We start from the raw sequence: 72089 nt of genomic DNA, 5'->3' as shown, positions 1-72089 counted from the left end.
AAGCGCCAACATCATGAATTGCAACGCAGCACCTGTTCCAGCGACACGATACCCACCAACATCTGAAAACCTGATGCACCATACCCTCAAGAAAGCTCCTCCAAGAAACAAAGCCCTCCCCCAACCCTCCCCCGGGCAGAAAAAGAGGGGGATACTGACCAGAAAAAACACCGGCTACCCTTGTGCAAACAACCAGGTCCCAGAGCGAAAATCAGGGAGGGAGGGTGGGAAACAACTCGCAACCAGGGTCTCCCTCCGGCTGCTGGGTCACTGCTACTAAAATGGTGGTCAGTGAACCAAGATGGCCGTACTTAAACAAACCCAGCCCAACTAGCCCAAAGATAGCCCATGCAGAGCCCAAACCCTCCGAAAAATAGCCCAACCAGCCCAACAGTCCCAGTACCCCCCGTGGTCTCCTAATCCCCCCCCTTCCCTCCAGGCCCCAAAGCCCCCCAGGGGTGGCAGGCCTCCAGATGGTCTGCCACCCCCCCCAAAACCCCATTGGGGCCTACCCAGGAGGGCAGGGGGGGGAAGCAACGACCACAGACAAGTGTTAAAGTGTGACAAAGGCCGCTTTATTGGAAGCAGGTGCATCCTAAATAAACAAACCTGGCCTGTGCCGAACAAAACTACACCTCACTAAATAAAATTTTCCTGACCAACCCCCACCCCCTCCCCTAAATGATTTTCCCCATTTCAACATAACACAACACCCACAACATATCCACCGCATATCACCTGAAACATGCCTCGTTACCAAATTGGACATTCCTTGACCTCAGTGATCCCCACCCCTTATCAAAACAAGCCCAGGCCTCCTACCCTTCACCCCCTTTTAACTCTAGGAAAAGTGCCACTCGAAAGCAACTTAATTATTTTCGATCCCCCATAGGAAATCCCCCCTTTGGATACCTACGCACCCCCAAAGCCAAATCTAGGGCCTCCTTCATCTGAACGATATAGAGCTCCATCCCGTAACGAGATAAGTGAACCTCTATGAAAAAATACACCGCCCCGTACTTCAGCTCCGGGTGCTCCATACGCCCAATCGCTTCCTTCGTAGAAAAGTCCTTCATATCTCTGTTGATTTTTTTCCGTGCCCTATCTATAGCACCTGGGTGCTCCGCCCCCCTCCAGACCCTCCTGGGGATGAACTCCGACCATATCACGTGACACCCCACCCACTTCTTTTTAATCTCCAGGAGGTTTTAATCTCCAGGAGGTCCCTCCTCATTTGTTTCACTAAGGCCAGACCTTTGCTCACCACCAAATCATTTTCCCCCACGTGTACCATCACCACATCCGGGCAACCCCCCCCCCCGCACCACATTGTTCAACAACGGCATAAATTCGTGCCAACGCATCCCCCTTTGCCCCGCCAATGACACCTAAACAGTCTGTCGTCCAGCTCCAAATTCAAGTTCCGATGCCTGTCCCATTCAGCCCTTTCCGCTCTCTTAACAAATGAATGCCCCACAATGTATATCTGCATCATTGCCGCCGCCGGTCCCGCCAGAGCACCTACAAAGACACACATGTAAGAGGGCGGAAAAACGTCCCTGTTACAGCGTCCCGCCTACCCCCTGTAACCAGACATACGTCTTGTAACAATCCGACATCCATCTTCCCAGACGTTTGATGCCCTCCGCCCCCACCCAAGACGCGCCGCGTCCGTCGCCGTCCCTATTTTAAAAGAATGCGTTCCGAAAGCCTTGGGGTCCTCACCCATGAACGTGGGGCGTGCCGCAGAAGCCACAACGCCTGACCCGCCGTCACCCTACCATCCGACCCGCGACCAAAAACCTCCCCCCCGACGTCCTCCGCCCATCCGCCAAACACTCACCCCACGCCGCCGGGCACACCCCGTCCAGCCTCCCCGGCCCCATCGCCACCCTTGTCCCCACCCCTCGCTGATCTGCCGCAAACGCACCGCGACCTCCCTTGCCCGCACCTCAACATCCCCCCAGAGCACCCCCTTTCCTCCCTTCAGGCCCACCAATTCTGAAATTCGAAAAGCCCCAAAGACCAGCCAGGACATGAGCGTACCAAACAGCACCGTCTCCCCCTCATCGTGACACACCGATGGCAACGCCCGCAGTGGTCCCCCCAGCATCTCCTCCGTAATGGGCCGTCTATGACTCACCCGTGCATCCCTCTCTCGTGCCCACCCCTACAACAATCGTGCCCCCAACTCTCCCGCCGACGGGGGATACCCCCACCACATCTTCCCCATGAACGCCACCGCCGACAACTTCCCTCCAATTGTCACCCTTGACAAACACTTATCCATCAAGGCCAAAATGAAACGCACCACCTGCTCCTCTCGCCGCCATCGGTCCCCCTGCCTTACCGCTCCTGACTGCTGAAATTCCTCCCAGGCCTGAACATACGCCTTCCACGTGGACGCCGCCACCGACGCCCTCACCAGTTGAACGACCCTGCATCTCCCCCCGACCACAGCTCCCCCGGCACCGGTGTCTTGGTCTCCTCCACCTCCGTGGCTAGCCCATGGAACCTCTGCCACTGTGAACGAGACAAAGCATCCGCAATGTCATTGTCCATCCCCGCCACGTGTCGGGCCTGAAACAATATATGCTCAAGACAGCGCAGAACAAACACCCTCAACAGCTTCAGCACCTGTGTGTCCAGCGCCGACTGCCTGTTGACCACCTGCACCACCGACATGTTATCCACTCAGAACAGGACCCGCTTATGGGCCACTTCCCGGGCCCACACCGAAACCGCCACCACCAACGGGAACAATTCCAGAAAGGCGATGCTCCGGCCTCCCGCCTGCCACTGGGGCGGCCACTGTTCTGCACACCAGCCGCCCACCCAGTACAAACCGAAACCAGCAACCCCCGCCGCATCGGAATACATTGTGACGTCCCACTCCCTGTCCTCCCATTGAACTTCCCCAAAAAGGCCAGCCACATCTGCAAGTCCTCCTTAGTCCCCGCCGACAGCCTGACGTAATGATGCGGCAATGCGAGGCCGGACAACGCCAAGCCCAACCGCCGACAAAGCGTCCGCCCCGCGCGCCCCACCCGACACGCAAAATTCAGGTGACCCAGTAGCACCTGCACCTCCCGCACCGTCACCTTCTGCCTGTCCAACATGCCGATCACCAATACCAGCATTGCCGCCCTCTTGTCATCCGGTAGGCACGCTTCCATGGCTGCGGAGTCGAGCTCTATGCCTAGAAATGACAGCACCATACTCGGACCTTGCGTCTTCTCTGGCGCCAGGGGAACCCCCAGGTAACTTATTAAGTCCTGAAAATTGTGCAGCAGCCATTGGCAATCCGTCGACCTGGGCCGTCCCACCAAAAAGAAATCATCCAAGTAGTGCGTCACCGTCTCAGAGCCTGTGCGCCAGGAAAAAGCCCACTGCTGGAAAGAGCTGAACCGTTCAACAAATATGCTGCTGTCAAATTGGATTCCCAACAACTGGTAATCCTTGGGCTGCACCGGGAGCAACCTGAAAGCTGACTTGAAGTCACACTTCGCCATCAACATCTCCAGGCCTACCGCCGCCACAATCTTCCGCGCCACATCCACCGACGAGTACGTGACCGACGCGAGATCCACCGATATGAAGTCATTCACCGACGCCCCCTCCGGCCATGACAAGTGCTGTATCAGCCGAAACTGCCCGGCTCCTTTTTGGGGACCACCCCAATTGGGGAGATGATCAGATTCGACATCGGCGGCTCAGCGAAGTGGCCTGCCATCCGGCCTTCCTTCAGCTCTTTGAACAGCTTCTCCCACACCACACCTGTTCGCGCGTGCACCGCCTTCAAATACTCCGCCCAGCACGCATTCCTTGGTCCCTCGTACCCCAACCGGAAACCCTCCCCGAAGCCCCGACGCAGCACGGCCGCATCGTCCGCCCGCGGGTATGCCGGCAACAACGGCTCCAGCCTGTCCAGTCTAACCAGCGTATGAGCCTTTTCCCACTGCTCCTGCCCCTCCTGCCTCCCCCCCGTCCCCCTGCTTGGTTGCCCGCCGCTGCGTGTTGCTGTCCCGCCGCCGCATACTGCTGTCCCGACGCACCTCCAACTCCCCAGCAGCGCCACACTGGGTGCCGGCGTCTGCACTAAGAGCACTCGTGCCGAAAACGGCACACTTGCCGACCACATGACCCCTTGTTGAAATCCCAACAAGCCCCAATTGAGCTCTGCCCGGAGCTCTCCCCCTGCCCCACCCCTCCCCGGGTGGGGCGAGCCGAAAAGGGGGTCGGCAACAGAGGCAGCCCACTCGCCGTTTATACCGTGCGACCAAACTACGCCCCTCCCATCGTCTGCTGATACAAGTCGGAGTCTAACTCCCCCCAATTCGTCTCCGGGTCCGCCGCCATTCGCGATCGGAACTCCTCGTCATAGTGTGACCAAGCGTAACCGCAATATGTCACCTGCACCCTCCGGACCACGTCCATATATCTGAACAATGCCACGGACCTGTCCGGATAATTTTCGCAGTATACGCTAGCGTATATAAGGAACGCCGCTGACCAACTGTCAATCGTCAGCGGCACCTTATTGCACCTGGCCAACTCCTATTCCTCCTCCTTAGACCCCTCCTTGGCCGTTAGCTCCCTGTGCAGGAGCTTCAACATTTCCACGTACTCCCCCTTCCATATCTTCTACTTCGTCGCAATGGAGAGATGTGCCCCCAGCGGCTTCGTCACCCCCATGTATGGGAGCTTAAGCAGCGGCACCACGCAACTCTCCTTCCCCCTGGCGACCGTACCCGCCGCCGGGCTCCCCGCCGTTGCGCTTCCCTTTCCACTCTCCCCGGCGGCCTCTGCCTCCACCAACGGTGGCGCCCCGTCCGTGCCTACCCCCGCATCCGTCACATAGCGCCCTATTACCAACCGTACAGGGTCCTCCCCCGTGCCTCCGTCCCCACCGAGACCTGCGTGCTGCGCTTCCTGCCCAAACCTCTTCACGCTCCGTCTCCCATCTTACCTGGCGTCAAGGTCGGCGTCCTCACCGGATCCCGCCGCCTAACCAGTGGAGCTGAGGGGACCGTCACCCTAGGCGTGTCCAGCTGCAGTCGAACCTGTAACACACTGTCAACATCATTACTACCCCCCGGTCCCTAATCTCCCCCTCCTCCTCTGAATCTCCCCCTCCTTCACCACACCATTCGTTTTCACTCACCGGGATCTCCACTCGACTCAACCCCGCCTTCTCCCTACATAAGTTCATCAACGCACCCAGATCTCCGCCCACTCTCCTTCTGTCAGCCAAACATGACCCTCGCTCAGCGTTCACCATCTCGCCATGTGCACCCCGCCCCCTGGTGGCCGTTGCGACCCTTTGGGGGAGGGCGGGTGGGGACATCTCGCCCTCGCTCCTGCCGCGTTCTGCTGCCAGGTGCCACGTTGGAGCGCGACCACCTGTAAAAGGTAGAGCCGGCCCATCCTCTCGGTGGACCGGAGCCGCAAGCTGCTCACCCGAGCGCCTCTCCCATTGCTCCTGCCAAGGAAAGAACATGGAGTCCAGTATGCCGGGGAAACAACGCTCCCCCTTCGCTCCATCCCCTCAGCGGGCCCCTCCCCCAACCTGCCGAATGTTCTCCTTGCGTCGCTGGCTGGTCCTGCCACACCCTCCCGGGCCCCACCATCCTCCACCCACGCCACTCCTCCCATGGTGCCTGCCGCGGATCCCCCACTGGCCCCATCCCAGACCCCCCCAAGTCGGCCCCCACCCCATGCACCCCACCCTGTTGTGCTCCAGCCACTCCAAGCCCCACCTCCTCCCCGCCCCACCCCCAGGCTACCCCCACACCCTCCCCCGTCACTCCTGGCCTCCCCGATGCCCCTCCCCCCCCACCCCCCTCCTCTTCTCTCCTCGCCCCCCCACCAGGGATGGCGGCCTCCTTGGGCCCACCATGTCCCTGTCCTCGCTGGACGAAGACCCCCAGTCCAAAGCTGTGTCATCCCACCCCCACCCCCCTCCCCCTCCTCCTCCGATTCCTCAATCAGTAAGGGTGAAATCCCGACCCCTTCCCCCCTTTCCCCCACTCTCCTCCCCTACCCCCGCCCACTGCTCCTCGTCCTTCAGGGCTTGGCTCCTCTCCCTGCCCTTGCTGCACTACTTCACCCGCCGCTTCTCCCCCCTGGGGCATTACCGCCACAGTCTCCCCACCCACTCCCTCCCAGCCCCCCAGCCCCCTCCACAAAATCCAGCAATGCCTTCCCCTTCTTTTCCGCCCGCGCCTTCGCCGCCGACTTTCCCCCCGCCCCCCTCCTGCTCCCGCCCCGTCCTTGCCGCTCCCGGCCTCGCCGCCCGCCCTCCATAACGCTCCCGCCCCTCCCACCAGCCCCGCGAGCCCTCCGCGGCCGAGACCGCGGGGGCTCGCACGCCACCACGGCGGCGGCCTTTCCTGAACTTGCGGGCGCAGGAGGTCCAGCCGCCCGCATCGCCGAGCAGCATCACTGCCTCCAAAACGCGGGGATCCTGCAATCGCGCCATACCGCGCACAAATACACTGGTAAGCGACGAAGCTGCGCCTGTTCCAAACCACGCAACGCACAACCACAGACTCGCTCTAACGCTCTAAACAACTCGCGACCAGGGAAACAACTCGCGAACAGGGTCCCTCTCTGGCTGCTAGGTCACTGCCACTAAAATGGTGGTCAGTGACCCAAGATGGCCGTACTTAAACAAACCCAGCCCAACCAACCCAAAGATAGCCCATGCAGAACCCAAACTCTCCAAAAAACAGCCCAACCAGCCCAACAGTCCCAGAACCCCCCCGTGGTCTCCTAATCCCCCCCCTTCCCCCCAGGCCCCAAAGCCCCCCAGGGGTGGCAGGCCTCCCGATGGTCGGCCGCACCCCCAAAACCCCATTGTTATTCCAAGACGGCTTCCAGTAAAGAATAAATTGCTCTGTGTTATTTGCCATACAGACCAAGGTGCCCCTATTAGAGCTTATCCAGTTAATCTAACAATGATGTGAAATGATAAATTCAAATTTGTTTTACAGTTTTTGTCACTAAAGGTCATCATGCAGTTCAGATTCATGTTTAGATAGGAAAGTGAATGTTGCAATAGTACTTAAACAATTAACAAGTTCACATTCTTCCACACAGCAGATGCAGAGCATGTCGAAAAAAAGGGGCGGAGATTTGTGAACCCCACAGGCCCCTTCAGACAAGCATTTGCAATTAGTTGAAGGTAGTGCTGTTGTCATTGAAAATGTGAATGTTTTTTGCTAAAAGGTCTGAAAGGTCTGCTGCAGTCCATGCCGTGCAGGTACTGGGGTGCATGCACATAGGGGGAGGAACCACCATGAAAACTGTGGCAGAGAGGAAACATCTAATATGCTTGGTGGGACCATGGCGGTCTCGCCAAGCATACCGCGGCCTCAAGACTGCTGCACCTCCGCTATGAATCTCTGTTCCCTAGCAGTTTCAACTGTGCAATGACGGTACGACCACCCAACTTGTAAAGGGACGGTCAGACTGTGAGTCTGGTGTTCGGTGGATGACCAGACTAATGAACAGGCTCTTAGTTTAGTTTTGGCTTCCCAAGGCCTTTAATCTCTACAGGAACAGCGAACAGTTGTATCTCTACAGTCACACACTGTTCCTGGGAAATCACCGAAAAAACAAATACAATCTGAAGAGAAGTGAGGCTTCAAAACTTATCAATGATTACAATGCTGTAATCTTGTCTCTGGAATGCCAGCATGGATATTCCCTTTTTTAGCAGACACTTCTATTGCTGTATCTCAATACATCACTTCATACATACCAAAGTCTGAAAAGACAGAAATTAAGGATGTATGGGAAGAGATAGCAGCAGAGAAGTCTTTAAAAAAAAAGCTCTACAGTTTCAGTTTAAAGATGCTCTCTCACATGGAAATTAGATCTTATGAAGCTTGTGAAAAGATCAGTGCTTCCAAGCTTGTACAGTAAGTCCAAATCAACAATTTGGGCTAGGTTTAGGGTTGGCATCAAGTATCTAGCTCAGTTCAATGCAGAAAGCACTGACGTCCTTAAAACAAATATGAGGGAAACGTATTATCCTAATTGGGATGCCCGACTAGAAAACCTTTGTTTGTGTTAAGTGTATGAAAAACCCTCAGCCAACCGAATGGACCTCAAGAATTACAGACCCAACTCTCTACTCCCCTTCCTAAACAAACTCATTGAGAAGGTCATCAACGCCCAACTCACCAAATTCATTGAAACAAACCACACCCTGTACCCCTCCAAATTAGGTTTCAGAAGCAATCACAGCACCAACACTGCACTCCTCGTAGCAACACATCTGCTCTCTGCTCCACCGAGATGAAATCTCAGCGCTCTTCCTCCTGGACCTCTCTTCTGCCTTCGACACTGTCTCCCACCACACCCTCTGCAGCAACCGTGGCAAAGTCTTAGAGTGGATCGTCTCCTTCCTCACCGGCCGAACCCAGAGAGTCAAGCTCCCACTGTTCTCCTCAGAACCTATAGAGATCAGCTGCGGAGTTCCTCAGGGCTCCTCTCTGAGCCCCACCCTCTTCAACTCTACATGACCCCTCTTGCAGCCATCGTCAGAAACCACGGACTCAACATCGTTTCCTATACTGACGATACCCAGCTGATTCTCTCCCTCACCGACAAACCTACAGCCACGAAGTGCAACTTTCACAACGGGATGAAGGAAGTCACCGTCTGAATGGAGGATAGCTGCCTCAAACTCAACTCTGATAAAACCTAACTCCTCATCCTGGGGTACCACTCCCTTCACCTGGGATGACTCCTGGTGGCCAGCAGAGATCACAAACCCCCCCCACACCCACCAATCACGCATGCAACCTCGACATCATCCTCGAAATAGACACTGTTTTATCCTCCTGCTTCCACACGCTCTGCTGACTTCGGAAGGTTTTCAAGTGGATCCCCACCAAGTCCCGGAGAACGGTTACCCAGGCGCTCATGAGCAGCAAGCTTGACTACGGCAACATACTCTATACCGGTGCCACCCAAAAACTCCAAAAGACATTTCAGAGCATCCAGAAGGCCTCTGCCAGACTTATCCTGGACATATCCTACCACAGCCACATCTCCGGTCATCTGAGAGACCGTCGCAGGCTCGCGATCAACAGAAGAATCACCTCCAAGCACCTTATACATGCCTACAAAGCCCTCCACAACACCAGACCTGCATACCTCAACTATCACCTCTCCTTCTACACTCCCACAAGACATCTCCACTCCACCCAACTGGCCCTGGCCACTGTCCCAAGGATATGCAAGATCTCAGCTGGAGGAAGATCCTTCTCCTACCTTGCTGTTAAGACCTGGAACTCTTTACCTCTACACCTCAGGCAATCACCTTCACTGCCTCAATCCCAGGTGGGATTTCAAGTCCTGGCTCTTTGTCTGAACTGCAGGTCTCTCCCCCCCCCCCCAATACCTCCTCCCCAGCCCCCAGTGCCTTGAGATTCTATTGGGTGATTAGCCGGACTCTATAAGAATCCTGATTTTTTTATTGTGACTGAAGTTCTGCAGTATTATACATACTAAAACAAAATAGATGACAATTTGAACAAGTAAAGTTTAGGGTTACTGGCTTTAATGGATATTTAGTGAGACATACAAAGTCAAGCCTCATTAATCATTGAAAACTGACCTGGCAAATAGATTCGAAAAGAGAATTCTTTTACCTGGCTCTTTCGCAACTTTTTAAATCCTGGCATTCAGAATCTGAAGTGCTAGATCACTATGAAGTTGCTTTCTATGCAGTCAAAGATAACATTCAATGTAAAGTGATTCCCACACTTCAGAAAATGTTAACTGACTAAATCCAACAGGAGGAAACAATTGCTATAGAAGTTGCAAAGGACAGCTCACAAGACAGCCAGAGCTCAGGACCTAATAGTCACGATCCCTTTGGCCAATCTATCATTAAAATTTGGCATCCATAGCTATGAATGAAGTAGAAAATGCTATGGGGCAAATAGGGAATGAGAGCATTGATTTTGAAAGTTTTATATCTCAACTAATTGCTAGAAATCTTTGAGCAAATAAAATATGGTGAACATGGATTGCTACATGATAAGTCCTAATGTACTTGTAAAACATTGAAGCCTACACTTCTATATGTTAGTGGTCAGGCAGGTACAAGAAAACATTGTCTAGTTGAAGTGCTGACTGCATTTGTTCACAGGAACACTAAATGTGATCTGTTGTGTTGTGACTGCTCCTACTAGCCTAGCTGTTCACAACTTAAAAGAAATAACAGACTACTTATGTTGCCCATGGAACATGACAACAAACTAGAAAACCTGAGGTTATCTGGTAATGCTTGTCATGAAGTGTCCTAAGTTCTCAAAAACTGGAAAGTTCTCAATATTGATGACGTTAAAATGGCATCACACCTAATACTAACTTTCAATTATTCTGAGGACACAATACTCGTCAGAACTGACAATGATGTTGTATTTGGTTGTAAAAACATCAGGGTTTTTGGTGACCTTCTACAGTTGACTCCTGTCACAGGTAAAAGGTCAACTAACTTTTAGAAACACTTCTTCATGAAGGAACTAAAAAGTCATTAGGTAGTATTGGAAATGTTAATATATGGTTAACTTTTCAGTACGCTGAGTTGACACAAACTAGGAGACAGGCAGCAGATTTGGAATATGCCAATATATTAAGGGACAGGAGAATAGGAATCAGTAGCAAACAGTCTAAGAAAGGTGTTGCTTCTCACATGGTTAGATCTCTATACCCACACAATAACTCACCAGCTTCTATGATGCAAGATCTTCTGAAAACTCAAAAACAGATGTTGTGCCTCATGCCAGCATTGGATGAGTGTGCTCAATTTAAGTTAGAAATGCTTCATTTAGAAAAAGAAGAGAATGTCACTCTTAGAAGTAAAGATAAAATGGAACATCAAGGTTTAGACTTACCACTATGTCAATCAGTGGTAAAGAAACTGGAATCACAGTTGTACATACTGCCGGTTAAGAAAAGATTCCAAACCTCTGTAAATATTGTAGAATAATTTTGCAATTGCATTTCATTTCAAAATCTTTATTTGGATACAATAAATATCCATAAAAGCAAAGATCCAGAGATCACAGCCTATAATAAAAAAACGTAGGTCCGATAGGAGGGCAGACAATTAAAAAATGGAACAGATCATAACAGAATTAATTTCTGATCGAGTATCAAACAATTACATCGTAGATTTTGATACAGGTTAAAAATATAATATAACAACAAAATGGTAAGTGGGAGGTGTTTTTGATCATCATATATCTGGCGACTGAAGATTTCTGTACCACTGTTTCATATCTGTTTTTACTGTAAACAGCATAGAGAGCCTTCTTTAAGGTATGTTTACTTATACCATCCGAGTCGGTAGGATTTAAAAATATTCGCTCAAGATTTACATTGATCAGGCTCTTTCTGACAGCAGCACTTACAAAAGATAGAGGTTTCCACATACCTGGGGTCATTGCACTTAAAACATATAAGTCATCTCTCCAGCAGGTCTTTTCAATCCTGAAGGCAGGGTGCCCGGTTGTAGGTGTGAGGGTGCCCCTGCATGAGCAGGACACCCCTAGAGCCTATGTAGTCCATTCTCCTGGGTTGTAAGTGAGACAGCCATATAACATATAGAGGGGCACCGAATCATTACTAAGCCCAGGTGGGTAACTACACTCTGCCAGCGGAGTTTACGTAGATTTGCATACTACTTGTTCCTTGCGAGTTTTCTCAAAACTACGACTCCATGGTGGAGCGTAGTTAGGCGGCCCCTCCATCCTCCCAAAATAATTATAAAGTAAGAAAAAGGCACTTACCTGCCGTGGCTGTCTCCTCCTCCCCATGGCTGCTCTCCTTCCTCGTCCTCATCGTCCTTTTTCTTTGATAACCCCTACGTTGTACATCTTGTGAGTGCGTAAGATCTCTGTGCTGGGTTGAATCTTTGACGTGGTACAGCATTCGGTCCATCAAATGTTCTTTTTGTATTTGTCACCACGAGTAGGACAGGTATGCCCAGATGTAGTTCCCATGGACTCCATGCCACTGGAGTCAAGCTTTCCTGGCTGATGAGGGCTGAAAGCCTGAAAACGGTACTAGGATGTCTGTTTCCAGTCTAGGGAGGACCTGGCCTGGCAGTTCGGGCTGGACTGTTCCCATGGGACACAGGTCAAGACTGATTTGCATATGGCTATGTCCAAACTGGAATGGCATGGTGAGCATAAAAAAGATTGATTTAGGCCCAGATCTCTGTACTGTGGTGCATGTATGACATTATTCTGCATTCTGTCCATCAATTATTCTTTTTGCATTGGTCACCCCGAGTCAGACGGGTATGCTCAGATGTGGGTCCTGTGTTCTCCATGCCACTAGAATCAAGCTATCCTGGCTGATAAGGGCTGAAACCCCGAAACCATTTCCAGGATCCTTGTTTCCGGTCCAGAGAGGACCTGACCTGGCAGTTCAGGCTAGACTGTTCCCATGGGAAGCAGGGTCAAGAATGATTTGCATATGGCTGGATTTAAACTGGAATGGCATCGGGAGAAATACAATTATGGATTTAGGCCCAGATCTCTGTACTGGGGGAAACAGGAGAAGGTTCTACCACTGTTAAAGAAGTCAAACCTTGACTCTGCCTGTGTTGAGAGCTACAGGTCCATTTCAAGACTTCCATGGGCGGCTAAGATCTTGGAGGCCCATGTCAACGCCACTCTTTCGGAATTCCTTTCTACCAATAACATCCTTGACCCCTCGCAAAATGGATTTCGTCCTGGACATAGCGCAGAGTCTGCACTATTGGCTGTGACTGAACACCTTTGGGCATCCCTCGATGGCGGCACGACATCTGCACTAATATTGTTGCATTTGAGTGCCGCCTTCGACACGGTGTCCCATTCTATTCTTTTGTGACGTCTGGAGGAAGTTGGGATCCAGGGTTTGGCGTTGAGTTGGTTGCCCTCATTTTTGGAAGAGTAAATATTCCAAGTGGATGTGCCCCCTTTTTCCTCTAACATCTTCAAGGTCAGCCAAGGTGTGCCGCAGGGCTCTGCCTTGAGTCCCCTGCTCTTTAATATAGTTATTATGCCATTGGCGTTGCTAGCGAGGAGTAAAAATCTTACCTTGGTTTCGTATGCAGATGATACGCAGCTGGTGGTAGCCCTCTCCAGCACCAATGGCTGTGATACAGCCCCAGCTGCAGCAGACTTTCAAAACAGTCTCACCTCAGTGGTGGATTGGCTGTCAGCCAATTGTTTGCAATTAAATGCATCCAAAACAGAGGTTCTGATAGTGGGCAAAGATAGGGGCTCTTGGAGTGATCTGTGGTGGCCTACTAATCTTGGTCCCGCCCCCACCCCTAAAACTGTGGTGAAGAATTTAGGGATTTGGCTGGATAAGGCTCTTAGCCTTCAAATCCAAACAAAGAAAGTGGCAGGAACTTGTTTTGGGTTATTGCGGAAACTTAAGCCTATTTGTAGATTTGTTGATGCTTCTACCCGTCAAAAAATTGTTCAGGTGACAATCTTGTCACGCCTGGATTATGGCTCGGTTCTGTACCTGGGAGCCAATAAGTCAGAGATCAATCGGCTCCAGAGGATTCAGAACCTGGCTGCTAAAACACTCCTGATATTACAGAGGTCCAGTTCAGCCAGGAGTGCCTTGCGGCGTTTACATTGGCTTCCCATGCAGAGGCGCATTGAGTTTAAGGCCCTCTGTTTGGTTTTTAAAGCGTGGAGGCTAGCTTCACCTGAGATTTTGAAAGATCTAGTCACACCCTATGAGCCCATGCACCAGCTTCGATCCTCTGGTCAAAATCTTTTGTCGGTTCCTCGGAAAAAGAAAATCAGGGCTGGAGGTAGAGCCTTTAGACTGAAGGCAGCTAAATTGTGGAACTCACTGCCAGCTAATATCCGAGGTATTAACAGCTACTTACCTTTTAGGAAGGCGAATAAGACCTACCTTTTTCCTAGGGATTAGGTGGTGAGCTGGTCATTGTGGTAGCGGTCCTTTATACTCTCTTGGTCAGCGCTGGGACACCCCCTTGCTGGGGTAGCTGTAGCGCTATTTAAATTGTTTAATATTACATAACATATTTGACATTGTTCAGCATTCTGTCCATCGATTGTTCTTTTTTCAGACATTAGTTGTAAGACACACTTCAAAGTATCTTTTTCTCATGCTTCAAAAATGTACAGCTGATGGTAGCAAAATCACATAGAATATGTACACTGCTGTGGCCATTATTTCCCATCATGTCCAGTGAATCAACTCTGGCCACTATGCAGTCTACCTCAAAAAATAATCTGGCTGGACTGAATGTTATAATGCATGTCTTAAAGTAAAGCATAGGTAACCATGGAAACTTCCAAATTCCTACTTATGTTTCTAGAACCAAAGATCTAGAAGCTACAATATTTACAAACCTCTATGTAGCTATAAATAGACAAAAAGCACTAAAGTTAACTTTCATTGACATTATTTGGTATACCAAAGAAAACGATTATATAATGATTGAAAATTTTAAATATAAAAAAAATTGAGTTAAAATAAAGAAATGAGTATTAATGTGTACTGTGTACCAAGGCTGGTTTCATGTACATAAATAAAACATTTTTTTTCATAAATCAAATTGATTTATTTTTCCCTACAATTGCATAATGGGTTGCATTTAATTAAATTATACAAACTGTTAGGTCTTGTGAGAGGCTTGCAAGAGTAAACCAGGAAGTACAGCCCCCTCGGGTCGCACCAGGGGATTTTGTGCTTAACTCTTGGGGGCCTCTCACAAATTTTGTGAAAGGTTTTTAAGAGCTGCCCATTATCATGAAATGGAAATTAAAAAACATACAGATAAATCATACACCCTTCTTCCCTATTTCCTTTAAATACACATACAACTAATTAATGACTTCTATATACAACAATATGAAAGTGAATAAATAACTGAATGATCTTGCGAGAATCTCACAAGCGGCTCCCAAGCTTCCTGCGAGAATTGAGACACACCCAGCATAAAAGATTTGATTTGTTTAAAGTAATGACAAGAATTATTAAAGGGAGTGGTCAGTCTTGTTTCCTCATTTAGAAGCAGCTCTTTGATGTGAAAGCATCTAAAAGTGCCTCAGATGATAATCTGTTACAACTCTGCAGACATTTGGTGAGGAGAAAATATGTCTTCATCTGATAGCATGAACGAGCACCAGCCAAACCAACTATACGTCCTAAACCACCAAAGGAATCTATTGTGTGGTAATTCATTGAGATGACACTCAGAGGGAAGAAAGTGTCAGCAAAGTGTGTGAGTGAAAATTGTGCCAAAAGGAATTTAGCAGAGGCAACAAGAAACAGTTTAGCATTGGGACAATAGGGATTTTGCAACACTTAAAAGCAATTCATCCCTAACGTCTAGCTCAAGCAGAGATGCAGAGAAGTGTAGAGCTAAATGTGTTGTCAGGGGTGTCTACATCTGTTCAAGGAGGCCAACGTGCACCATCTCAAGTTGTGGCAAGTCAGGCTACAAACAACCCAGCCTACAGGAATAAAGTATTTTTCTGTTGTCTTTGCAAGGGTAAACAGCGTTTACAATGCAACTTTTACCACGCACTACCTTTACCATACAACTTTTACAACGTAAATCGTTACAACGACTTGCGCTGGGGGCGCTGTAGGATGGGGAATAGTTTAATTTACTATCCAAAACCTTTCCTACTATGCACGGGGACTGGAGTTGGAATAGTAAATTAAACTATTCACTATCCAGCGCCCCCCAACACAAGTCGTTGTAACGACTTGCGTTGTAAAAGTTGCGTGGTAAAGGCATGCGTTGCAAAAGTATGCGTGGTAACGACATACATCCCTTTGCAAGACAATCACTTTCTTTTCAGAAGGCAGAAGAGCCCAAATGCCCTCCTAAGCTTTAGATTTTTGTTTTACCCACACTTTATCTCCAAGTTTAGAAACCCTTCTTTTTGTCAAGTTTCCTCTCTTCTGCTTTCTACAAACAAAAGTTACATACACACAAAAAACTCAAAACTGTTTCAAACCCCCAAAAAGGCTCTTTGAGAGCCACCTATTGTGATAAAGAAAAACACAAAAATTACAATAAATTATGTATATAAGAATCATTGGCATGAGAGGCTCTCGCAAGACTCTCACTGTAGTTTTTAAAAATGAAATGGAAACATAATACAAATGACTTCGATATTGAAACTATAGGGCAGCTCTGAAAAGAGCTTTTTTTTCAACAATTAGAATGTTTTGGATTTCTTTAAACTTTTTTTGTATTTTAAAATTTTACAATAGGGTAGAACTAAAACATATACTTCAAACCAAACTGGAGTACATTTTTAAAAACTGTAAAAAGAACCCAAAAAACGACTGGATAGGAGTGCATTTGTGGTCTTACACAAGCTTTTCTTGCACAGACCTGCTTGTCTCCAATTAAAAACAATTTGCATATATAAGCAGCAAAAATATTCCTTATTACAATAAGCAAGGTTGTTATCTGCTTCAGAAGCCTGGAAAGGCACAGCGTATCGAGGTTCAAATAAGGTGGAAGCCCTTGAAGAGCTGTCTAGTTCTGCAGCACAAGCTAATTCTGCCCGTGCTAGCCTTTGTGGATTCATAGACCTTAAGTACCTCCACATGCCTGTATTGCTCATATTGTACTGTTTCTTTGTACTGTCTCAGCTGAGCTTCTTTTTGAAAAGTTTACATGTCACAAACCTTGCTGAGACTTTTTTGTCACCAGGCCTCATGTCAAAAACTGCCATACCAACGATTCTTTGGCAGGCTGAGGTGGTTGAGGTGCTGCAACAGCAGCAGTGTGCTCATCAGAATCTGATGGAGACATTTCCATTCCAAAACAAGAAGGCAAACAGAGGAAGCCAACAAGGTCTACTCACAGCAAAGTCCAATGGGCAAATGAGCCAAAAGGATGGAATCTTCATATTGTCAATAATAACACTTGTATGAACCAACCACAACCCTTCTTTGGGGTGTATTTCCTCTGCCGGACCTCTCACGAGTGTCTTGTGAGTGTCTTTATATATATTTATGGAACTATTCATAATCAGTTTTTCTAAGTTAATCAACATTTCTAACATCTTACTCTGTTTAGATTTAGAAGAAAACACTATTATTAACTTAATTCCAAAAATACGATCTCCTGAATGGTTCTTGAAAACCGAACAGAAAGAACAGCCTCGTTGTACTCTACGCAGAGGATTGTGTGTTTAACTTCCACAAGCATCTCGCAAGAGTTATCAATTTGCAAATAAAAATAATTATAACAAACATATTTAATGACTCCCTTATTATAGATTAGCATCAAACAATAACTGAACATATGAAAAAGAGCTCTTAACAATACTTTGAAATGCAATGTATAACTTTACGATTTCGCGAGCATCCCTTGAGCTGCTCTTGATCTTCTTGCAAAAGTAATGAAACACCTTAAACAGAGATTTACATTTTGAAAACCAATTCTATATATTATTACAACAACTGATCATTTTAATTATTAATTATAATTGCATTTTTAATGTAAAAAAATATACAAAGCCCTTGAAAAGTGTGCCAATAGATTATAAATAAACTTCCTGGAAGCTCTCCCGATAAAACAGTTAAAAGAAATCAGGAGAAGGACATTCGCCACTGAAATATTGTTGTATTACACCATATTATACTACCAGACCATTTTGTGGATTTATTTTGCAAACTGTGCACCCTTTCCAGTTATATTACAACATATAACCATAACTTTTAATTTGACATCTGTAGACATCATCTATTCTTCAGCTATTCTACCATGCATACACTCAAAAATAATAAGTGTACTTTTAACAAAAACTAGAAATTCACTGAAAAAACACAAAGGTTAAAGTAAAGTTATACTTTGGTGTGATAAAATGTTCTGTTTTTGTTTAAAAAACCTTAGTTATTCACTGAAAACACAAAGGTTAAAGTAACATGATAGATAGTTGTGATAGAAAGATTTGTTTTGTTTATAAAAAAAAGTCGAATTGACTACAAAATACCAAAGGTTAAAGTGACGTTTTAGTTAGGTGAATATGTAAGGTACCAACATAACGTTTTGAAATAAAAAAAATGACCAGTAACATGCCCCCCTTCCTTGCATTGCTGATGACCTCACATATTATTATAAATCAAACTTACACTCATTGGATGAGGTCATCAATGATGTTATCATATATGTCATTTGATTTGTCATCTGCGACATCATAAATGATGCCATTGAACATGCCATGATTGATGTCATATGTGAAAGGTCATGACCAGGGCACAAGTTATAGTTAGCTTTGCTAACTACGGGCCTTATTATGAATACGGCGGTACCAGGACCGACATACCCATAGTGGTAGTCTTAACACCACAAGCGATTGCCCGATTACAAGTCTGGCTGTCAGACTGCCAACAGCCCACAACAACACCACCAAACCACCAGGATCTTGGATCCTGATGGTGCTGCGTAAGTGAAGGTGGTTTTGAATGGCAGTGGTGCCAAGGCAGGCACAGCTGTCTGGACTACGAGTTCCGTTTCGACAGCCTTTTCATGGCGCATACCCCGTCATGAAAAGGATGCCAGAAAGGGAAGGAATGGGCCCAAAACAGGGCCCCCGGGCGATTTCACCCAGAGGGGGTTAGTTAATGAGGGCACATATTTTGCCTCCTTCTCCATGCAATGTTGTTCATGCACTCTGTGCCATGCATGATGTGGTGCATGGCACACATTGCATAGACATGCAGAAGGCACTGAACAGCATAAGCATCTGCTGAGGCCCTTCTGAATGGCCAAGCCATGCTGCCGCCGTGTGACCGACGATTTTGGACTGCCGTTCCAATGGTCCACTCTTAAGTCGATGGTATGAACACCACAGGCTTTGCGATGTTCCCCCATCCCTGACATCGGCAGTCCGACGGATGGACCACTGATGTCATAATCAGGCCCTTTAACTGGAGAATTTCTGTGGTTTTTAGAGTTCAAAACATTTTGTTGGCACTGACATATTCACCTAACTATAACAACACTTTAACTTCTCGGGCCAGTGCTGAGTAACAGCTGCAAGTCCTGTTTGAGCTATCCAAGAAGTAATGTGCCTGCAGATTGTAACACAGAAAACTTGTACTCCACGGATAGGTGTTAAAAAGGGTTATTGAAAATGCAGTTAAACCACACGGTCTTTTCACAGCTTGAAAACTATTGTGCACCACCATAATATTAAAGTTAAAGTAAACAATAACGTAGTGTTAACTTCATGCTGTGATAGTATGTGAACTGGAATGTCCACATAGAACTTGGATTGCCTGATTCTCAGAGTTCTTGGAAAGCTGCATTACTGTGGTGGCATCGTCATGTAAGCAGCTGTTCTGCTGAGGTCATTGATATGAAATAAATTCACCTGGATACATACTGCTGAAGTTGTGTAGTTACTACATTTTCTGGCGACGAGTTGTGCCTGCGCAGGGGGCAGACAATGGATGAATGAAATACAATCCAAACAAGTGATCTATATTGCTGGTAAGATCGTTTTAAACTCGTTTTAAATGCTGCAAGACTGAAAGGATTTTTGAAAGACATTGTCATAAAAAGGAAGGAGTTGTAGGGAATTTCACTTCACTTCTTGATGAAAGTTTGTCCTTGCGTGAAAGTCATCATTGCGACTTGTGGACATTTGAAAATCATTGTGTGCCTGCGCACGTACGAATAATGGGAGCTCAAGGCACAGTCTGAAGATTGATAGGGCACGAGTATCAGCACAAGCATAATAAGCGCGAGATGAACCACACGCGATTGGAATTCTAGACACGCAGGTATAGGTTACGCTGTTGAAATGTGAGGCTCACCAAAAGTTTAATGTCAAAAACAGTGTGATCACTGCAAAGATTTAAAAGGTACGCCACAAGTGAAAGACCGGAATGCGGTGAGCATGTGAAAATATGAAAGGCACACCATGAGTACAATTTGGAAATACCGTTAGCCCTGTCAAACTTTTAAAGGCACACCATGGTAGAAAGAAAGTAATTCCTACAAGGGAAATAAAATGTTTTTGTTGTGGAGCTCCTGGGGATATTGCGACAAGCTTTAAATGTGCAGCAAGAGGAGTTGTATGCCGTAACTGTGGGAAGAAAGAACCCTTTTCTAAAATATGTAGAACTAGATATAAACAAGGTAGTGTTAAAGAGGTTGAGAAAGTGTGTGAAAACGGTACTGACATTTTCCCACCTGTTTATGAAGAGGAGAGCGTTGTTTCCAACGATGTTAGATGATGTTAGACATGCTAAGGAATTCAATGTTGCAAGGAAAGTGAGCAATGGGAAACTAGAGAAACCACATTGTGTAGGTTTAGATAAATTGCATGTGAAAATGTTGGATGATTCAGGGACTATGTACACCTTAGTGTCAAAAGACACATTATCTAAAGAATTGTATGATGATTGGTCCGAACCTGACATAAAAGGAGTAGGTTACGGTGGAAAAAAATAGAAATTCTAGCTATGAGATGATGAATATCTCATTCAAGGGACAAATAGTGTATGGACGAGTATATTTACCTGATTTTGCTCAAACTTTTGGGATGGCACCATCAGAAAGATTTCGGCATAATGTTAAATCCTAATGCAGAAGACTATGTTATATTGTCATTACCTGAACCGCAAGGTGTAATACATTTGACGAGTGGGTAGTGAAGAAATTTCCTCACTTACGCAGTGATGATTTGGGTCTATTGAAAGGATTCTTAAAAAAGGAGCTTTCCCAGTGGTACATAGGGTACGCAATGTGCCTCTTCTGATGAAAGAACCTTTGCAAGGGGTGTTAGACAAATTATTGAGTCAAGGAATAATCTAGCCCATTGAATCATCAGAATGGTTGGCTCCAATTTTCGTAGATCCTAAGGAGGGTGGTAAGATCAGGTTATGCTTAGATATAAGAGACTTTAATCAAAATATTTGGGTTGACAGACAACCGCTTCCTAATATTTCTGAAATGTTGTCAGCCAAGTCAGGAGGGAAAGTATTTACGGTTGTCGATATGACAGCAGTGTATCACCAAATCAGCCTGCACAAGGATTCCATACACCTGACATCCTTCGTCCCTCCACTAGGCGCATTCCGTTATTTACGAATGCCATTTGGACTGGCATCTGCGTCAGCAGTTTTTCAGAGGGTGATGACAAAAATATTTGAAGGTTTAAAAGATGTCTGGTATTTCCAGGATAATATCATGATAGCTGGAAAAAAATTAATCACATCATGAAGAGTTGCTGGAAGAAGTGATGAGGCATTTGGAGCAGTATGGGTTGACTGTTAAATGTGAAAAGTGTCAATTTAGAAGGAAAAGTGTTATGTATTTGGGACACGTGATATCATGTGATGTTATACAACCTAAACAGTGTATTGTCCAAGGATAAGTGATGGACCCTGTCTGGAGAGTAAAGTCCTTCCTTGGGTTGGAAGAATATTGTTCAAAGTTCGTGAAGAACTTCACTGAAATAGTGGAGCCTTTAAGACTGTTGATGAAAAAGTATGAAGTATTTGTGTGGAATGATGCATTTGAGGGTGTTTTCCAGAAAATTAAAGAAAGTATTATAGGAGCTCCTTTCTTACTTGACTACAGATGCCAGGGGTGTGGGACTGGGAGCAGTATTGACTAATGTTGTTGACGGACAAGAAAGGATTATAGGATTTGACCCCAGGAGATTGCAAGGTGCTGAGATATCTTACTCAGTGATTGAAAGAGAAGCCCTTGCCTGCTGTTGGGGAATTGGACATTTTAAATATTTTCTTTGGGGTTTGCCTTTCAGAGTTAGAACGGATCATAAGCCACTTGTGCATTTGTTCAAGGGGGGCAGATGGTTAGAAGGTGGAGTTACTATTAGGATTTCGAGATAAATTTGATCTGTTCTGGATTACAATTTTGAGTTAGAATACTTAAAAGAACTTTCTTGAAAGTCATGTCACCTCTAGTTTTTCCTCTTATATTGAGCAGAACCATCTCCTCGCCTCCCATCAAGCGGGTTTCCGCTCGGGCCACTCTACGGAGTCAGTGGTGCTTGCGGTTCTTGACGAGCTGAAAGCTAAGGCCGATACCAACTCTCCTCAAGCTCTGGCTCTCCTCGATTTGTCCGCTGCGTTCGACACGGTTGATCATACCATCTTACTTGACCGTGTCGACGCAGCGGGCATTCGGGGCATTGCTCTTTCCTGGATCACATCCTTTCTAACAGGACGCTCACAAGCCGTTCACCTTTCTGGCTTCTCTGCTCCCCCCCTTCCGGTGTCCTGTGGGGTTCCCCAAGGTTCCTCTCTATCTCCTCTTCTTTTTAATCTCTATATTTGCCCTCTCATTATTTCTCTTCTTGATCTGGGGGTCTCTGTGTATAATTACGCAGATGACCTCCAGCTCGTCTTTGACCTCTCTTCTTCTTCTCACTCCCTTTCATTTTTTCGTTCCACCTTGGTTTTTATTTCTGACTGGATGAGCGCCAATCATCTCAAGCTTAATCCTGACAAGACTGAGCTCGTCTTGACTGGTGGCTCATCCAGTCCTTGGTCTTCCGCTTTCTGGCCCCCCATCCTTGGCCCCTCTCCTACTCCTGTTTCCTCTGTTAAAACGCTGGGCATCAAGGTCAGCCAGGACCTGTCGATGCATGCACAGGTTAGCTCTGTAGTGTCCTCCTGTTTCCTTTCCCTTTGTTTGATCCGTAAAATTTCCCGTTTTTTTCCCTGGAATCCCTTAAAATTATCATTTCGGCCCTCATCACCTCCCGCCTTGATTATGGAAACAGCTTGTTCGTGGGCATCCCCGCCTACGAAACCCGCCGTCTTCAAGCAATCCAGAATCAGGCTGCCCGCCTTATTTTTCATTTTCCCAAAACTCACCACATCACTCCTGTCCTTAAATCACTTCATTGGTTACCTGTCTTGCAGAGATCCCTATTTAAACTAGGGTGCCTAGTTTTCCGGGCTGTTGATCACTCTGCCCCGGCATTTATTAATACCTTGATTTCCACTCACACCCCTGCCCGTACCCTCCGCTCATCTACTTCCGCCCTCCTCACTGTTCCTCGTTTTCGTAAATCCCGCACCGGTGGTACAAGATTTTCTGTGATTGCCCCCTGGTTCTGGAACTCCCTCCCCCTCTCTATGCGTTCAATCCCCATCTTCTCACACTTCCGTAAAGCGCTTAAAACCTTTTTGTTTGCCCAGGCCTACACGCGCTAAAACTTCCTTGGCCCCGTCTGTCTCTGTTGTTTAGAGCTCCCAGCACCAGGAAGCCGCTTGGCCACAGTGCGCTCAATAAATAGCTTATTCATTCATTCATTCATTCATTCATTCATTCATTCAACGTAGTGGCAGATTGCCTATCTCGTTTACCTACCAAAGTCAAATAGTTGAAATGGTAAATCCTCTAACCGATGTGAGCGATAAATGTATGGTCCATGAATGTGTAGCGTTAAAGAAAGAAGAATGGGATGCTGCCATGGAAGATGATTTAGTGTTAAGAAGAGTAAAGGATAATATTAGGGATGGATGGCAACCTAATGTGAGTTGTGATGAGCAGGTAAAGGAGTATTGTAATGTTAGAGAGAGTTGAGCATCCTGGTCAATAAGGTGATGAGGAGGAGTTGCATTGTACCTCCTATGAGACTTTAGGACCAGATTGTGCAGCTAGTGCATGAGGGGCATCCTGGGAGGAAAATTACCAAGAGGAGGATAAGACAAACCTATTGGTGGACTAGGTTGGATAGTATGGTTGAGGTTGTTGTTAAGCATTGCTATGCATGTGGCAACAGTGATAAAGTAAAAACATTAAGGGAACCCCCACTTAAGTGTGTTGAGATACCGGCATGGCCCTGGGAAGGCTGGCAATGTACTTTCTTAGGCCTATAAATAAGCTGGGAGGTGAAAATATGTTTATCATTGCACTTGCCGATTACCATACTAAGTGGTTTGTGTTTGAACCTATGAGTGTAGTTAATTCCAGAGGTATGATAGAATTTTTAGACTAGGATTTTTTGGAAGAAGGGGTTCCAAAGACCATTGTGTCAGGCAATGGTGTACAGTTTGTTTCAAGATAAATGAAGAAGTTCACGAAAGCGTAGCTTTGTTTATACCACAAGCTAATGGAATGGTTGAAAGAATCAACCGTTTAATAATGGACAACATACAATTGTCGTTGGCGAATGGATTATCTTGGAAAGAGGAGTCGAATAAATGAGTGTGGGCGCATAGTACTACTCCTCATGCTGTTACTGGTGTTTCCCCTTTTGTTTCTTTGAAGGGTAGAGAACCAGGGAGAAAAGAAAATCCCGTTTGGTTAGTTGCCAAATATTGTTTTAGGTTAGATTATCAAGCTATTAAAGCTGGAGTCACAATAAAGCAGAAGTGTGCAGAAGAGTATTACAACACAAGGAAATGTGAGAAAGAACCCAAAATTGTGGTAGGTGATTGGGTTGTCACAAAGAAGTGTGGTGTGGTAATAAAGGGAGATAGTACATTTTCCACTCCCTTGAAAGTTGTTGAGGTCAGGCGTAATGTGGTTGTGTAAGAGAAAGGCACTGTGTGGAGTGTTGGAAATGTTTGAAAAGTGGCTGGGCATTTTGGGGTAACTGTCATATTCTGAAAGTGTTTTTCTGAGTACATTTGCATCGTTATTGAATTGTTATGTTATTTATTGTTTTACTTCCTTTCGTTTTTTCCATAAGATATGTAGGGTTAACTTCATGCTGTAATAGTATGTTAACTGGAATGTCCAGATAGAACTTGGATTGTCTAATTCTCATAGTTCTGGGAAAGCTGCATTACTGTGGTGGCAGTGTCATGTAAGCAGCTGTTCTGCTGGGGACATCGATAAAAAATAAATTCACCTGGATACATACTCCTGAAGTTGTCTAGTTACTACAAATAAGCATAAAAGAAATATGTGCATGTTCATGTCTTCTTATGGTAAGTGTCTTTCTCAAACAGTCAAGAAAACAGTCTTCCATATGATTTCTTATTACAAGGAAGAAAAGAAATTGACAAGTATTGTCATAAAATATTACCACATTGAAGAGGAAGGAAAAAATATCTAATTAATTTCAAGTACATATTTAACAATACAAGACATTCAAAAGATTAATAAAATGTATATCATTATGGTGCCATGGTGTAATGCTGCCAAGTGGCCTGTCAACTGCAATTTTATGAAAAGTACTTCTCAAAACATATTAGCATGTGCAATAAAAAAATAGAATATGTATAATGTAGTGAATTCAGCGCCCTCTGCTCAATCGCTCGTTCCGAGGCAAGTGGCTAGAACATGGATAGATTTGTTTTTATTCTTTTTTTTTTTATTTGTAGAGTTTTATATAGCGCTAACTAGACCCGAACCGCATCAGGTATCAGAGCGCTTTACATAGCACAAGTTACGTTTTTTTTTTGTTTGCTTTTTACATGAGGACACACACTTTCATTTTTTAGGCACGGGGAGATTAAGTGATTTGCCCAGAATCACAGGAGGTTTTTGGCATCGTTACCGAGACTCGAAACCAGATCCCCAGGTCCGAGGTCGAGCGCCTTAGCCGTTAGGCCAACTCCTCTCCCAACTCTTTCCACTCCCTCTATTCATTCGCATAGTGAAATTAATTCAAGTTTTATTCAACAAGAAAAGGAATGTAATACTCATGCTGTGTCTATGGTTTTCCCAGATCTCAATCTCTCCTTTGCCAATTCGTGCTTATGTGATATTGAGGATGTGGCTACCTTGATTGAGTTGGACAGTGGTGAAACCGATTGGGCATCAGAGAGGGATCTTCTATGCTCTTTGAATCTTGAGATTGATAGAACCACTACTAATCAGTTCAAATCCAAATTTAAGTGTAACCCCACAACACTACATGACAGCATCAATATATTCCACGAGGTAGACACTCAAGATCATGTGAAAATGTGGCACAATTCTAAAAACAACAATGCCCAAAATCTCACGAAGGGACAGTGAGCAGCCTTTTATTCACCTTAGCCAGGGATCCCAACATCATTATTAAACCCTCTGACAAAGGCAGCAATGTGGATGTCAACAAATATCTACAAGAGGCAGATAGGCAACTGACCACATTGGGCAGTTATGAGATAACTACCTTTGACACATACAAACAAACCATTGCCAAATACCACACACTTTTGGTGGATTGAAGGGCGAGAGGCCTCTTGAGCACAGAGGAGAATCATTTTTTACATGTTACTAAACCCATAGTACCATGCTTCTATATGTTGCCAAAAGTCCATAAAGACAGGAAGAGACCACCTGGGATACCTATCATCTAAGCCAACATTAGTCTTCTGGAATAAACTTTTATTAATTTGGATTTTCTTCCTACTGCCTTATGAACTAAATTTACTCTCATACTGTAGAGACAGCACTGATTTAATAAGGAAGGTGAGCGAAATAACCTCGCAGACAAGTTATATACTGGTGGCCATAGGTGTGGTTTCACTCTATACATGTATTGGCAAAGCTCTGGGAATCCAAGCATGCAAACATTTTTTCAGAGATAAGGCAATCTGTATGTGTGACCATTCTATGATGCTACTTGAAATGTTGAGATGTTGTCTAGAGAATAACTTCTTTTTATTCAATGATGTGTGGTACAGGCAGTTGGTCTGAACTGCAATGGGCTGTTGCTGTGCTCCAAGCTATACAGAGATCTTCATGGACTGGTGGGAGGAACACAATCTGTGGACAGAGATGAATGAGAGATGGACCAAACGCAGAACATTTTGGACCCATTATATAGAAAATCCTTTCATCATCTGGAACAGTCCCAAACACCAGCTACATGAATGTCTGGCACATATCTCAGTAAACGATCTCATCTTCACAAACAAGATACCCGAACCTAGAATGTACTTCCTCAACGTTGGTGGGACGATCATAGATGAGATCATACATGCCAGCCATTTCTACAAGAGCACTACTAGATACACTGTCCTACGTGCTTGCAGCCACCACCCCAATTAACTCAAAAGGTGCATTTCACTTGAGGATTTTTAAGGGCGAAACGCAACTGCAGCACCCCACAGGCCTTCAAGGAGAAAGAGAGAAGAATGAAGCACAGATTCAGAGCTAGAGCTTACCCTCTGAAAATTCTCAAGACCGCTAGTGAGAAAGAGAGTAAACTGTCCAAGAAGAGCAGAGATAAGAGTGATCCTAATAAAGTAAGATTTATTATTACATTTAGCAGCAAGTTCACCAACATCAAATGTATGCTCACGAAGCATTGACATTTGATGAAATCAGACCCAGTGATAGGAGTGAAAGTGACACCCCACCCCCTAGTGACATATCGCAAATTGCAATCAATCAGGGACATATTGGTGCACAGTTACACAGGAATGCAGGAAAGAGGGTCGGCTGAAGGAACAACAACATCAGCAAATTCATTAGTTGTAGCAGTGATTACTGTATGTATGCTTTGGTATGCCTGTGTGGCTGTCAATATGTTGGTAGCACCATCTTCCCAGTGAGGAAGAGAATATTGGAGCACTTGAGGGTAATATAGAATTGTGATGCAAACTACCCTGTAGCTAGACGTTGGCCTAAGGAATATGCACAGAACCCTAACCTTGTCTTTTTTTGGAATTGACAGGATTGCCAAGACCTCCTGTGCTGGTGGCAGAGTTAGGAAACTTAGGATCCTTGCCCCATAATTGGTTACTTGCACAGCTTTGTTTGTTTTTTGCCCATGCCATTAAAGTTTGTTCTTTTAGAACATGACAATAATGTCTGAATGCCTTCCTTCTGATGCTACGCTAGACAGCCTTTTGATATTTGGAATATAAATTAGTTTTTGATCATCAATTTTATGTCATAGAGTGTTGTGTCATGTTATCACTGAGATAATCTTAATATGTACTTAATGAAAAATATTGTGGTGTATTGCTAAAAAAGCCACTGGACTAGGTACAAGCGAAGAGATGGAGGCGCTAGACTCACTGCATTATACATTTTATATTTCTTGTTTGCACATGCTTATATAGTTTGAGAATAATCAGACATACCTTTCATAAATTTGCTGTTGACAGGCCACTTGGCAGCATTACATTATGGCATATTTATGGTATACTTTTTATACATCCTTAAATTTCTAACATTTTTATATACGTACTTGAAATTAAGGAGATATGTTTTCCTTCATGTCATTTCAGAAGTCATCAATGATGTAATCAGGGAAGGCACTGAACATGTCATGAGTGCTGTAATATGTGAGGTCATAAGCAGTGCTTTACATGGGCATAAGTTATAGGTAGCTCAGGTAACAATAACTGCTGAATTCCTATTGCTTTGTACAAGTGAAATCCGAGCCTAGCTATAATGTCCATGTAACCTTTGGGTTTTCAGTGAATTTCTAAGTTTTTTAAATTCTTTTTCCTAACTATAACATCCCTGTGACCTTTTGGTTTCTTCAGTAAATTTCTAAGATTTTAAAACTTTAATTCCTAACTATAACATCCCTATAACATTTGTTATTTATTGTGTGAATTTCTAAGGTATTTTAAATCCAATTCCCTAACTATAACGTCCCAGTAACCTTTGTTTTTATAGTTAATTTTGACCATTTTGTAATGTTATTTCCTGACTATAACGTCCCTGTAACCTTTTCTTTTTTTATGAGAATTTCTGTTTTTGTTATTTCCTAACTGTAACCTGTAATCTTTTAGAGTGAGTGTGTGACTGAGTGCATAAGTGTCTCAGTGGGTGTGTGAGTGAGTGTGTGAGTGTCTCAATGTGTGTAAGTGTGCCTGGGACTAGCTGCATAAGTGTCTCATTGGGTGTATGAGTGGCTGCATGATTGTCTGAGTGGGTCTGTGAGTGGGTGTACCAGTGTCTGAGCGGGTACATGAGTGCTTGTCTGAGTGGGTCTGTGAGTCGGTGTGAGAGTGTCTAAGTCAGCTTGTGAGTGCCTCAATGTGTGTGAGTCAGTCTGTGAATGAGTGCATAATATGGATATTTTGTTGGCTGTACACGTCTGGCTGCCTGCTTGCAAGTTTTCAAATAAACGCAGTAAACCACGAACCTTCTGGCGGTCTAACTCCTTGGGGCTAACCGGTTTGTTGTGGATATAAATTGGCTGTTGCCCAGCCGCGGAGTTAAACCCACTGTTTGAGAACAGGTCCGTGTCGGCGCCAGGCGGGTGCTGTAACTTATGGAGAGAAGGGAGTTGGGGCTTTTGCAGGACTGGTGCCAATTCAATGTTCGCTTTGAAATCTGTAAAGCGGGGCAGGTAGACAGACGTGTCAGTGCACAAACCCACTTGGGGAAAATTTTTGCATATTTTCAAGACTGATTAGAGTGCACCCACTAGGGATTACTGCAACACACTACAGTTACCAGAAGGCTTTGAGGAAGGACACGCCCACTGTGGCAGGTAATTTGGAGCATAAAGTGTGCGCGTGAAAGACTGCTCTTATCCGCCATGATCTGCCACTGATGAAGGGAAGAATGGGACTCCTGAAACACATTTGGCATATGGTTATTTTGTTGGCTCTACATGTCTGGCTGCCTGCTTGCAAGTTTTCAAATAAACGCAGTGAACCACAAACCTTCTGGCGGTCTAACTCCATGGGGCTAACCTGTTGTGGTGGATATATATATTTATATATATATATATATATATATATATATATATATATATATATATATATATATATATATATATATATATATATATATATATATATATATATATATATATATATATATATTATATGTATATATATATACACATATATATGTATATCACTGCTCCACAGTTCTCCTCACAATCCCATCTAGGTGGAAAAAAAACGGCAGCACTCACGGGTTCTTACAGCTTTTCAGTAAACTTTGTTACAAGATAGACGCATTTCGGGAAGCGTCCCTTCCTCGGTGTCATAAAGGAACGCAATGCGCTGCACCATTTTTAAAGAACCTGTGTAGCGCGGTAACAATAGACAAGGGACTATGTTGTACATTCGTCAATGGGCGCCATCTTTAAACATGTTTTGTTGCGCAAACATTAACATTTTCATCATGTTTTCGTATTCACATACAGTTTTTCATAAAATCTTGCCAAAATTATACCACATCCTAAAGCTTAGATCTTGTGGAGTGTGTTCTGCATACATATGCCCCTATTGACAAGCCATGCGAGGACAATGTTTACCCCTATAGATTACAGGTAACATTACTGAAAAGTACGGCGTGTTCTATACTGCCGTATTTTTAATGAATCTATCACACCGCACAGTGCATATAAGTTCAATAAAGCCGTGGATCGGCATTTGCAGCCCAATGGCTGCTGAGTCCTCATATGATAGTCATATCCTGGGGAGATATGCTTGCAGAATACACCCCATTGTACTATGCAGGTTCATACTTCAAATATCCTACTCTTCCCAAAATTCCACATGTGATTATTGCCTATCGCGCTCTCTCATGAATGCAAATTACTAAATAAAACACAGAAAAGATACAGATAAAACACAAAGAAGAGTTCACAAAGGTGTACACTAAATCATACTTGGAAGGTAAGTAAAGTTAAGTAATGCTTTCACAGTTGGAAATTCTTTTCTTTCATTAAAAGCATAATAAAATTCAACCAGATTCACTGCCATTTCTTCCCCGATATTAAGGCCCCTTGGTGCCTTAGTCTCTAGATCCACTATGTAGCGTGACTCGAGTCTCCTCAATTTCTGAACTTTGTTACCTCCCCTTATGTTTTCAGGAACATGATCTAAACAGAAATATCGAAGGAGAGTCCTATCGCTATTGTGTTTAATAGCAAAATGACAAGCAACAGGGTAGGAAAAATCCTTATTCCCGATCACTCGCATATGCTCAAGGATTCTGAGTTTTACAGGGTTAATTGTGCTGCCTACGTATTTCAGATTACAGGGACAGCTAAGGCAGTACACTGCATGGCTGGTGTGGCATGACATGAACTTATTGATCTTCCTTCCTCCCTTACAGCCTTTTACTTCATATGACAAGGTGCGTTTACCAGAGGTACAAGCTTTACATCTCCCACATGGGAAGAATCCTTTCGCATCCTTTAGTGTCCCAGGTTGTTTCACCATTGGATCAAGATGACTGTGTATCAAATGGTCTCGTAATGATCTAGCTTTTCTAAAAGTAGTCAATGGGACAGCTGGGATGTCAGGCCCGACAGTAGTGCCTGTCTTGAGAATATGCCAGTGCTTGTTCATAATGGACCTTAGTCTGTGTGAGTCCACGGAATATGGTGTTATCAATCGGAATTTGCCACCATCTGCACTTAATCCGCCCCTTTTGTTAAAGAGCGTCCGTCGAGGTCATTTTCTCACACGGTTAAGTGCATCCTGTAGGAGATTCCGCTAGTATCCTCTTTCTAGGAATCTACCCACGCTATCCTTAGCTGCTTTTTCAAAGTCACTATCAAGCGTGCTGTTTCGTCTCAGCCGTAAAAATTCCCCATATGGAATGCTAATAATTAGTCTCCGGGGATGACTACTGGACGCGTGCAGTATGCTATTGCCCGCAGTGGGTTTGCGGTACTGTGAAGTTTTTATTTTGCCATCACTAACTTCAACCTTCAAGTCCAGATAGTTGACTGTTTCTCTGCTAATTTGACCAGTGAATCTAAAATTACAGCTGTTATTGTCAAGTAACTTGACATACCACTCAGCCTCTTCCATAGACCCATCCCAAACCAAAAGCAGGTCGTCTATGTACCTATACCAGGCGACCACTTTGTCTGTCCATGCCTTATTCACTGGGGCCCAGGCTACCTGCTCCTCCCACCAGCCTACGAAAAGATTCGCATAGCTGGGGGCGAAGCAGGAGCCCATCGCCGTACCAGACACCTGTCTGAAAATGTTGTCCTGGAAAAGAAAGATGTTATTCCTAAGACAAAAGTCAATAAGTTCCAGCAACATTTTGTTGTGCATGGCCTGTTTTAATGGCCGTTTTTTCAGAAAGTGTTCAACCGCATATAGGCCTTGTCCATGCTCGATACATGTATATAGACTGGTTATGTCAAGTGTTATTAGACAATATATGGGTTGCCAGTTGATGTAAGATTTTAATGAGAGGACAAACTCAAACAAATAGTGATCCATTTTCTTGTCGTTCCAGAGACAAGAAAATGTTGGAACTGGAGGAATATCTTTTCTTAAAACCAACGGATCCGACCATGCCAACATTTTATCACTTACCCAAAGTGCACAAAGACAGTGTAAAGCCACCTGGAAGACCTATTATTTCCTCGATTGGGGGACTGAATGAGAATATGTCCAAGTTCCTGGATAACTATTTGTTTGAGTTTGTCCTCTCATTAAAATCTTACATCAAGGACACAACAGATGTGTTATATCCTTCATTTCCTTCATCCTATGTATTTCCCTTTTAAATGTATTTCCCTTTTCAGATACATTGTATTCCTTTGATTGTGGCACATGCCAAGCAGTTATGTATGACATCACTAGAATCTGTATTCTGATTTCTATTGATGGACCTAGCTGAAAGAGTACTGTGCTCCTGAAGATTAAACTTATTTCCTTTTATCTGGACTCCTGGAATTTAATATTGGCGACGAGGAGAACTGTACCTGCTACTTTGAGGAGCACAGGAGCGGTACTACTATTTTGGGATTTATTTAAAAAAAAATATATATCAACTTTTCTTTCTTATGGATTTCGTAGATCTATTTTTGCTGTATCAACTTCCTCATCCTCGGAGAGGTACCTACATGCTGTTTGGAGATTTCTAATGCATTCCCATCACCTGTTATTTGATTTTGTGAATTTTAAGGCTCTTCCTGTGGGTTACCTGCATCGTTTTGAAAGTCGCGCTGTTGTGATGCGCGTGTGAGTCCCGAGGCGAACGTTCTCCTGAGATTGTTAAGCGGAGAAAGTTCTAACATACTGGAAGCGGAGGAAATCCTGACGTGCTGCGATGAACAGCGTGTGATGTCGTAACGCAGAAGTCCTGACGTGCTGCGTTGAACAGCGTGTGATGCCAATGCGCAGAAGTTCCAAGTAGACGCACCTCACGCTAACGTCAGCGTAATTTCACGTCGGCAACCAATTTTAGTTACATTAGCAACCCTGATACACACGGAGATTACAGACGCGCCGTGTTTGTTTTCTTCTACACACTGTGAAGGCTTCTCAACGCTGATGCGCACAGCTATAACATTTCAAAAGCCTGCAGCATTTATTATTGTATGAACTTTTCGACATTGATGCACATAGGGAAACGATTTGTCTCCTAGAAATTAATGGATTCGTATTCACTGACCAAATTTCGTGCCTAACTGCATTAATTCTCTGACGGGTATTGTTTATTTATTTTAAAATATCTTTTATGTTTTATCAGTTTGCAGAGTTTTCTGATATTTTCCAATTCATTCAATTTTTGTGTTTCATTTGTTATTACCACTATGCAATTTGACCCACCTACTAAGTTCTTTCAATCTAAGGGAGACCCTCCAATTCCTTGGTCCAGTTGGAAGGAAGAGTTTTTTATTTATTTAAAAGTGATCAATGGAGAGAGGATGGGTAATGAAAGGAAGAAAAGTATTTTTTTACATTGTTTGGGTTCAGAGGGGCAAGCTATTTTCAGAAATCTTCCTGTTGCTAGTGGTGATTTTGGAACATTTGATGAAGCTCTCATGCGTGTTGAAACTCATTTCAAGCCCTCTTCTAGTATTGCACTCAATAGATATAAAAGGGCTCAAAGACATTCAGAGACTTTTGATGATTCGGAAATACCGGTCTTCTTCCCCTCCCTGCCAGGTGACCCAGGAGGCTTTAACAGCAAGTAGCAAGTTAAAGCAGAGGGAATCCCCCTCTAACATGTACAGCACCTTAGCGAGTGCGACACTTTTTACCACACACTAAATCACTTAATATAGTTTATTTATTTCTCACTCACACATTCTCATTGGTCCTGAGGAAAGCCAGTTTTAACAAAAGGCCTGGCTGAAACATGTAGACCACACAGGACGTAGGAGCTCATAATACACTCCACATCGTCCGCAAGCCTTTTTATCTGCTAACAGGGGCCCAGCAATTAAAATTAATCTTATACCCTCGGGAACTGGGACCACCTGTATAGCTTTTAAACTGCACGTTCATACCCACTATTCACTGCACACTCAGTAAGTATACCAGCTCCTCAGTAATCTGGAGTCGCAGCACACCCGGGACACATTCGGTGTCACTGTGGTGGGCCCGATGATGAAGCATGACACCAACTAGGTTGGTGTGTGAGGGCTTCATGACCAAACCAAATGGTTTGCCCACAGACGTACCTTCTAAGTCTCACTAACACAACCTAGCTAGTCCTTTATTGATATTCCTACATATAACCAGGGGATCCGGACTAGCTTACCTAGTCCTCTCTCTCCCTTTTGATTTGCTGACTTATTGACTTTTGTCTTAGGAATAACATATTTATTTTCCAGGACAACATTTTAAGACAGGTGTCTGGTACGGCGATGGGCTCCTGCTTCGCCCCTAGCTATGCAAATCTTTTCGTAGGCTGGTGGGAGGAGCAGGTAGCCTACACCCAGGGAATAAGGCATGGACAGACAAAGTGGTCACCTGGTATAGGTACATAGACGACCTGCTTTTGGTTTGGGATGGGTCAATGGAAGAGGCTGAGTGGTATGTCAAGTTACTTGACAATAACAGCTGTAATCTTAGATTCACTGGTCAAATTAGCAGAGAAACAGTCAACTATCTGGACTTGAAGGTTGAAGTTAGTGATGGCAAAATAAAAACTTCACTGTACCGCAAACCCACTGCGGGCAATAGCATACTGCACGCGTCCAGTAGTCATCCCCGGAGACTAATTAATAGCATTCCATATGGGGAATTTTTACGGCTGAGACAAAACAGCACGCTTGATAGTGACTTTGAAAAAGCAGCTAAGGATAGCGTGGGTAGATTCCTAGAAAGAGGATACAAGCTGAATCTCCTACAGGATGCACTTAACCGTGTAAGAAAATTACCTCGACGGACGCTCTTTAACAAAAGGGGCGGATTAAATGCAGACGGTGGCAAATTCCGATTGATAACACCATATTCCGTGGACTCACACAGACTGAGGTCCATTATGAACAAGCACTGGCATATTCTCAAGACAGACACTTTTGTCGGGCCTGACATCCCAGCTGTCCCATTGATTACTTTTAGAAAAGCTACATCATTACGAGACCATTTGATACACCGTCATCTTGATCCAATGGTGAAACAACCTGGGACACTAAAGGATGCGAAAGGATTCTTCCCATGTGGGAGATGTAAAGCTTGTGCCTCTAGTAAACGCACCTTGTTATATGAAGTAAAAGGCTGTAAGGAGGAAGGAAGATCAATAAGTTCATGTCATGCCACACCAGCCATGCAGTGTACTGCCTTAGCTGTCCATGTAATCTGAAATACGTAGGCAGCACAATTAACCCTGTAAAACTCAGAATCCTTGAGCATATGCGAGCGATCGGGAATAAGGATTTTTCCGACCCTGTCGCTCGTCATTTTGCAATTAAACACAATAGCGATAGGACTCTCCTTAGATATTTCTGTTTAGATCATGTTCCTGAAAACATAAGGGGAGGTAACAAAGTACAGAAATTGAGGAGACTCGAGTCACGCTACATAGTGGATCTAGAGACTAAGGCACCAAGGGGCCTTAATATCGGGGAAGAAATGGCAGTGCATCTTGGTTAAATTTTGTTTATGCTTTTAATGAAAGAAAAGAATTTCCAACTGTGAAAGCATTACTTAACTTTACTTACCTTCCAAGTATGATTAAGTGTACACCTTTGTGAACTCTTCTTTGTGTTTTATATGTATCTTTTCTGTGTTTTATTTAGTAATTTGCATTCATGAGAGAGCGCGATAGGCAATAATCACATGTGGAATTTTGGGAAGAGTAGGATATTTGAAGTATGAACCTGCATAGTACAATGGGGTGTATTCTGCCAGCATATCTCCCCAGGATATGACTTTCATATGAGGACTCAGCAGCCATTGGGCTGCAAATGCCGATCCACGGCTTTATTGAATTTATATGCACTGTGTGGAGCGATAGATTCATTAAAAATACGGCAGTATAGAACACGCCGTATTTTTCAGTAACGTTACCTGTAATCTATAGGGGTAGACGTTGTCCTTGCATGGCTTGTCAATAGGGGCATATATATGCAGAACACACTCCACAAGATCTAAGCTTTAGGACGCGGTATAATTTTGGCAAGTGGGAGGCAACTCTGATCAGGGGTTGCCTATGCCGATACACGGCAAGATTTTATGAAAAACTGTATGTGAATACGAAAACATGATGAAAATGTTGATGTTTGCGCAACAAAACATGTTTAAAGATGGTGCCCATTGACGAATGTACAACATAGTCCCTTGTCTATTGTTACCACGCTACACAGGTTCTTTAAAAATGGTGCCACGCATTGCGTTCCTTTATGACACCCGGACCCTTCCCGAAACGCGTCTGTCTTGTAATAAATTTTACTGAAAAGATGTAAGAACCTGTGAGTGCTGCTGTTTTTCTTCCACCTAGATGGGATTGTGAGAAGAACTGTGGAGCAGTGATTTTGAACGCAGCACACCACCGCGTAGCAGCACCCGCCATAAGATGACTCGCGCTTTGGTGTTTCTTGGAGCAACTATATATATGTATATATGCAATAGAGTATCATCGAACACCCAATTCAGGCCACCCTCAACCTTTTACCCTGTTTTGCCACGAGACAACATTGATATGTTTCATGAGAAAGTGGTTGGGGATTTGAAAGAACTCCCAAAAAATACAGGAAAAATAAAAAATGAAAATATGATGGACGATCACAACAGTACACAGCCCTTACTACCAGACTATCCAAGGATAAAGATATAATAGTGAGGAGCAGTGACAAGGGCGGAAATGTAGTCCTGATGACTAAGGCGGAGTACGACAAAGAAGTATATATTCAGCTAAACGACCGAACTTGCTATGAACGTATACAGGCTCATGTACTGACATCAATCGAAACTGAATACCATCGGAAACTATCCAAGTGGAAATCATCTAAGCTGATCAACGAGGCGGAATTTAAATATTTGAAAATTGATAATCCCATCACGCCCATATTATACTTCATCCCTAAAGTGCATAAAGATCCTCTACACCCACCGGGCAGGCCCATCATTTCTGCCAGAGGCAGCCTTCTTGAACACACTTCTGTCTATATTGATTATTTTTTACAGGGGTATGTGCACAAGTTAGGATCATACATACGTGACACTGGGGAGTTTTTAAACAAAAATAAGAGACGTGGAATGGGTCAAAGGAGATTGGTTTATAGCTTTGGATGTGTCATCCCTGTATACAAGTATTGCACACAATGACGGCATCAGAGCAGTCGAACATTATTTATCAAGAAGGGATCCAGAATTCAATGATCATAATGTGATGCTTCTGAATATGTTGCAATTTTGTCTCGACAATAATGTGTTTTTATTTAACCAGCAACTTTATCGCCAATTACAGGGAGTGGCAATGGGGGCCAGCTTCTCCCCTAGCTTAGCATGTTTGCACATGGGGGCTTGGGAGGAGCTGGTCCTGGGCCAGGAATACCAATATAATATCCGCAATAATTTAGTTGCTTGGTATCGTTTCATTGACGATTTGCTAGTTATTTGGAGGGAAAGCAAAGAAGAAGCATTAAAATTCATTGATGACATTAATGATAATGAATTAAACTTGAGATTCACTGCTACCCTAAGTCAGGACACTGTTACGTTTTTGGATACTGAATTGTACATATGTGATGGGCACCTAGAATCTAGAATTTTCCGAAAATCCACTGCTGAAAACAGCATACTGCATGCTGCGAGTGCACACCCTGCACACTTGGTATCTAGCATCCCCTATGGGGAGATGCTACGACTACAGCGAGTGTGCAGCAATCCAACTGACCTAGAGATGGCACAGGAGGAAAGCAGGATACGTTTCCTGGAAAGAGGATATTCAAGCCTGTTGATCCATAAAGCCAAAGAGAAATCTATGCTACTACCTAGGGAGGACCTATTGACCAAGAAAACTGATAAACAGACAACAGCTATAGTAGAGACGGGAGGTAGGAAGAAAAAGGATAGTACTGACTTCCGGATAATCACTGGATATAGCAGACAACATCAGCAGATATAAAGGGTCATGAACAAACATTGGTCCTTGGTAACCAATGATGCCATTATAGGTACCACCCTCCCCAAAAGAGTGTCTTTAACTTATAGCAGGGCACCCTCCTTACGAGATCATCTGGTGGAAACCAATCCGGAACCCTATGTCAAATCTGCTTGGTGGCAGCAGCATAAGGGCTTTTATCGGTGTAAAACCTGTAAGGCCTGCCTCCATGGAGAAAACACTAAGACCTACAGGGATGGGTTTACTGACTTCCAACATCCCATCACGCAGGTATTAACCTGCAAGACTGAATTTGCGGTGTATATCCTGCAATGTCCCTGCCTATTAAGATACGTGGGCAGCACTAAACATGCTGTTCACAAGCGTATCCTTCAACATTTATGTGCAATCACCAATGGCGACAACACTTATCCGGTGGCTCGTCATTTCAGGGAATACCACCAAAGCAACAATGCTACCCTGAAATATTAGGTGATTGACTCAGTAAATGCCAGTAGAAGAGGAGGGGACAGAGAGGCCAAATTGAGAAAGCTGGAAACAAAATATATCCTGTTGCTTAACACTAAAACTCCTGGGGGCCTCAATGTGACCGAGGATCTTTATACATGTTTACCATAAGAGTTTTTTTTCAACAACTACAGAATATACGATATTTCCCTTCTGTAAGCCTCATTAGTAGGAACCACCCGGCTGGGAGGGACCACAGGAGGACGAGGGAGGTAGAGACATTGTTGGGACCCAAAATTAAAAAACTGATTTTGCTGCTACTTATATTTGAAATATTGATTTTCACTATTGAAGGGCACTTTAGAAACTAGATGGACTGTGCGGGTCCTCAATCCCGGTCAGTCCTTTTTTGATCATTCAGTAGACACTCAATTCACTTCTTTCACAGTGTATGTACATAATGAAATTCCCCCCTGGGCTTTTAAAGGGTGGTTGACAAACATTGGGTTTGAACGAGTTTTAGGCTGTTTTTAACATCCTTTTAAAAAAACATTGGATACAAATAGTAAGCAAGTATTTGACTCAGATTGTTTTATCTAAGTATTGAACAATTATGCTTCAATATTTTACATTGTCCTTATGAACTCTTTTAATTACTTGAAGCCCTGCGATTTTTTGCACAGGCGGAGGATATCTGCACGATCAGCTGCTATGAATATTGACCATACCAGATTTGCACTTTAGCGTTTTTGTACAGATAGATGGGGAACAGTATTCCTGATCGGATTTGTTTTGCACTGATGCGATGTTTGCACAAATAACTGCACTGAAAGCGACACTTGCACATCAAGAATCTTGCATATGCACTTTATACATCTATTGGTCTAGCAGGATCAGAAGTATAAATGATATCGGTGTGTGTATATATGTATATATATATATAATTTTAGGACTAATGGAGATATTATTGTATCCAGAGTTGAGTGGAAGTTTGAATTATACAGCCTATCAGTACAATGTATTTAACTGTGATATCTCGTTTTACCCAAGATGTTATTAATGTCAACATTTTAGTTTATTGCTAGACGCTTACTTGTTGCTAATCTGGTATTCTACAGTGATTTATATAAAGCAACTAAATAATATTTTTAGAAACATAACTGTTATATAAGCTCAGTATGTTTTCTATGTCCATAGACAGCCCTCACATGTGACGTTAATGAACCTATCACTGGCACTTTATAAGGGCAAACCATGCACTAGAACATTGTCATGTGAACAAGGCTCCTGTGAGCCGAAACGTCATGAGACTACCCTGCACTAGGAAATAAAAAACGCAAGCACTTAACTGGTCCGTGTACTTCGTATCCTGGCTGGTGTAACTCCAGAGCGTGAGAGAAGTGGCGGAGCGTTTGATGTATATATGCATATACACATACATATACGTATATTTAGATATACATATATATATTTTTTTATACATATATATGTATATATTTATTCACTGAAAAAAACAAGGGTTAAGGTAACGTTATAGTTAGGTGAAGTGTTGAGTAACAACGTAACATTTTAATCTCTAAAAACCACTGAAATTCACTAGGTAACTATAACTTGTGCCGCTTCCATGCGCAGTGATATTATCAATGATGTCATAGAAGATGTCAAGAGTGATGTAATTTGTGGGGTAATTAGCAGTGCACAGTGAGGGAGAGAACTAGGGTGATGGAGTCTCCTGGTGCTAATCATGATCACACAGTACCTTGCATTGTGGACAAAGAAAAGGAATCTCACTACAGTGGGAATAAAGTGATATGTAAGAAACCTGACAATTTAAAAGACTAAATGCCTGATTACAAGTATAGGTGCTATTTATCGCACCAAGTAAATAACAATACCACAGGGTTTGTTATCTACCAGGTGCGATAAATAGCACCGGTTAAGAGTTTCTTGGGAATAATATGCCAATTTTGGTGTATAACGCACAAGCATCTGGAAGATATTATAAATACTGTATGCTTTTCCTCTTGAAATTTAGCCAGGTTTAACCTTCCAAATTATAATGAATGTTGCGCTATTTAACACATTCTGTAATTTAACTCATAATTGCAACCCATGCGTAAACATGTGCTCTTTTGAGCTGCAAAGGAAGACGTGTGGTGCTCTATCTTCAGAGCACTTCTCTTATTCCAATTTAATTTAGAACTCTAAGATGTTATCGAGACTGGGGGAATTCTAAGAGTGGCATTTGGTGGAAGTCCGTTGATAGATAAGGCCCTATAAAGTTACCTCTTACCTTGGCTTGGTGGGCAACCTTCTTTTCATTCAACACACTTGGTACTATGGGTGGGGACTTGGGTTGCCTATAGGCATCCTGGGTTGTTTCATGACAGGTGACCTGAAACCTTAAAACACTCGAGTACCAATAACTGAAAACAAATATGTGCAATAGATACATTCCCTATTTGGAGTGTAGCAACCAGAAGATGAGCTCTTTAAACCTATTGCATGGAGATACCGAGTTCTGCACTATTGTGTGAATTTAAATGATTCTTTATGAAGGATCATTCTTTGTATTTTGAAGTCCCAAACTCACAAGCATGCTAGTGAAATAAGGGCCTGATTATGAGTTTGGCAGACAGAGTTACTCCATCACAATCATGACAGCTATCCAATCCTAGAAACGCACAATTCCAATTTATCCTATTGAATTTGTAATGTGGTGGATGGTATATCTGTCACGTTTTTGTGATGGAGTATCCCATCCGTCAAAATACAAATCAAGCCCTAAGTTTCCCTGAATAGGTTTGGTTTCAGGCCTCCGTGTTAAAAATATTCAAAAATATTTATAGCTCAAATCACATAGACAATAGTGTTTGGGTTCGTATCTCTGGACAGGAAGGTGCTAGAAGGGTCTTTTTAGGGTCGAGCCTGTGAGAGTATGTGCTAGCATGTCTCACTTGCGAGACACTATTGTTTACAAAAAGCTCACCCATTGCTTACCATTTGTCAGCTTCAGCATCACTCTTATTTGCAGCCATCTCAATTAGCCAGTGCAGCCAAAACATAATTTCCGATGCCTGCTGTGGAGCAAGGAGCAAGTACAGATTGATTCAACGTAATCAGTGTCCGTCCGCTGATCTCAAAGTGACTTAGATACAATTTTATCGCCCTCATCCTCCCCCTGCCTGCTGCTCCCTCCATAGCCATTTTCCATTCGTATTTGCTTGTGTTATCTTTCCCCCTTGGATAAATAGTGCATCTTTTTTTGCCCTTGTTGGTCTGCCTACACATCCCTTGCAGCACGAGCTGATTCAGATTAATTTGTTTGTTCAAAAGCACAGGAAGTCTTCTGATAAAACTGTCAATTGCCTTTTTTTTTTACTGGCCAATATTTGTCTAAAGTTGCATAATAGTTTTAAGGAATTGTGTTGTATTGGGTTACTGAGCACTGTTACACACACCAGAAAAAGCTCAAGACGAACGGAGTGTGGAACACTGTATAGAAAGACTGAACATGCTACAGGTATCAGTAGAAAAACTATGCATTTATTATTTATTTTATTCCAAATTCCTGAAAATACTATTTAAAAATCGCTCTGACGCCCGAAATGGTCCATTTAAACTGTCTGCAATAAATACTTATATAAATAAATACATTCAAAATCAGGTTTTATCTCCTACATAATGGTGCATACACGAGCATGGCATGGTTCAGTTGTTCTAGGTTGGGCTGTGTTGGACAGTGTTGCTTTGTCTCAAATCAAAAACACAAGACATGGTTTCAAGCTCCCTCATTTTTTTTATAGTTTTCATCTTTACATGTTTTTATTGCACAGCAACGTCCTTGAATAATTTTTCCTTTAGGCAATGTTGCATAGAATTGCCAAAAATCGTTGGCAAAGTCAATAAGTCCCAAACACACGACCTATTGGCTTTGCCAATGCTTGTTTCCTTTGTGGACCATTGTCTCATGGGTAATATAATTTTCTTATGCGTATTGTAGTATTTTATTTTTATAAAGTAAAGCACTAACAGGACATTTAGTTATTAAGTTGTGTTAAAGTACCCTGCGGTACTATGAAAGAACCATCATGACTGGATGAGTATTTCAGCTGCTACTGCCCCCCCCTCCACCTCCACCACCCTCCCCAAGAATTACTGTTACTGGCTATCCTGGTAATTCCAATGTGGTATTGATGGAATTTCTGAGATTTTATGGAATAACATGCAGGGATCTGACTTACTATGCACGTCCTCAGTTTTTTTCACGAGATGTCTTTGTTGTTCATAGCAGGTGAAATCGCCTGGTGAAATACCACAGGGCTGCGGTGTTCTTGCTATAGTCTGATGCAGTTGGTAACTCCTGTTCCTGACTCCAACAAAATTATCTGGCTTCTCATACTGAGGGCCTGGGTGTCTGAACCTGCATCAACTACTTGACTAAGCCTTGGACTGTCCTGTTAGGCTGCACCAGTGAGTCAAGTAGCACAACTTGAGCTGAGTACCCTCTGACCAATTTTGAGTCAAAGGATCCAGGTATCAGTTATGGTCAATGCTTAATTTGAGCTAATGGTTGCAGATGGATCCCACCAGCACTCAAGTTTGGGTACCACAACTTGTTTTTCCTCAACAAACCAGATCAAGCGAGGAAAAAACTCAAAAGGGGAAAAGGAAGTAAGAGAAGGATGGAAAAAAGTTACAAAGTGAGCAAGCAGGGATGAGAAAGAACAGGCAAGTGTGAGAAAAGGAAGCATGGAGCATCTGGTGATGGGTTAAAAAGGCATGTAGTGGAATCAGAACTATGCAGCCTTGGTAGTCAGCACCCCGACCTTCGATTGTACCGATCATGGGCTTCTTAACAACCTTATGAACCCCTGCACTTATTCTTTTACCAATGAAGCAATGCAGGTGGCAAGAAAAAAAGTAAAGCTTTACCACGGGCAACTTCCTACTCAGGGCCTTAATTTAGATCTTGGCTCAGGGGAATATTCGTCATAAACGTGACAGAGATCCCCTCCACCAAATTATATCCCATTATATCTTATGGAGATAGTAATACGGGGGGACAGAATATCTGTCACTGAGTTTCATTCCATTCCCCTAGATCTAAATCAGGCCCTGAGACACTCACCCTCAGAACTTTGAACCAGTGGCGTAGCTAGCCCTTTGGCCGCCCATAGCGGTCCCCGCGTTTTTAACGCCCGCTGCAGCTGCATCAAACAACGGTGGGTGCTGACAAGATTTGTTTCCATTTGCCATCCCCTGGTGGCTGATTGAAGAGTGGGGAGGACGCCCCAAGACAGAAGGTAAGAGCAGGGGGGGAGACTGCTGCCCTAATAACTCATGGCGCCCGGGGTGGACCTCCTCGCCCACCCCCCTCAGCCCCCCTTGCTAACCCACCTCTTTGACCCCGCTGTTTTGCTCATGTGTGAACATCACTGCTGCGCCAGCTGGGGTTACATTATCCACAAAATCAAGGTGTCTTCTTTTTAGTCTCCATTGTTTGGCCCGAATGGACTCACTTCATTTAAGAGATTTCTTAATAAACAGATGGCAGTGGGAGTTATTTACTGTGTCATTAAAGACAATAAATGTGAAAGCCATCTGCCCACCTGTGTTTGTCCATACACTGCAGGATTTTATCTGCACTTTTTTCAGAGGGTGCCATTGCAGCCCACACAAATATGCAGAAGTGTTTTACTTTCACGGATCCAGGCCAATTAAAACAGCACACAGTACAAACAGGTGATACCCAATATGAGCACTTATGGACCTTTCATGCATTAGAGACTTTGATTTCCCTGGTGCAGGCCACCTCTGAGGTCACCTATCAGATGTGCCTAAATGCCAACACATGTCTCAGCAGTGAAGCTGCGAAAACACCAAGGCTCTGTTCAGCAAAGGCAAACCGCAAGGAATTTTTATTTTCTGCAATCCCAAGTGCATGAGAGAACCGGCTGCCAAATTAGTGTTTATGGCAGAAACTCCTACACAATGAACCGGGTAGAGATGTAAACTGAACTTCCCTGCCTCCTAACTGGAAATCCAGATGTTTTCCCCCTTTCTCCTCTAATATGACCTTTCACTTGAAACACAGTTTGTCAGACTGGTTACTGTATCTGAGAAAAGAATCGAGGCAGAGTGCAATAAAAAGCTTCTAAAGCCATAATACAGAAGCAAGTGCAGGGTTCCCCCTCCACACTTGCTTGTCAGGGAGGTGACAGGCCCCACATTTAGCAGACACAATCCAATTATTCTCATTTTTCACTAATCATTTTATTACGTTATTAGCAGAGTCTAATGGCCCCGTGGGAAGACAAACACAGAAACTAAGGTACCACATTGGAAAGATCAACTCATCTGGCTGGTGTAAATTGATTCAATATGTTTACATTTGAAATAATGTTGGGCCTGATTTTAAATTTGACGGGCAGCTTGTCATCCATCAGGTGACAGGGATATGATGTCAACAACCATGATGTACTACTGCCCACCATATTTTGAGAACACCAGAGGGTCCATCATCCCAGCGGTTCCTCTGAAGGCATTGCAGGCTTGGTGCTCAGTTGGCGACTTACAGGCAGAAATGCATCAAACTTTTTTGTTTTTCAAAAACAAACTTCCAAACAGAGATATAGTTTTTGTAAATAAAACTAACAGCTGTCACACTCTGAGCGTTGTTTCCCAGGTTGTGGCGGTTATATTTATTTTCTGTTCAGTCAGAAAAAAAATTCAGTCCGTCTGCTCTTAATAAGGCAAACAGTCTGATATCCTTACTCTGACTGGCCCTACTCCATTGGCCTGTTTGATTAAAATAGCCTTATAGCCCGCCGTAGCGGGCTATACCGGCTATTAAAGGCCCGCTGAATCGTTAAAGGCCCGAGCCGAAGGCGAGGGACTTTAACGAAACAGCGGGACTTTAATTGCCGGTATAGCCCTGCTACGAAGGGCTATAAGGCTATTAGAACATTCTGCCACTAGAGGGCAGAATGTTCTAACAAATTAAACAAAGGGTTCTCGAAGCTCGAGGGGATATAAATCCCCTCGAACTTCGAGAAGCCTTTGTAGAACATTGGAATGTTGCTCTGCGGGCCTTTACCGGCCCGTAGAAGCAGGGAGCACTCCATTGTCTGCAATGGAGCTCCCAACATTCCAATGTTCTAATGGTTCTTATGGTGGAGCCAGTGGGGTAGCAACATCAGAAAGACAACGGGCCACCTGACTCATACCAGAGTGGACGGCTAGATGTATCAACAAACCATTTTGCGATTTCCTAATTGCGAATCCCTGAGATTCACAATTAGAAATTCTCAAAATGGAATGCATGAAAGTGTGTTTTACACTTTCTGCGATTCCTAGGGGAACGCTAATGACCTACCTCATGAATATTAATGAGGTAGGTCGCAATTTGCGATCCCCTAGGAATTGCAAAAATCACAGGGATGGTGACCCACTGGGGTCAGCAGACCACAATGCCTGTGAATGCTTTTAAATAAAGCTAACTTTTTTTATAAAGCAGCCCATTTTTCTTAAAGTAAAACGGGATGCTTTACAAAAAGAAAAATGAAAAGTTTTCCTTTCATTTTCTAAGAGCAGCCAGTGGTCCTTGGGACCACTGTCTGCTCATAGAAAATGCATTTAAAGACATTCACAAAGGGGAAGGGGTTCCTGGGTGACCCCTTCCCATTTGTGAATTGGTTACCACCTACTTGATGATAAAATGCGAATGTTTTGTGACCGCATTTTGGTTGCTAAACATTCATGCATAGCGATGCGATTCGGTATTAGGAAGGGACGCCCTAACACGGCCCTTTCTAATAGTGAATAGCAAATCCATTTTGTGATTCGGTAACAGGTTACCGAATTGTAAAATAGAGTTTGCTGCATCGGAAGAGCATTTTTATGCGCTCCCAAATGACCGATTCTGCGAATCGGCTGTTTGCGAAAGCAAAAAATGATTGATGCAACTGGCCCAAAGAGTTTGCCAAAAACGATACTCCACCATGTTTGTGATGGAGTATCCTGCCTGCCAAACTCTAAATTGGGCCATACATTTTTTGTTGTTTTCTAAATCTTAATATATTCAAATCTTTCCATTAATCAACTCGGATGGAAATCATAGCATTGCTCCTTAAGTTTGTTATGTTCTGAAACACCATATATCTTTCTTACCCCCCCCCCCCCCCCTTCCCCATGGTAGAAAAGAGCCCAAGGGACTGGGGCCACCATGAAGGGTTCAAGAATTAAGTGTCTTTAACAAAGAGTAGGGCCTGAGTTTTCTCTGAGTTTAATTTAAGGCTGTTGCATTTCATCCAGCTGACGACTTCACACATGAGACTTTTGAAGCAGAAAGAAACCTCCTCAACGTTGCTAGAAATGGACACTATCATTTGGGTGTCATTGGCATAGGAAATTGTAGGGAAATCACAGGTTCAAATCAATTTGGACAGGGGAGCCATATAGACATTAAAAAGCATGGGGCTCAAGGATGACCCCTGACGGACACCATACAGCAAAGAGAAAGAGTTTGACCCAAATTCTCAGAGGGAGACTGATTGCTCTGTGTCAGTAAGAAAGGATCATAGTAAATCAAGCACCATTCTGCAAATCCCTATCTTGGCCAGCTGATCAATAAGGACAGAGTGGCTCACGGTTTCAAAGGTAGGTCTCTTAGCAAACATAGCCTAGAAATATATGACCTGCTCACAAACCAGAAACCAGTTGGGCTGTTTTTGGTGGAAACTTGGCTAAATGAGCAATCTGCTCCGGATGTTTTGGTAGCATTGTCTGATGGGTATACTATTTTTAGGGTTGATAGACCTGGGCAGAGGGGCAGGGGTCTCGCCGTGATATTCAGGAAGGAATTTCAGGTGAAGATGTCTAAAATAATGCTGCCTAGCTGCGAAGCGGCTTTTTTCAGTCTGGTTATTAATAATGTCAGCTCAATTGCAAGGCTTCTTTTTTATAGACCCCCTGGCCCGGCAAGAGCCTTCCTTGATGATCTAGTGGAGACAGTGCCCCCTTATAGTATCCTTTATCCTAATTTAATTCTGTTGGGTGCTCCGAATCTACATCTGGAAGATAAAGATACCAGAGAATCTCAGGAGCTGATTCTAGGGTTACAGGCGAGGCGTCTAACACACCTGGTTAATACCCCTACGCACAATAACGGTCATACGCCTGATAAAATTTTTACCAATAGTGCCCAGGTAGAAGCTCTGATACCTGTACCTATAGAATGGTCTGACAATTTTGTCCTCCCTTTCACGCTTACTAATACTGGAAAGGCCCCCTGCAATTCCAGAAAGCGTTCTGCACCTTTTATGGTTCTGAAATAGGATGCGCTAAGTGTGGTTGCCTTTGGGGACAAGCTGGTGTCAAGTATCCCAGTTTTAGGGACTGAAGTACTAACAGCTGAGGGGCAAGTCTCTTTTTGGATCAAGGAGGCAGATGATTCCATTATACACCTGAAACCAGGTAAAAGTACCGCAGAACTCCTTCCGCGAAATGGTTTTCGGTGGAACTATCTCTCCTTAAAACTGACTGTAAGCTCCTCGAATGCCGATGGAAGGGGAACTATCTTAATGAGAATAGGGTGCTACACTTGGCTGCTCTCAAGTTGTATCACCATCACATCAGGAGAGTACGGAAGCAGTTTTATATTGAGCACATTGAAGTAGCTAAAAATGCGGCCAAGAATATCTTCCATGTAGTGAAAGAAATGTCTTCTTTAGATCGTGTGACAGCTACAATGCCAGCCTCTACTGATTATTGTAATAAGGTTGCAGACTTTTTTATGAACAAAATTGATAACATTTTAATTTTTTTTCCCTCAAGTTGCTAGTTTTAAATCCATACTCCTGTAATAGGATGGAGGAAGTGAGAATAGTTTTGTTTTTCTCCCACCTGGAGTAAGTGAGGTTCTTAAACTCATGGAGGCAGTTAAATCTGGGTCGCCCTTGGACCCATTCCCCCCAAAATATGTGAGGCTAGGGAAAGAAGTAATTGCCCCAGTTCTCACCAAGCTCCTGAACTTGTCTTTTAGTTAAGGTGAGGTTTCTAGCAATTGGAAGCATGCCATGGTGATACCATTGTTAAAGAAACCCTCCCTTGATCCTGCTCTCCCAGAAAACCTTAGACCTATAGCTTTACTACCCTATGTGGCTAAAATTGCGGAGAAGCATCTTAACAGTCTAGATCCCGTCTAGACTACTGCAATATCCTGTACCTAGGGGTGACTCAAAAAAATCTGAACATCCTGCAGAAGGTTCAGAATGCTGCAGCACGCCTAATTCTGAACCTTCCTAGACGAGCTTCGGTGGGGGAGGCCCTGAGGAAATTACATTGCCTTCCCATACAGGCCAGAGTCATCTTTAAGGCCTTGTGTATCAGCCATAGGATCTTCAATAAGAAAGGTCCTAGCTTTCTGCATCCCCTTCTCATCGACTATAGACCTGCACATTGCCTAAGGTCCTTGGGCACGGCAAAGTTGATTGTGCCCAAGATTCGGAAGGTACAAGCTGGTGGGAGTTCCTTCGGCTTCCTTTCGGCGAAGGCCTGGAATAACTTCCCTGTTGACTTAAGGTTGTGCCCGTCGTAAGACGTGGCTATGCCAATATCCCCCTGATGGCCAGCAATAGGACTTCCTTAGCTGTTCCTTGGGGGCTCTGGGTGTAGGGTGTAGGGTGGGTGGGTGGTTCTGGTCCATCTGTTGGGTTCTTTTTAGTGTTCTAGCACGGGGACACTCCATTGGAGTAGCCAGGTGCTCTATAAGCTGTATAATAATAATAATAATATTAATAATAATAAAGGCTTCAGACAGATCCAAAAGGATCAGCGCAGCCTTCCCACAGTTGTCCATGATCGATCTTACCTCCTCCGTAGCCACTATCAAGACTGATTCTGTGCTATGCTTTGTTCTTAAACCGTGTTGAGCACTGTCAAGGATCTCATTTTTGCTTACATTTTCTGATAGGGCAGTGTTAAGATGCTTTTCAAGAATTTTCGATGACATTGGCAGACGAGAAATCGGGCATTAATTGTTTTCCCATGTTTGGAATGAGGGAAGGTTTCTTTAACAGAGAAAGTATGGAAGCCTTTTTCCATTCAATAGAAAACTGTCCTGCAGTAATAATGCTGTCCAATAAGGTAGTAAGAGAAGCTGTTACTGTCCCAGCTACCTGATGTGAGATGGTGGAACTCGCCAAACTCCATATTACTAAGGCCTAGTGATTCATCTCACGGAGCATATAAGTTAGTATTGCAACTTGAGTTCCACTCTTCATACACTGCCTCAACTTTATACTTAAATAACCTGGTAAAGTATCGCATAGAGGCTGGCTGGGACACACTGTGCTGCTAGAGTTCAGGTTAGATTGCATTTTTACTGTTTTAAAAAGTTATCTTGCAGAGTTTTTTGCTTGATTAATTTTATCAGTGAAATACTGAGTTTTCTTGGTGATGACTACATTGATGTAATCCTGAATACATTGTTTGTATTTACTTCTTTCAGTTTAATCATAGAGAACCAAGGAGCTGTGAACTTAGTTCTATGACTTTTTATAAATTTGAGGGCAGTCAGCAGTGAGACTGCAGCATTAATCAATTCGACATAATTAGCCGTATCCACCTCTGGATCACTCAATGAGGGGGATGAGTAGCTGTTATGTTTGTAAGTTCCCTTTTGTTGTTTCTATTCCATGCCCAGGTTTTTAGATTCTGCAATGTTATGTTGGGTAGTGAGTTTGAAGCCAAGATTTTTAGTTTGAAATGTACGGCTTTATTGTCCAACCAGGTTATCAGTAGTACAGCTTCCAGCTGAAAATCAGGACAGCTTGAAAAATATCATCTAAGACATGGCCTGCCGTATGTGTAGCAACATTCACCACTTGTTTCAGATTGAAACAGTTCAAATTGTGCATGAGTTGTTCGGTCTCTTTGTTTTTAGGATCTTCCAGATGGTAATTAACATCACCTAAAATGGTAACGTGAATATTGCATACAGGATTCAGAGAACTTACTCAAGGACACTAAAAATTTGGTCTTATGACTAGGGTCTGTAACTCAAAAGACTATTAAAGGCTAGATTATTTGTTAATTTACATCTAAAAATGAGTGCCTCGCTGTCATTTATGTTTGTTGGCCCGCAAAGAATCTTGAGATAATCGCAGTAGACAAACGCCAAACCTCCTCCACATTTAGAGATGCGGTCTGGTCAGGAGATGGCATAACCCACATGAATTACAGCAGCTAAATCAGGGTGAGATGTCTCATTTGCCCAAGTTTTCATCACAAAAGCTATATCCGGGGCGTGTGTGTCTAGATGGTTGAAAAATGTTCATTTGTGCTTGGTAACTAATCATGTATTAATCAATACACAATTCAGCGTTGGTGAACCAATGGTTAAACGAAGGACTGAAAGATTTTGGTTAACAGAGTTAACTAACGGTAAGGGCTTGATATGACACTCAAAATAACGTAATGCAATTAACATTCTCCAATCCCTTATTAAAATCAAAATTATTGCATAGACTGTGCCTACTTGAGGTACTGAACTGGAGGAGCTGTTCTCTGGAGTACTTCTGGGGTGGGGGGGAAATTGAGCAAGAGTTCCAGCGCAGGGTGCAGTCCGGGTGTGAACTAGAGCAGATGGGCTTGTCTCTGCCTCGGCTATGGCGCGCCGGTGGTGCACGCACTGCGTGCATCTGCGATTCGGTCTGATTTTTATAATCAGTTGGGCACATAGCAGAGTCAGCACTAGAATGCAGACCAGCTCTTCTCCACGGCCTAACCAATAATGACCTTTGGGAGAAGGAAAAAACGCAATCCTCCTACCCTGGGACTTTAAGTGGGATGAAAAAACTGGAGGGTCTGTCAAAGGGGCGTGGCCAATGTAATTATGGGCGTAGTTAAAAACACATAACCTAAAAATATGTGCTTAGTATAGTGGGCCGCCTGACTTGTATTTTGCTATTTCTGTCATTGCATCTAGATATATGATACAACAAGTAACATCATACCTACTACAAGTCAGGACTATTGACTTTGCCAATGGTTGTTAGTTGCATAAGATAAATAAGCAGCAACTATGGCTTTAAATAATATTGAAAAAGCTTCCACTTATAGCCCTTTTGACACCACGACAATGTTGCTGCTCCTGAGTTTAAAAAAAAGAAGGGAAATCCAGAGAGAAAATTACTCTCTTTAAAGGCTTTCCCATCCCCTACAACGCTCACCTGACATGAAGTCATGCCGTAACTTTTCCACTAGTGAGAAGTGAGCAGTGTGAACTTGTGCACATCGATGTGCCTGCTGTCACTGCAGTCCGGGAAAGAACGGGCCGCTTGTGCCAGGGCACAAAACAGCGCCAGATAGAGACTCGTTTGAGGCCCCCTTTAAAAAACTGTTGGTGCTTAGACCCATTGAGACCCGGAACACTTAAATCCCTGCTCCTACCTCCTGCGAGGTACAATTAAAAATAAAATTTATCAGGAAAAAAACGTGAGCTCTAATAGACTCCAAGTAAATGCCCCAAAAATGTGGAAGATAAGCTTTGACAATGATAATCTCAGCAATTCAAACACAGTTCATAACAATCTGTTTTACTATAAAATCTCTAAACAATAAAAAGTGCCCTTAGTTGAAATTAATGCAATGCAAAAGAATAGTGCAATAAACAGTGATCATGACATGCGCTCTAAGAATAGCGGGTGCTTCTAACCGCGTAACATATGTAATCATCCACTACCACTCTGTGCTATTGGTATGTGCCTATTCTTGAAAGTTGATCTAGGTGATAGAAAGTGCTTCTGATGTATTTTACAAAGAATGAGGAAGAATAGTTGAACAGTGGGGTTTCTAAGTGGATACTTATGATAAACAGCAGGTGCGACCTGCAATGGTCTGATTAAAATAGTTGAGAGGCTGTGCATGGTTCGAATAGGAAATGAACTCTTGTTGAGGGTCACCATTAGGGTTGGGCATAACTGGCGTAATTTTCTTGGTGTAATTAGTCATATTTACCACAAATATAATGGCAATTGGGCGTAATTGTGGGAGAAGCACAATCCAGCATTTAGTGCTATATCCTTAGTGCAAAATGCACCCTATCATCCAAAATGAGCCTGAGGATACATTTTGCTTGCGTGAGGGAAGAGGTTGAGAGCAAAGGAACTCTATAACACACATCTGTCTGTCACACACATCAAATAACAGTGTGGAGACCTCTATACATATACATGAAACAGCAACAGTAGTAGTAAGGAGGAGAGAAGGAGGAAGAGGGTGTTTGTAAGACAGTACATGGTTTAGAGCTGTAATTGTCGACCAGTGATCTGTAAGCTATTGATCACACGTGTTTCAGTTCCCTCATGTAGCAGGGCATTTCAATCTGCATGGTCATGGAGAAGGAGGGTGTGATAGTAGTAGCGATCCCCAACATTGTATTGCATGTATTGTCTAGCTGTGTGGAACTACTGGACAGAGAACGGGATCCAGCTAAATCAAAAATTCTCACGGGTTCCTCAATTATCCCCTTTATTCGTGAGGACCCTAGGTATAACAAAATCGATCAAGTGATGGAAATCAGTGACTGAAATGACTCAAGTCCTACCTAAACGTGCTAAACTTTCCAACATGTTTCTGTCCACAACATTTAGCGTAAAAGGTCAGGGGCATTCATCAGGGTTAGTGGATCCCTATTGTTATGGTCTAGGTGTCAAAAGTATCCTAGATACTCATGTAAGTGATACATAGCCCAAGGGAATCCTACCTGGGCTCCTAACTTCCCAAATTACACAAAATGACCAGTATGATGCCAATTATGCTGGAGTAATTAAAAATTTAGCCCACAACTTATGAAGACAAGGCAACCCGCATTAGGGATTACTATGTACTGCTCTACTCTTCAAGGCTGAAAGCCAATGATGTTCTATTGTTGATAGGAAGAGCAGTGACATTTACTCCTAGTCAATCATCCATGATTGAGGAGTTAAGTCTATACTTGGGCTTCTCAATAAATTTAGATAAATAGGCTTTTTACCTGATTTAACATTGGCCAAGGACACCAATTCTGAATAATGATAAACGGATCCAGGAACATGGCTTCCATTGCTTGGAGACTGAGATCATTAGTGGTCAAGGGGCTTATTTACATTTGCAACCTCTACAACTGGTACTGAAGCGTAAAGGCCATGCAAAAGACTGGGACACTCTACTTCCCCCCCTTGTTGGTAAGAGCTGTCCTGTTCAAGGTAAAATCGATAGCCAAATGTGTCTATTGTTCCACAGAGCCCTCCATTCTGGATCCCTGATGCATTTTTAAAAGACAGATATTCCACTGCGGACTTTGTTATGGAGTACAGGGACTCTGCATGTGTCACTGCCGGAGTTGTAATGCACTTTCTTTGAGAAAGGGTTTGTATTTCTACACTTGAGTTGCCCAATTGGTGGCTGTAAATGACTGGAGGCCTGATTCACAAAGTTAAATTTACACTATTGTGTAAGTTTAAGCTTGTTTGCTATTCACAAATATCTTTACTGGTAATATATTTATGACTGCGGAGTCTCCGCACATAAAAAGATGGGGCTGTCCTGTCTTTTTATCTGAGGAGACCCCGTCAGTCATAAAAAAACTACTAGCAAATACCTTTGTGCATAGCAAACAATCATAAACGTACATAAAAGTGTAAGTGTACCTTTGTGAATCAGGCCCAAAGTGTTTTTTACCTCACAAAACATTGTTTATTGGGATCAACAGACGTACTTGCTCTGTCTCCTCACACTTATTTCACTAATCATGTAAGATGAGCTTCAAGTACTCTTTTCAAGGCAACAACCATTGCTATTACTCTAGAGGGACAACTTGAAGGACATAGGGTGTGTAGGGAAAGTCACTGTGGAGACACTGTGGAGTAGGGAGGCACTAGAGGTTTTTTTGGGAGGTTGATCTGATATGTATCTCCAAACTTGGAAACATGTGTGACACCATGGAGGGAAATCCTTTAAGGGACTGCAAGTAAAGTTAGCTACATCTCAACATTATTGATACCTCCAACAGAAACACTGCCTCGAGGGGAGGAAATAGATTGGGGACAGCTGCAGGAGCACTCCCCAATGGATGCAAGTGTACTGTCAATAAACTTGGGTAGGGGAGCGGTATCCAACATATATTGAATGATTACTTGCAGCCTGCCAGATGTCAATTTATTCATCAGAGGGAGTTAGGTGGAATACTTGGACGGCTTCAATGACACTAACAGGGGTGAAGCCATTGTATATGCGAGAGGGGTGGTGAATCAATCTTCTTTCTGACTAATTCAGCTTAAAGTCCTACATAGGATCTATAATCACATGGCAAGCTTACATCATATGGGGCTCGTGATTGCCAAGCGTACTGATTTGCTCTACATTCCGTCTACAATTTTGTGTCTTTTGTTTCCTCGCCCTAAGTGCGCCGGGTATGCCCAAACGTGGGTCCCGGGCTCACTGTGCCACTGGATTCAAGCTATCCTGGCTGAAGAGGGGTGAAACCCCGAAACTGGTCCTAGGATGCTTGTTTCCGGTCCAGGTAGGACCTGGCTTGGCAGTTCTGGCTGCACTGTTCCCATAAGGCACAGGGTCAAGACTAATTTGCATATGGCCATGTCTGAACTGGGGTGGCATGGTGAGCAAAAGAATGATGGATTTAACCCAGATTTCTTGACTGGGGGTGAATGTTTTGATTTGTTTTGCATTCCGTCCATCAATTGTGTGTCTTTTGCAGATGTCGGGTGGCACCAGGAACTTTCCTCACACAGTTTGGAAGTTCTCTGCTATTCGGCACTTCAGACAAATGGACATACAGAACTGCTGGAGGATATGAAGGGTATCTTTGAGCTATGTTAAAAAAAAGGTGTGACTTGCTATATAGAGGGAACTAAAACTGACCCTGCGAAGAATTATATTATTCAATATGGGTCTAAGGGTGGCCCAAGAGGCATTCCCAGGCAATGGGTAAATGACATAGTCTCCAACTTGCTCTCCTGGAGAAGCAGAATAAAATAATGTATGGCTACAGAGAAGTCATAAACATGATAGGGTGGCCATCGAAACTATAAGAAGGTATTGGGTGTAATGTGCCTTATTTTTCCCTGCCTCCGGGCTAGACCCCCAGCAGAATATACCACAACCATGAATCTATTTGTAAGCGCACCTGCATCACTGTTTTGCAAAGCTTAGGTGGGGTCTCGCACGGGAGGGACATTTCAGAGGGTTCTGCAAGGGCGATGCATTGTTTTTATATTTTTATTACAGCTGGTCTTTCTTTCTTCTTTGTGTATTGTTTGACTTTCTTTTTCTCTGCAAGTTGTTTGTATATAAGGAAAGAAAACCTAATGAAAAAAATTATTAAAAGATAAACACAAAAAGAGGAAACGAAAAGAAACATACATTGTTGTTATGACAAAACAGGAGTGGCACTGCAAAATACAATGACTTTAATACCACATAGGTACAAATATTGAATAGCGGCCTAATTAGTACCTCGGTGCACATTTCACCGGGTAATAATAAAGCCACCACTTTGGGATGTTTGGATGGTCCGGCAAAATTTTAGATGCAAATTCAAATTGAGAAGTGTAGCGCATCCTCTAACAATGGTCTAAAAAATCTGGACATTTTAGAAAGTTCATTACTGTTCCATCGAAGCCTCATAGTTCCTCTTTTTATAATGCAGATAAAAATTAAATTGTGAGCTGCACGTCTAACAGCGCATTGCTTCTCTTTCAGCAATGTCTGCGCATTCCACGGTTCTTGCTCACGGCCCTTCCTTCCCAGCGGACCTTGCGGCCTGACTTTCCCAAAGAAGATATTAATACCGCCGACCATTATAACCCAGTTATTTTCATGGAAGCCTGGGAGGAAGTTACTTGGCATTAATTGGTCTCTGGTGATCTGCAGGTCTCCGTTTAGTTTGTTGTTCTTACTCACATAACCAGCAATGGAGTGGAAAAGCTGAGGAAGTAGCGGTGATTGTCTCGAGCGCGCACTTTTTCGGTGTCTGTTTTTGCAATGAGCCCCGCTTCCTCTTTTAATTACTTCAACACGTGGAGGGGCTGCGGCGGGGGCGCACGCACACGCACTCTGTCAACTAAGCTACATCAGCTCTGTTTCAGCACCTGCGCTCGTGCCAGGTGATTAAAAGTCCTCTTCCGTGAACCCTTCACGAGAAAAGAAACACCCTCGCACCGTTAATATTCGAGGCTCCTATGTATGCGCCTCATTCCTACTGACTACCGTTCAACGGACTGTAGGACTATGTACAAATTATACGCCTTCCTCCTTTGGGAATTTTATTATGCGCATCTTTGGAAAAGGTTATTCTGGAAAGGTTTTTTTGTTTCTGTATTTTTTTCTTTTTCTTATTCATTGAAATTTGGTGCGCTCTGTTTCACCCCGAGGCTTGTCAAGGTGCCCCACATGCAGGGTGCCCACACTGCCCAGGCGTCCTGGATTTGCCCGGACAGTCCCAGTTTTCGCCCGCTGCGCTTGCCCCGGCAGATTTCGGTAATTTTGACTCATGTCACCGTTTTTATGGGAATGGACTGAAAACCGTGGTAGGCACTTTTTGGGTGTTCTAAGCTGCGCTAGTTAGCAGCTCTTATAAGTGCGCGTTTTAAGTAACAGCTATGTTGCTGGTTTTGAAAATTAAATTTTAATTATTTCCTTACTGCCTCTTCTTTGTTCCTATCTTGATGAGAGCTGTCATTCTACGCCGCTCCGTGGATTTTAATGTGTAGTGCTTGTTCTATTTTTACAAAATGTCCCGGTTTTTGTTTCTCAAGATCTTGTCACCCTACCCACATGTGTTAAGAGTATACTGATGATTGAGCTCCGTAATCGACAGTGCACTGTCTAAAAGAATCGTACATTTCTTGATTGGCATTGGAGGCACTATACAACTCATGTATTTACTAGATTTACAAATACTAAAGGGTTTCATCTGACATGGACAGGGCCACCAATGCGCAGCACGAGCGATTAACCTCAAACACCACCGCCCTCATTACAAGAGGTCGAGAGTTGGTAAAAATAGAGCAAACAAGGCGGCAAATTTAACAGGATTTTTTTTCTTAGAGAAAAGTGGTATCGTTATCAAACAGTGCAGTAATACCACTTTTTCGCGTAGTAAATAGGTGCCTATTAGCACCAAGCCTGATGCCAAATTCGCAGTTTCCACACTTACCCCCAGATTCATCAAAGTCATGTTTTGCGAGTCCCTAATAGCGATTTTTAAGGAATCGCTATTAAACACTAGCAAAACGGGATGCATGTAGAAATCGCAATATTTTTTTGCGATTTCTACTGCTTCCTTATTTGCGATTCGCTAATTGCGAATCGCAAATAAGGAATGGCTGTCTCATTCGTTCCTATGGGCCTAAAGGCCCATAGGAATGAATGGGGAGTCATTCCTTATTTGCGATTCGCAAATAGCGAATCGCAAATAAGGAAGCAATTTCAAGGGTGCCAGGGTGTCCAAAGGACACCCTGTAGCACCCCTGAAATGGTAATGTACACTGGTGTTGCACACACACATGTCCAAAGGACATGTGTGTTTGTAACATACAACTTAGAAAAATGCACTAAAGTGCATTTTTTTGAGTTTTTGCTATTTACCAAGTAGTTAGACTTCGCGGTAAATAGCGGCCCCAGATTGCGAATTCGCAATTTTAAAATTGTTCATGAATTGCATTTAAGCAATCTCAAATTGAGATTCCTTAAATGCAATTATTCGCAATTTACCGATTTCTAGAATTGCGATTTTTGCATTTGGGATGATGAATCCCAAATGCAAAAATAGTGCTTGCAAAGGGCCAGATTCTCAGAATCTGGCCCTTTGCAAGCCGATTTTGGCTTGATGAATCTGGCTGATTGTTCCTCATTTATCTCCATCTTGCAGGAATGAAATGATTTCCAACATACGTGACAGCACTTGCCAGAACGATTTCATTACTGTAAATTGGTCGACCATCTCTTGATTGCTACCATAAGTGGCCCCAATACTTTGTTTCAGTAAGCATCCAACGAGGCTTGCCCTTCATCTTTCAGGGTGTTTTGCCCTTTCGCAAGCCTTGAACGGGTAAAATTGATCGAACCATATATTTTGCTTTATGTTTCAATTCCTTTCTTAAAAAGATTACAAGATTAGCCCCGAGAACTAAATAACTAGATGTGTTTGCCCATTCTGTATACAATCCATCATGATTCCCACAACACTTAATCATCCTTGTGTCTTTCTCTGTACCACCAGTGTAAGTTGTTTGGTTACACTTAGTTCCAACCACACTTCTTCCAACCCTCTCTCTCATTCTCAATATTAGCATATTATTACATTGCAGAGAGCCAACTCTCCAGTGCCTCCCCCCAATGGCTACATTAATCAAAAAAACAAGACTGAAGGGCTCTCTGTTAAGGGAGTTGGTAGAATTATTGCCAATTCCTAACCATGTTTAAACCTATGTGATAGGTTTTTTAGATAGATGGTTTTATTCACCTTTCTCTCAGATTTCCTAAAAAAAAGACGGATCTCCTCATCCACACTAGGTGGCACGCTTCATCATTGTGCCTTCTTCATCAGCGCTATAGTGGGGCAAGGTGGCTTCATCCTGAGCACTTGTTGGAGAAGGATGGTAATCTGCGATGAAGTATGGTTGAATGTGTGTTGAAAGTTTAAAATTATATTAGGGCAGGGCATTTTCAATCACTGTATTTGATCACGCGTGTCCATAGAAAGGTAAAAACAGAATAAGGTAGTGGAGTTAAAGCTAATTATTAGGGTTCCTCCCACACTACCTGTTACAAAAACATGTTTTCTTATGTTGTTGATTTTCATCTTTGACTGTGAGTTAAGTGAAAGTTCCACATTTTGGGTACCAATGATATGGGTAAGGTGATGAGATCCTACCATTGTGAATGGTCACATGACCTTTTCAAATTTTATTCCCGCATTTCTGTCAAGAGCTTAATTGCCAGCCATTATGGCCCTTTCCTTATGGACCAGAAATGCTGCGGACATCTCCCTTTTAGGGAGCTCTAGCTATATCCCCTAAATAGACACCTCATATGCAAAGCAATGAACACTTTGAAGAATTTCCCCAGTATATATCCCTTGAATTTCCTGCAGTGGAAAGCCATTGGCTGTTTAAGTTTGCAAACATAGATGTCAACTGATTCCAAATCACTAATCGGAGGGTTGGTACAAAAACAGTGAAGAACAATTGGTAATGCATATTTGAGCAGGTACCGTTCCAGCTCAACAGTAGATATCTATAATAGTAGTCATGGGGAGGCTCTTAAAGTTAAGTTGCTTTGTATGTTCTTTATAGATGGAGCACTTTAATACTAAAGCATTGCCATCACTAAATAACTCAGAGATAGATTCACACTAAAAATTGTGGTGCACATGTCCCACAAGCTGTGGGGTGAAATGAGGGATCAAATGAGGAGGGACATGCATCCTGAATGCTGGAACCGACTACTGTTGGCCAAACCTGCCGATAGAACCTCATCTAAATATACTCTCCAAGCTAGCGTGTATGAGCCAATTGGACTCTCAGAGGAGCATCTGTACCTGCTTATCAGATAACCCTCTGCACTTCATCAACAGTCTTGATGTGCACCATTTCCCATTTTACTTGTCCTATTGAACTGTCTATTTTGATATGTAGAAGCCAGAACTTCCTTTGGAATACATCAGAAAGATTTCTATCCTAGTAGAATGGTGAAAAGTATCTCTTGCTTTCGTTCATCTTTGCCACTAACTGATATGCAACCTGCTATTGTGTCAGGGAGCTAAGGCAGGGATGCATGATTTCAGAGGTAATACTGTCGTGTATTTCTATAGGTTCTGAATCGATCCCCCTATTCCTGACCCTATTCTGGTTAAACTACCTAGCTAGTTAACTAACAGTCAGCCCATGAGGCAAGAAATCCCCCATGATGCAGATACCGTTATCTGACGCAGTCACACTACGGCACAGGAACGTGTTATCTGATTAGGTCATAACGCTTGAGATCTAATTAGACAAGCGACATTCCTCCAGCCCCTGATAAGGCATACGACGTTCTCATAACAAATCAAACCTATGACAACCTGGAAAATCCGTGCGGCCATTGTTTTGATTTCACAGAGAACTTTTGCAAAAGAATGTGCTAACGAGCAAGTCGTATGACATCTTTATTGACGTACCTATGTCCATCCTTACGTCAATCTCGGCACCTTTAAGGTATAAATATTGCCGACCTTGCCCTATGCAAACACACGCGTGGTGACAAGACGGAGCAGCCATACTTGCCGAAGCCGAGAGCAGAAGCAGACCCCGCAGGCAGCAGCCCCGCCTTCCTGACGCGCTGAGAGACGCGCTGCTATCTCAACCCGAGAGACCCAGCACCGGCGCTTCTAGGTAGCCCTCGCAGGCAGCCTGGAATATCGAGAGCAGAGAAAGAGATACCATTCCTCATTCATCCTAAATTCCAGGTACAGAACTGAATAACCCCTCCTAGAGAATTCTTTAGTTATTCACTTGGCAAAAACAAACTTAACTTAAACTGTAACTTTCTATTCCCGCCCACGCATTAGACTTAGGTCAGGTACACGGGGTAGGCGTATTTAGAAACACCAGTTGAGTACGTTTAGTCAAATGTATATGTGTATGTAAATATATTTTAATCATTTTAAACATCATATGGCTCAGAAACCATATCAATGTTTTTACAGTATTATTTTATACTATTGCTTTTAATGTATGCACTTTACTTAACTATAAGTATTGCAATAATATCGATCCATTTCTCTTGTACGAGAAAAGAGACTGATCAATAAATAACATCTTTTATTGAACACGCCCGTCTCTTCCTTTTCTCTACATTCTGATGAGACTAAGAATGCACGTACTGACTGAGTAAAATAATTGCCTTGTGCTCACACGACTCTTGAGATTGACTCTTGATTAGGGGAGAGCAAAGTTGTCATGTTCTATGGTTGTCAGAAACTAAATCCCTTCTTGTCTAATCAGGGGAGGTAATTCTTTCCTGAACATTCGAGAACGTTTCTAGCAAACTCTGAGCTTAGCTGGCAAACCCAAAAATTAAGTCTTGTATCGACAGTAGTAGACCTAGTTAACGTCTGGCCTAGGCCTTTACTGCTGTAGGTACTATTCCAATGCGCAGAGCCTATTGGGAAGATAGGAACTACACTACATGGCGCCCAACGCGTTTGGAAAGGGCGATAAAACTAACGTAAGACATTTAGAGTAACTCAGTCGTGCTTTCTCACTCAGACCCCTTTTCCCAAATACTCCAAAGACGTCTGGAGTGGGTGAAAGGTTATTATATCCTCCAAAACCTCGCAGGAGGGAACTCCTATGTATGGTTCTTGGTCTAGTCAACGTTGAAGGATAAAACAGTTCCAGAATATTGTGCATCTAATCTCTGTTTCCATAAGAAACCTGATCTGCAAACAAATATAATACCATCCTGTCTGTAAAATGGCAGAGAGTGATGATGAAAGAGAGGCAATTAGATTAGCCACTGAAATAGCAGATGCTGCTGCTACCATGCAAACAGCAGACCCGGATATAATACTCATCCAGGTCGCCAAAAGGAGATCTATAACCTTAAAACTTATAGAAAATGGACTGACACCTAGAGGTGGCACAGTCATATTCGTAATTGAGGCACACGAATATCGGCAGACAGAGGTATACTATACATGGATACATTTTCCAGCAGCAAATGCTGTAACAAAGTACTTCCACTATTACAAAGTAGAGGAACCTCCTGAAACGTACACTCCTTTCGAGGAGGTGGAAGTACCACTCAAATTCCAAGAGCATTTGCTCTTATTTGATGGCGCCCTAAAACATAACAATCACATTACAAGGCTCGGTCCTTTAGGAAGACCAGGAGCAACGTGGCCGGTCCTAGCCGGATACACACCACATCCAGACATCGAAAGAATGCCTGCAGCAGAGCTGTTAATACAGCTAAAACAACTACTAAAAATTCACAGACAATTAGTTCAGTATGTAATGCGGACTTCAACAATTCAGCCAGCGATTAAACTACCACAGCTGACCCCTCACCAGGGGAACACAAATAAAATTACACCACAGAACATCCAATCCTGCCTAGGTAAAGTTCCGGCTAAACGGGAACAAATACCATTCTGGTTGGCACAGAAAATTACCCAAATAGAGGCGGTGTTTCCTGACACCACCCCATTAGAAAAACACAGGATTCTGACTATATGTCTCACAATGGGAATCGCACCACACATTGAGGACTGTGACACTTGGGGTACAGTCTTTGCTTCCATCTATACAAAAACGCACGGTGTTCCATCCATTTCGGTGATACCAGATGTGCTAAAACAAATTCAAGATGAATACGGTCCAGAACCTGCTTTAACTCTTGGTATGAAATTACTGAAAGACTTCAAGCAGGTCTCGGCTATATTATTAGCCAACATAAAAGGTGAAGCAGCAAACGTGGCGATCCGCCAGAGGTTAAAAGAGACAGATATAGCAGACCAACCAGCTGAAATTGCCAGAATCATAGAAAAATCCTATGAAGAACTAGGCAGAGATAGTCTAGGTGGAATACCAGTAAAACCGCAACTGACTACAAGTCCAGAAAAAATGTTTTTTAATAATAATAATAATTCACCAAAAAAGAACTGGGATGGGAACAAACAATCCAATCCTAAAGAAAAGAAATTCCAGTCCAGAGGAAGGTCTCCTAGGCGAAGAGAGAAATCTCCAAACCCGAGACAAAGGTCACCCCAGAGTGACCCCTCTGGGAATAGATATAACCTTAGAAATAGGGATAATATTAAAAAACCTGATAGATATCAAGACATTGATACACGTCCCTCTCAATCTTTTCAGAATTCCTCGCAGAAATCGGAAAGAAGAGGACGATCAGAAGAGCACGCCAAGTCCAAAGACAAGGAACCTGCTCAACTGAAAAAGAAATTACAATTTCCAAAAAAGAAGGTAGCCAGTATTAAGGTAGTTAACAATGCCGAGAATACTGAGGACACAACTGAAAAACGGAGAGTGGGCTCAGACAATGCTAGACAGCGCAGCAGAGGTGAGCATAGCTCGCAAAGTCCTTATGAATCATCTGGAGACAGTGGACACGAATGAATACCTTCAAGTGGAAACTGCAGATACCAGAGTTAGCAAGCCCCACAAAATATACGAGATAACATTACGTATAGAGGGAGATAAGACTAGGAAAATAAGGGGACTATTTTGGGATAACCTCTCCAAGGGCTATGACATCCTTCTAGCTGAAAAAGACTGGCCACCAGAGTTTGTCAGGGAGTGCCCTCATGGCGAAGAAGTAATTATGCCTGCCTTCTCGAATCAAATGCCGATTCATAAAAAATATACACTTGCTAGAAAGTGGGCAGTGGCCTTAGCACCTGCTTTATATAAAAATCATGTAGGATGGGATGAGGATTCTCCTCCTCACAAAATCCAGTTAAAATCACAACCAACTGCACAAAGGCAGTACCCAATTAAGCAAGAAGCTAAAAAACAAGTAAATGAAATACTAGATCAGCTAGAATACCAGGGGGTGATTGAAACTTGCACCTCACAAATGAACAATCCTTTGTTTCCGGTCTCCAAACCAGACAATTCATATCGCATAGTTTTGGATTACCGACACCTTAACACATGTTGCAAAACTTTTGCAGTGCAAAACTCACACAGTGCTGCACTAATGAATAACATAGTGCGCAAAAAATACAAAACTACCTTGGACATCTCCAACGGATTCTTTTGTCAAAACATAGCACCAGAGAGCAGATATTTAACAGCTTTCTCAGTAAATGGCACTCAAAAACAATTCTGTCGGTTAGCCCAGGGGTACAAGAACAGCCCGGGGGTATTCTCAGCGAGAGTAACAGAATTACTACAACTATATGATGATGAAGCATTATCTTATGTCGATGACATTTACTTAACAGATGATGACTTGGAGACTCACTTGAAAAGAGTGAACACCATAATACTTGGTTTCGCTGCAGAGGGTTACAAATTCAACTTCAAAAAATCCAGAATTGCCCATCTGAAAATCCAGTACGGAGGATATGAATTATCAAGTATTGCCTGGTTGACAGTCTTTTAAGAACTAGAAGAATTAAAAAATCTAAAATATGAAAAGACGTATCCTCTGCCAATCGACATTCTGCCTCTACGACATTACGCCTGTGTAATCTATACAGACGGACATGCTCAACCCTCCGTTTGGGGAGAACATGCATACAATCCCACATGTGAGATTACAAAAGAAGTGTGGCGCGGAGGTAAACTAAGACCTCTATTAACAAAATCACACTCAGTAGAAACTAATTCAGAACTACAAACTGAAATAATAACTTTGAAAATGGCGCTAGATAATGCGGATCGCGAATTCCCGACACTTATAGTGTCAGATTCATATTTCTGCGTCAAAGCCTATAACCAGGATTTGCAGACATGGATTCAGAACGGTTACAAAGATGACACAGATGCACCAATAAAGCAGAGACTGCTCTGGGAACAAGTAGCTCTTTTGAAAAAAGAACTACCAAAGACTCACGTGACACACTCACTGAGTCACCAGCGTGATGGCGTTCACGTTGTAGGGAATTCATTGGCTGAAACAGCCGCAGCGGCAGCCAGTAAACCGGCTCCCGTAGATCGAAAAAAGCGTACATTAAAATACATTGACGGCGAAACATTGCTGGCGGTGAAAACGTCATCAAAAGGCGACTGCTCAGCGTTACCGATCAACTATCCACTCAATTATACATACATAATCGATGCAAACTCCGTCCCTTTTGCTCGAATCCCTGGAGTGGGGGATAGAGTGATTCCAAACATGGACAGGAGAAACTTGTTAATCGCAGACGCACACATGGGCGAGGGTCTCAGACACCTTAAATTAAAAGATTCTCTGGAAGAATTACAATCACGGTACTGGTGGCCAGGCATGAGCCTGCACTACACCATGTTTGTAAAAAACTGCCCAAACTGCAACAGAGATCGCAGTGGGGAGAGAAGCAGTTTAATACCTCGTCGTAGCAAGGCAGATAATATTACCAACAAAAAGAATGGCTTGCGATTAACATACACAGGCTAGTTCCACTTATCATGTAGATCCACAGCACTCGGCTGACGTCCGGACTGTTATACAAGATTTGCGAGTCTAAATGGCATATACGCTAAGAGCATGCTACGTTCGACCATTTCTTTCACTCAGGCAATCCAGCCTGGGGGGGAAACATGGCCAAATGAGCACAGCCCAGCGGGAATCTTCTCACTTCCTTCCTGAGGGTATGGGATGGTGTAAAGAAAAAACCAAGGCAGAAAGCAATCTATAATGGAAAGGACATTAGGTTCGGGAGCTGGGTGGGTCAAACATCTAATAAGTGTCCAACGTAGTCTAAATAACTTGCCAAGAAATTCTCTGAAGGGATTCAGTCCGTACGAATTATTATTCGGAACTAGGATGTTGATCTCTGACCTTGATAGTCAGACTTCAGTGGTAATAGAAAAAACCTTTGATGTCAAAGACCGTTTGGCTATTTTGCAGGACTTAAACAAAACAAGAAAAGACCTGAGCAACATACAGTTGAAACAACAGCCAACAACCACTGAAGAATCACCACCTGTCCCAGCAAGACCTGTCTGGATTCCAAAAGTCGGGGATCTAGTCAGGGAAAAGATCGCGGTAAAGAAGGAATTTGGGCCTTCTTACAGAAAAGCAGTTCCTGTCTTGTCTGTCAACGGGACAAGATCAGTTGTACTACCGCCACTTGCTGGAAAAAAGGAGAACCGAGTTGTATCCATCGACCTGGTAAAACCACAACATGTGGCCGATAACAAACAGTAGGCCAAGTGGACTCCCAATAAGTAGCAGAACACCAAGGTTTGCTACCAGTACAGAGGTCCTATCAAAGAGGCTCATCACATTCGAAACGCCTACAGAAGAACAACAAGGACTATGCAACAATGCAATAGAACTAAGACCTCTGAAAACCCAAATAAAAACATTTAGCAGAGACACACCAATCTATACTGAAGTACCAAGTGACAATGCAAAAAACAAGAATCCTGAACCAATTGGAACAATTGACAGAACTGCATCTGGTTACTTCATCAACTTCGATGATTCCTCTGAAGGTTTCAGCGAACAAAAGACACAGCCATCATCAAAATCCTTTAAAGACAAAGCTAAGGAACTTTTGAAACAACTGAAAGAAACATATCTGGTTTCTCCATGGATTGAATTTTGGGTGGGTTTTGGTGCATTTATCCTCATACTTTGGCTCATCATGGTATTTACCTTGGGACGCTTCATTGAGGGAAAATATGCTAAAATGGACACAGCAAGTCAGAACATCAACTTGGTCCTCAAACCACACACATCTTCACACGTCGAGAAACGAGAACTTTCTTCAGAACTTTCTTCAGCCAACTTCACAGCAATTCCAATACCTGGTGGGGTAGCCTGGGACAACACTGACTATGAAATTTATGGTCCGGTCGAGATCCTGAAATATCCACACCAAATCAAGATCTCCTTGAGTGACTTTGCAAAACCAAACTCATTTGCGGATGATTGGGACTTTGAAAGTATAAACAATATGATGTCTGACTTAGTAATGTCTGCTAAATTTACAAAACATGATTATTTGCAAGGTTCTACAAATTATGATAGTATGTATTGCTATAACCATTATGGTAACCATTTCTTGCATAAATCTGCACAACCTAGAAATGTTTTAAATTATAATCAATGGGAACATTGTGCTACACCTCCAAAAGGGAGCTCTAGAACCGTTTATGACAAATATTCATATTTTTCAGGTTTTAACATAACTAATGCTGAAACATTTTATTACAAATTGTCAAACAAGACAGGGATGAAAACCATGATAACCAACACGAAATTGATATATTCAGATTCATTCTTTGAAAAAATGAATACATTTGGATTTGATTATTGGGACAAAAATGTTGATTTGAAAAGTGTTTGGGGTACAAAAGAATGGCAAGTACAGGGTTTAGAAGCTTTGTTTAGAGCCTGCATGATCCCAGAACAAATGGTATTTTTAAATGACACTGTTCAACAAACCACCTGTCTTGGCTTAGCCAAAATCAAAGATTTAAATAACCTGTCTATTCCAAAGCCAACAATGTTTAGCAATAACTCTGATACAGATGAAGGAATAGACATAAACCATATACTTAACCAAAACAGAACACATCCTGATTGGAAACAATGGTTGATCTGGCCCACAGATACAAATAACTGTCAAGATAGATTCCTGAATAAAACACAGGGTTTCAAAATGACCAGGCCAGACCCTAGATATCCCCAAATACATCACCCAGGGATAATAACAACCTACAGTGTGGGCAAATTATGCCTTCAATGGCTACAAACTTCCACACTGCCTGAAATTAAGCAACACCTAACTTTACTTACTGATGGTGCTGACTTGCGTGATTTCATACTGGGACCACGCAAACAGCGTCAAAAGCGTTTCATAGCAGCCTCTGTATATGCAGCATACAATGAGGCCTGGAAGGTTACTCAAATTGAAACAGCAGAGAGAATACGTGAAATTGATCGTATTAATTTGGAAAAATCACTTTCTGTAGTGGACAATGGGTTAATGACTCTGTCCTCCAGAATATTTTCATTGGACAGCATTGTGTCTTCAGCAATCGATATATTATCACAAGACTTACTGTTATTACAACATGGTCAGTCACAATTGCGCTCTATTGTACAGCTTGGCTGGACGTTACAAAATCTGCGTTCAGGCTATGTGCCTTGGCGTTTAATCAACACAACGTCACTATTCCAAATCTTTAACCTTACTGATAGACAAATCGGTATGGCGCAGAAGGGTGCTGATTATACAATCTTGAGCATTGAAAAACTAGAAAGATTACCAATGACAATGTCAGAACGACCTGTCAGTGAATGGATAATCCACGGAATCATAAATATTCCAATCTCAACCTTCAGGTTTCAATACTGCCAAAAATATATACAGGCTGGCATGTACGAGAAATTGGGAAAGGGGTACCTTAAAACAACTTGGAACCTGCCCTATTCACATGCATGTGTCAGTAACAAAGGACAGAAAGTGTTTCTTAGTGGCAACAATTGTGCTATGTCACTAAGCGGCACGCTTCTGTGTAACGGTATTAGTTTGCACGGAGCCTGTGAAGGGAATTCATACAACCTTTCATGTCACCAGCAAGGCGCACCTGCAACTGAAATAGAACCATTCTTTCAAAGACTCTATAATGGGAGTTACATTCTTATTGTAGACCGCAGATGTTGTAGTCTTATGCCCGGGACTCCTTATCTCGTCACCACGACGGCGAAGGTCAAGTGCTGTGGACGTTCTTTGTTCCCCAGCTCCTTACCAGACAGGGAGGCAAGGGCATGGCCCGGTTTGAAAATTACTTCTATTCGAATAGACACTTTAAGCAGAATGAAAACAGTGCTTCTTCAGACGCCTACAAGGCTCACGTCATCTAAAGAAACGTATGATCTACAAGTCGCAAGGACGACTGCAGAGATACATACATTATTATCAACTAATTCCCCCGTACATTTCGCGGAAATCCTGAGCGAAATCTTAAATATTTCTGATACCACTGGGGTCTCAAAGGTATTTAAGACAGTATTTTCGATGGCATTAACACCATTCAAAGCCATACTGGGTATTTTTCCAGATTTCGTCCATTCGATTTTTGGCGGACTTCCCCTGATCCTGGGACTAATTGCAGGAATCCTATTCCTAGTCCTTATTTTTCGTTATGGCAACCCATGTCACAGATCAAACTCTCGCGACAATGGAAGATACGATCCTAGCCATTGGATACCGGGACCGGATATCAAAAATCCTGGGACTCTCCCGGCTTAGAGACCTAAACATGACTTGGTTTCTATCATTTCGACCAATGTGGCAAAGGTGTGTTTTACCTGTACTAAGGTGTCTGCTATGCGGAGAAGAATGCGTGTTAGACACCTGTCTGACGCTACAATCGGATGCGCCGGTGGATGCAGATACACTGTTGGTTCCTACCAAGGTTCACGCACTGTGCTGCCCTCAAAGGCTGCCAATTCTGATGACGGCATTCCTGGAATCTTCACCACTACGATTGAAGAGTAGTGAAGTTCAAGATGAAAGCAGCATCGAACAGGTACGACCTTCTGTCAGCAATGCAAATCAGAATGTCAATGGAGACAATCATGCGCACGAATGCATGGTTACCCCTATTTCCGACTTAGTGGAACTTTCCCATGAAGCTGTTGACAGTTTTTTCGAAAGCCTGAATGATATGATGTTCTCTCCGGAACAGAAATAGAGACTTTTGAGTAAACTCGCACACGGCGTTCCCTGAATTCGGCCTTCAACCTTTAAAAATAAAGTCACATGAACAATTACAATCCAGTTCACGGACAGCAACTTTTTTCAGCAAGCCCTTAAAATATTTTTCTATATATTTTTTCCCCGGGACACTGATCTTCTGCTTAAAGTAAGAAACTATTCCTAGAGAACTAAGATTTCTATTTTAGATACTTTATATAGACTTTAGCTGCCCGCTGGTATGTTCACAAATATTTTATTATGTGATGAAATGGTCTCGACCTTCCTTTCTGTATAGCTATATTAAGAGCCATTTCATGTGTATTTCTCATATACCAAAAAGCAATAATGCATAACAATGCGTGTTTACTTTTGCATTTAATTCATAGCTTAAGTGCATACAATATATATGACTGCAATTTTTCAGTATATTTGAAAATTTCGAAATGCATTTATGTATTTTGGGGTGGTAAGGTATACACTATACTCTATAGTATGTTGTACTATGTTATACTATGCATAGATTAGTAGATATGACCATAGTTAGCGTGGAGTGGGTGTCGTGTATTTCTATAGGTTCTGAATCGATCCCCCTATTCCTGACCCTATTCTGGTTAAACTACCTAGCTAGTTAACTAACAGTCAGCCCATGAGGCAAGAAATCCCCCATGATGCAGATACCGTTATCTGACGCAGTCACACTACGGCACAGGAATGTGTTATCTGATTAGGTCATAACGCTTGAGATCTAATTAGACAAGCGACATTCCTCCAGCCCCTGATAAGGCATACGACGTTCTCATAACAAATCAAACCTATGACAACCTGGAAAATCCGTGCGGCCATTGTTTTGATTTCACAGAGAACTTTTGCAAAAGAATGTGCTAACGAGCAAGTCGTATGACATCTTTATTGACGTACCTATGTCCATCCTTACGTCAATCTCGGCACCTTTAAGGTATAAATATTGCCGACCTTGCCCTATGCAAACACACGCGTGGTGACAAGACGGAGCAGCCATACTTGCCGAAGCCGAGAGCAGAAGCAGACCCCGCAGGCAGCAGCCCCGCCTTCCTGACGCGCTGAGAGACGCGCTGCTATCTCAACCCGAGAGACCCAGCACCGGCGCTTCTAGGTAGCCCTCGCAGGCAGCCTGGAATATCGAGAGCAGAGAAAGAGATACCATTCCTCATTCATCCTAAATTCCAGGTACAGAACTGAATAACCCCTCCTAGAGAATTCTTTAGTTATTCACTTGGCAAAAACAAACTTAACTTAAACTGTAACTTTCTATTCCCGCCCACGCATTAGACTTAGGTCAGGTACACGGGGTAGGCGTATTTAGAAACACCAGTTGAGTACGTTTAGTCAAATGTATATGTGTATGTAAATATATTTTAATCATTTTAAACATCATATGGCTCAGAAACCATATCAATGTTTTTACAGTATTATTTTATACTATTGCTTTTAATGTATGCACTTTACTTAACTATAAGCATTGCAATAATATCGATCCATTTCTCTTGTACGAGAAAAGAGACTGATCAATAAATAACATCTTTTATTGAACACGCCCGTCTCTTCCTTTTCTCTACATTCTGATGAGACTAAGAATGCACGTACTGACTGAGTAAAATAATTGCCTTGTGCTCACACGACTCTTGAGATTGACTCTTGATTAGGGGAGAGCAAAGTTGTCATGTTCTATGGTTGTCAGAAACTAAATCCCTTCTTGTCTAATCAGGGGAGGTAATTCTTTCCTGAACATTCGAGAAAGTTTCTAGCGAACTCTGAGCTTAGCTGGCAAACCCAAAAATTAAGTCTAGTATCGACAGTAGTAGACCTAGTTAACGTCTGGCCTAGGCCTTTACTGCTGTAGGTACTATTCCAATGCGCAGAGCCTATTGGGAAGATAGGAACTACACTACAATACTCAGCAAGATAAGAGGACAAGGAATATTCCTGTCTCCTCAAAGTATAACTGTGGTCACA

This window comes from Lissotriton helveticus, chromosome 6 (assembly GCF_964261635.1).
Source record: "Lissotriton helveticus chromosome 6, aLisHel1.1, whole genome shotgun sequence".
NCBI classification, from domain to species: Eukaryota; Metazoa; Chordata; class Amphibia; order Caudata; family Salamandridae; genus Lissotriton; species Lissotriton helveticus.
Note: the sequence above shows the minus strand (reverse complement) of the source record.